At 43.6% G+C, this 72,089-nt stretch overlaps 1 long non-coding RNA gene across 1 annotated transcript; it reads left to right on the top strand.

Annotated features, from left to right (window-relative positions):
* The first annotated feature begins 18,795 nt into the window (after positions 1–18,795).
* On the top strand, positions 18,796–70,137 carry LOC310851353. Its single transcript, XR_014567721.1, has 3 exons — positions 18,796–18,919; positions 20,490–20,609; positions 68,338–70,137. It is a non-coding gene; the product is annotated as an uncharacterized lncRNA (long non-coding RNA).
* The last annotated feature ends 1,952 nt before the right edge of the window (positions 70,138–72,089 follow it).

The following is a 72,089-nucleotide window of genomic DNA, read 5'->3' as shown; positions in this document are numbered from 1 at the left end:
ATCTGTCAAGGTCATTTTGAAGTGTGATCCTGTCCTCTGGGGTGTTAGCCACCCCTCCCAGTTTGGTGTCATCTGCAAATTTGATCAGGATGCCCTTGAGTCCATCATCCAAGTCGTTGATAAAGATGTTGAATAAGACCGGGCCCAAGACAGAACCCTGTGGCACCCCACTAGTCACTCTTCTCCAGGATGAAGAGGAACCATTGATGAGCACCCTTTGGGTTCGGTCAGTCAGCCAGTTACAAATCCACTGAGTGGTAGCATAGTCAAGTCCACATTTTACCAGCTTCTTTACAAGAATATTATGGGGCACCTTGTCAAATGCCTTGCTGAAATCAAGGTAGGCTACATCCACTGCATTCCCTTCATCTACCAGGGTTGTAATTCTGTCAGAATTACAGAATTACAGAATTCTGACCAGAAGATCTCCGTTCCCCAGGAGATTCATAGGAGGAGGGCTCTGTCTAAGGTGCCTGGTCCATAGCTGTGCAAAGGTGTAAGACTCAACAACAGCATCTTGAACCTGGTCTGAAAACAAACTGATGGCCAGGACAGTTCTCTTAATACCACCATAATATGGTCCATGCAACCAGCACCAGCTGACCATTATGTAGCCACATCTTGAAGTTTCAGAACTTTAATGCACTTCAGTTATATTCCCATGTATAATTGCACAGAACTAATATTCATTTGGCCCTGATCTATGAATCTAATAATCCCCAAATGTTTTTAAAAGGCTGTTTATTCTTTCTATGAGCCAAGCGTCATTGGCCACTTATGCACAATTTTAATAGCACAATATATTAGGGAAAATGCTCACTTGGAGCCAGCAGGGGGCGCTCACAGATTGGTTTGCTTATTTTGTAAAAGAGGAGCTAATCCCCATTCTGGAAAAAACTCAAAAGGCTATTCATCCCCTCGAAACATTGGTCAGAATATTGGAGCAACTTTGAAGGAGGAAGGAATCTTAACATTCCTCTCCTGTCTCCCTCCATCACTTCATCATTCTTTGCTCTATGATGAAGTATAAGGTTTATTTGCTGATATATTACAAATAAAAAATTTGATAATAATCGCAGGGTCAATAGCTACATTCCTAATTTTAGGCTCAAGTGTCTTTTACCCCCATCATACTCTGTCATCATCTCTCTTGTGCCGACTGTGAAGAGCAATTGCCATACCAGTTCTGTCATCCCCTCCAAATCCTTGGCTCTTTCTGAAGACAGGGTCTTTTGTCTTCCTGATCGGAAACCCCTATGTGAGCCTTGATATCCGTGAAAGAATTTTGGAATGGGAGGAGTGTGATGGCTCCATTTGCTCAGTGGCTTCGTCTCACTGTGGAAGTGTGTCATTGTCTGACACCAGATTGACTTTGCATCATATCGCCCTTAGGCAGTAATTCTCTCTTTACTGCCAGTGATGGAAGGCACTTTGCCTGTACAGGCTCTTTATGATTTTATTATTGGATGTTTACTTTATGGCTTTCTAGGAAGTTCAAATCTCTTTTGTCTAAACGAAAAGAGGGGGAAGCAAGCTTGGCTGGCAGAGCTTAGGAGAAGGAAACCAGCCATCTCAGCAGCCAGAGGCCTCCAAACTTTTTGGGTCTCTCTCTCTCTCTCTCTCTCTCTCTCTCTCTCTCACACACACACACACACACACACACACACTGCAACCAAGCATGGGCATAGCCAGGTTTTTGTTGGGGAGGGTAGACCTTTGGTTGGGGGGGCAGGCCTTTTGTTAGGGGTGGGGTAGAACCTCACTTTGCTATGTATTTTTATTGATTTAGGGGGGGGCAGCTGCTGTCAGGAGTTCAGCCTACACTCGAATAGGACCCTGACAGAGACACATGCCCGACTGGCATGTTCTCTCCCTCCTGGTCGATCAGGAGCTTCATAAGCTTTCTTCTGCCTGAATATCACAGTGACTGATGTCAACCAACACTGGCACACTTAGGAATCCGCAGAGTCTTCGCAGCTCATGCGTGACAGACCTCAGCAACTCAACATTTTGGCTGATCTACCTTATTTACATATAAACACACACGGAGCAGTGCAACATGGCTCCCTCTCTCTCTAGCATCAGACAGCAAAAAGAAAGGAGGACAAAGGACAATAGTCCTACTTCATGGAACACAGTAACACAAACATCCTGTCTCCATCACTTCCCACTCTATGGAGTCAAAACATATACCGTCATGTGAAAGACAACAATCCCATGACTGCAATCATAGATCAGGAATTCTAACCGCTGCCTCTCCCTGCTCCCCCTTTGGCTACGCCCATTCTTGTGATTTTTTGTGCAACCAAGCACACATCACAAACTATTTTATTTGCTTTCAAGCTTAATTTCAGGGGGAGAGGACCCTGTAGGTGCCAGAACTGATGTGTGTGTCCCAGTGGATACACCTTGGTGGCGCTTCAGCAATAGGAAGTTTGTAATAACTGATAACCAGGCCAGTTGAAGGGGCAGCAGACTGTCTGTATGATGTAAGTCTTCATTGAGGAAGTGGAAGAATGCCTCGATTGGGAGTGAGAGATGCTGCTTGTATGAGCGTATCCATGTTTGTAAATGCCCACTTTTGGATGATCCCACTTTCAGAAGAGAAAACATGATTACAGGTAGAAAAAAATTAACAACTAAGTGTGCCCCGTGATGTATGCAGGCAGGCCCCCTAAGCAACAAAGCCTGCCAGCTAGTGTTGTAAAACCTTGGGAATGTCTCCTTGGTCTCTTCACATGTGTTCTCTCTGTGCATTTGTTTTCTCTCACATACACACACTGCGACAAAAGGAGGGGGGAAACAGAGGGGAGTGGGGGAAAGCAAAAGAGAGAAAAGAGAAAGAACAAGGAGAAAGACAGAAAATCACAAAGAATGTCAGAAAAAACACAGAGAGAACCAAAGGGGGGGGGACTAGAGAGAAAAAGAGGAAAGAAGGAAGGAAGGAAGGAAGGAAGGAAGGAAGGAAGGAAGGAAGGAAGGAAGGAAAACCAACACAGGAATGGTGTTTAGGGGAATGGGAGAGAGAAACCCAGCCATGGAAGGAAGGAAGGAAAGGGGGGAAAGCAAGGCTCAAGGATGGTGGAGGGAAGGAGAGAGAGAGAAGCTAGGGAGACTGTCTTCTTTGTTTCTCTGCACTTCTTTACTCAACACAGGAAGCAGAAGCGAAGAAGTCACTTATCCTGTGCTTTTGCTCCTTTTATTACAGAACCTCCATGCAGTGCCAGTGATGCAGTACAAAAGCAAATCTGAAAAGTATAAGAAAGGGAGAGGAATAAAAAATAAAAGCCATGCAAACTTAGGGAGAGAGGACAGGTGGAGACTCTCATGCGGGCTCAATGAAACACTTCCAGGGTGCCATGGCACCCCTAGGACTACAATGAGGAACAGTGCCCTATGCCAGCCACTAAAGTAGTTCTGAACCTCAGCTTGTATGGTTAGAGCTGTATGACACTTTTACATTACCTTCCACTTCTACTCCCTTACAAAAGGGGAATAACAGAAGGGTCCCTCTCATCTACGTGACCTCTGTGTCAATACAGTGATTTCTTATGTAGTTATTCCTGATTTACATGGGCATAAATGGAAGGAGAACTCAGCCAAATATTTCTAATCGAGGTCAGCTTGGAGCAATAGCCTACTGTAGATCAATATGCACTGGATATTCTGAAATGTGGCTAGCTTGCTGTGCGGATAGTATGATAGAGTGACCCTCATTTGAGGGGAAGGGATGGAGGTGTTAGAAGGCAGCTCCAAACAAAGTGTATTTTCCAATCTGTTAATATGCAGATTTCCAACCACATTTATGGCCTTGTGGATATCTTTTCTTGGTATGTGCCGCTGGTAATGAGTCAGGTGAAGTGTTATTAATGGCAAAAGATTACTCTGTAAAGTTTATGGTAGCAGTCCTGCTGATACAAGCAAATACCTTCCATTATATTAATGTCCCATTTAAATAACACATTGCCAACAGCTGAGTTTATGTATAATTTCACCATATGTGAGAGGAGGAGCGGGTGGGATTTATAGTTCAGCAGTCAACACACTGTTAATAAAAGGTCATCTGGCGTTTAAGGCTCACAACTCAATGCTGGCCCCCTTTATAAGTGATGTTTATCAATTTCCTTTCAGTGCAGTAATGAAGTCAGAAATTACATGGGCTGAGGCTGAATGCTCTGGGGGATAACGGAGAAGGAAAAATTAAAGTGAATTAAAGTGAGGAAACCTTTCTAGACATCGAGCAGAATGCTGTATGCCAGCGTGACATTTCATCCCGCTCGGGCTGCTGAAATTTATCAGCCAAGCAGATGAGCTGCTTCTGCTGAAAAGCACAGGTGCAGAACTAGTCAAATTCCCTTCCAAGCAGGTCACCTCATCACAATCTGTTTGACAAAATACCTAATCAAGGCTGCTGATTTCCCACGATCCCAGAAAAATGGAAAAAAACCACACAGAGAGAAATTGGTTGTCAGGACTTTGCATACTGTGTGGAGGCGCAGAGCAGAAATCACCTGTACTGCAGTCTTTGTTCTGAGATTTCTGTTGAGTGCAGATTTCCTTTCCCATCCCAGCCTTTGTGCAGGAGGCAGTCTGAGCTGAGGAGTGAGGGAAGAGCATTTGGGGCTGTTGCGTTTAGAGAAAATCGAGTAAGAGGAGACACGTTTGAAGTATATAAACTCATGCATGGAACGGAGAAAATGAACACAGAAAAGTTTTTCTCCGTCTTTCATCACACTCTAACTTGTGGACAACCAATGACACTGAATGCTGGAGGATTCAAGACAAACAAAAGCACTTCTTCACAGAGCGTGTAAACTATAGCATTTTGTCCCACAGGAGGCAGTGATAGCCACCAATTTGACTGGCTTTAGATGGCGATTAGATAAATTCATGGCATTAAAGGCTATCAATGGCTACTGGTCATGATGGCTATGTTCTGCCTCCATGGTCGGGGCAGTATGCTGCTGAATACCAGTTGCTGGAAACTACAGGAAAGGAAAGGGCTCTTGTCAAATCCTGCTTGCTTGTTTCCCATAGGAAGCTGGTTGACCACTGTGAAAAGAGGATACTGGATTAGATGGGTCATTGCCCTGATCCAGCAGGTTCTTCTTATGTTCTCAAGAGGTGACAGGGAGAAATATCAAGCCAGTGTTTAAATTCCCATAACCAGGATGAATATATAGTAGTCTAAAAAACATAGGCCAATCATTTTCCTGACGTTGTGTGAGAACTCCGGCTTTCCTTGTGATGGAGGGCATTTAAAAAATAATCATTCACCCAACAGATTTATGATCTTCTTTTGACCTCACTCAAATCAGCCCTGAGCAGGAGGATATTCTTCTAATCTAAAGGATCTCTCTTCCTTTCAGTTTGATGAAGAAACTAGATGTCAACCCATTGGCTACAGATGTTTTGTTTCTAGACTATCCAACTCCAGTGGTGGCATTTCTTTTAAGTGACACATTGCCCCACTAACCTCAACCTGCCCACTTGATGGATTCCAACAGTTTTTATGACCTCTCCTATGAAGTGAAAGGCAGCATATTCCCAAATTCTGATGTTTCCCCTACCCCAAAGCTAGAGAGGGATTTCCAACAATCAAAGAGCACCTATGTTGTTTTGCTTTGTGGCCCAACTAACAATGTCAAGTATTCCCCACAATGCTTCATATGTTAGGTAGATGCTCATAACTGGTGCTGGAAATACCACTGGCTTTCTAAATACAGCCAATGGTGCATTTCCACTTACAGTTAAAATTAGTTAAAGTAATTCTGGGGGTGGGGCACTTGTTGCAATAGATTGATCATCTATAGAAGGAAATGACCACTGTGGAAAACTGAATGCTGAAGTAGATGGTCCTTTGATCTGATCCAGCAGGTCTCATCTTAGGTTCTGTTGGGAAATTTCCAGTACTGTACAGTAAAATGTTCCACATGGACCACAAGGTTTCAAGTACAGACGGACTGGAAAACAAAATGTCAGCAGGAGCTCAGTTTGCCCAAGGAAGTTACCACACTTACTATAAATGTCTCTGCTCTGGAAAAGAAAGTGTTGTTAGAAAAAGAAAAAGAAGAAATGAAATTTGTTGCTAAGCTGCAACAAGAGAACGGCACACTGAAACACACATCTGTCTGGGAGTAAGTCCAGTTGAACACAATTGGATTTGTTTCTGAGAAAACATGTATAGGTTTGCACTGAATATAATCCCAAACTAATTCCAGTATTCTCATCAACACTACTCTGGAAACAAAAGAGCTTAAAAGGCTGTATTTGCTCCAAAAAACACAATCAAAATCACAACAAATGAAGACAATAATGTCAATTTTATTTTTCTCATGCTAATATTCTCCATGTGCAGCAGCCTGATACTTAGTATTATTCTAGTTTGGATATCTATTGAGCTGGCCACAAACTAACACATTATTGCCTAAATCTTGACTGGATTCAACTTTGGTTTACCTTCATCTAAATCCCAGGTATTTCCAGATAATGTTAAATAACTAAAACTGAACAACCTTAAATGTGAAACAAAGTGTTATCAATGCATAGCTGGCACCCTACTCTAAATCCCTATGCATTCATAGCCCCTAGCCCAGGGGTCTGCAACCTTTAAGACAAAAAGAGCCACTTGGACCCGTTTCCAATGAGGGGAAAAAACTGGGAGCCGCAAAACAAGCCAAATGTAAATAACCACACATTCTTCCCCTTCCCCCATTCTCTCTCTTTTCCCTGAGTCTATTTCAGATAGCAAAGAGGGGTATGGTACCTCTCATATCCATTTTTTGCAAAGCACCATGTGCATAGAGGGCATTATACAAATTAATACATAGAAAAGTGTCTGTCCCTCCCTGCAGTTCAACTCCCTCTCTTTTTACTAACAGCACATATCCATTCCTTCTGCTGGTGCAACTTTGCAACTTTCTCATCATTTCTACATAGCAGCATTTATAAACCAGTGCCAGAGAAACAGGGTGAAAGGAAAGTGAGAGGGAAGAGATATGAATATTTATGTGTGTTTATGTATACATACATACACCTACACAATTACAGGTTTGAAGCCAACTTAAAATAAAAAGAGCTGGTAAGCAAAGGAATCTGTGGTGCTTTCCATGGGATCCGGGGACATGTCAGCTAATACTCTTCCATTTCTTCTTCTTTTGCTTGTCTCTGCAGCAAATCTCGAGGGGGAAGGAGCAGGAATTGCATAGGCACGAGAGAATGGGGGAAATCCCGCATGCAGGATTTTGGTGCCTAACAGCCCCCCTCCCTCTGCAATAGCTCTCGTGATCCCCCGCCTCTCTCTGAGGCCGAGATGCTGCATCACGGCACCTGCTGGCTACCTCTGGACCCCCTCCTCGTCACTGACGTAATTCACCCCTTCCTCCCTGACAGGGAGGGCGAGCCCATTTTGTGGTTCACCTCAGGTGCTCTCCCTCAACTCAGCGGCCACTCAGAAGCAAGGCACGGAAAAGGATCCCAAAGCACCACCACCACTCCCCCCCCCCACAACAACCCCGGCCCACCATTTCCCTCGAGCGCGTGCGCTCTCTCTCCCTCGCCTCAGGTGTCTCGCGCGCAGGGCTGAGGAGAGCGTGGCCTGGGTGGGCGGCTCTCGACGTCAAGTGGCACGGCGCGCGGGGCCTGAGGTCGGGCGGGTTGTGGACGGCGAAAGGGAGCGCGCCTGCGTGTGGACGCACCTGTGTGTGGCCGGCGGTGGCAGTGGCAGCCGCATCCACCTGAGGGGAGAACCACCGCTGCGCCCTGGCGCGCCTTCCTGCCGCCGCCCTCCTCCTCTTCTTCCTCGCTCCCTGCACCATGAGAGAAGAGGCACCCCGGAGCCGCGGCAAAGGTGTAAAAGAGCCACATGCGGCTCCGGAGCCGCAGGTTGCCGACCCCTGCCCTAGCCTCATGAACTGGTTGGCATATGGAAGAAGACCTTTTACAATTCCAGAGAAGTGATGGGCAAGAATAACTATCTTCCTTTCAATTCTGCCAGCTAGAATGAGCAGAAGAATGCAAGAACAATAATGTCAATATATGCGAGGTCCATTTGTCATGTTTCCAACACTATGCAATCAGCAATATTAAAAGTTACTTGACTATCTAATAAAATCAACGAGGGACAATTTCCTCTGTCAGTGACCAGGTATAGACCATCAACCAAAGAAAAGAGTCAAGCCATTGTATCGAATGTAGGATGGAATAACACACTAAGCAAACACAGTTGTGTAATTCTCATTTATACTGTTGATGTCTTTCTCTGAGTGCCACTTCTTGTATTATTGGAAGAAACAAATAAGAAAACTGTGTTTGACATTGCTATCTAATCCACTCTTCAAGATACCTTTATTATGTCCCTCTTCATCAGCTTGCCTTCAAACTCTCAATCATTTCAGTGTGTCTGCTTTGTGAAAGCCATGTTTTTAATAACTTGTCCTGCCCATCATGAAGTCTCTATTTTCATGCATTCTTCCCTGTTAGCTGAAGTGGGTCAAACAATCAGCCTGTTGATCAGGCATATCTCAATTATTCCTGTACTAGCTTTCCTCCTGAAGGCATTGTTTCAATTTAACTAAACACAGAGATATGCATACTTTTCCAAATAGGAATTTCTCTGACAGCAAACTGAGTGAAGTCTGAACAAAGGGATATTGGTTATTATATGAATTCTACAAGAATAGAAATTTCTGTTCCTGTGGTACAGACGTTAACATAGCCGGCTAACTTCTGTAAATAATGTCTCATGAAAGTGGCTGATTCATGTGAACAGTGTAACACCTAAAAGGGGGCTGCATGGAATAGTGTTACAACTATATTTGTGATTAGAAACTACAAAATATGCTCCCCCCCAAAAAAAAAGACATGGAGTTGTTCAATAGTTATGATCTTCTATGTATCCCCAGTTCAGGCATTAATCTATATGTGAAAAAAAAGAAGTGGAAAGTCTTTTGAAAGGTGATGTGAGCATCAACATTTTCAGCACTTACTTGTTGGACAACTCCCAAGTAGCAAGATGAAAATCTGAAGCCACAGCATTGTCCAGTCTCCACACAAGCACACCCAGTAATGTAATTATGTTATGTGTATTTCTTTTAAATTCTGTTGATTTTATCCATGCTTTTGAAAAAATGTATTATGTACCCTTTTTATTATGATTAAGTGATATGTAAATTTTGTTTTTTAAATAATTTATAATATTGTATTTGCATGCAGGGGAAGTCCCTAACTCACCAAGTTTGAGACTCATTGGCTACCCTCACCTGGTTTAGCCAGCCAGTCAAAGCCATTTGTGGAGTGTGGCAGCTGTCACACGCAGAGAGCTCCTAGGAGGCGCTGGTGAAAGCTCCAGCAGTTTGAGCGGATGAGACCAATACAGTGGTGCCTCGCAAGATGAAAACAATTCGTCCCGTGAGTCTCTTCGTTTAGTGGTTTTTTCGTCTTGCGAAGCACGGCCATTAGCGGCTTAGCGGCTTAGCGGCTATTAGCGGCTTAGCGGCTTAGAAAAAGGGGGGGAGGGGAAAAAACTCGCAAGAACTCGCAAGACGTTTTCCTCTTGCAAAGCAAGCCCATAGGGAAATTCGTCTTGCGAAGCACCTCAAAAACAGAAAACTCTTTCGTCTTGCGAGGCATTCGTCTTGCGGAGCACCACTGTACCAGTAGTTGGTCCAATGGTCAAGAAGGAAATTTCTGCACAAGCTGTAGAGGGAAATGAGGGGTAGATGGGACTCATCAATCTGGGAAGCAGGTTCCTTCTCCATCTAGGAGAAGGAAAACTCTGGTCCTAAACCTCCACTGCCTTGTGGGATATCTTTCGGAGAAGAAAAGGCTAAGAAGTAAACTGCACAAATCCAGAGTGGAGTCCCTAAGATGATGCCTTTTACACCTCTTTCCAGAAACTCCTGCAGCCAAGCTGGTGTGAAGCATTTTGCTCTGCTTTCCTTTGGACCACATCAGGGAGGTCTTGTTATCTGGGCAGCCCAGGATCTCCATACACACTGCCCAGGCTTGCATCCTGAGGAGATCACTTTGGTGCTGCCAACACAGCGGTTTGACTTCACCCTCAGAGACACACTACATTGCCTCTTGAGACAGACAGATGCCAACAACAACATAATGTTAGATCAGGGCTGCTGGGCATCAACCTGTCTGAGATTTCTCCAAAGAACTATTGTATATCCTATGAGACTTCCAGTTTCCATTTTTAAAAAAGAAGTTATATACTTCAAGTTTGTAGAAATGTATTTTTAAAGGAGTCTTGTTTTTGGAGAAAAAATGTTTTTATGTACTCAACTTTGACAAAAACTTGTTAAAACCTTCCAGCTGCATGACAGGATGTTTATAGTAGAGGCTAGATGAAGAGGTTCTGGAAGAATTAGACGGGACAGATTGGTAATCCCTTTAATGACACATAGCCCTTGCTAAAAGCCTCATTTGAAGGGCATAGGAGGCATGATTTCTCCTCAGCAGATATCCTTAGTGGCTATGGAAACACTAAATACCACAAAGCAGTTAACTATCATTCAGGATTCATAGGATCTGCTTGTAAAGGGCATGGTGGCAATCACAGGAACATTGGAAGATGATATGGATAGATGATTGATAAATAGATAGATAGATGATAGATAGATAGATAGATAGATAGATAGATAGATGATAGATAGATAGATAGATAGATAGATAGATAGATAGATAGATGATAGATAGATAGATAGAGATAGATAGATAGATAGATAGATAGATAGATAGATAGATAGATATAGATAGATAGATAGATGATAGATAGATATAGATAGATAGATAGATGATAGATATAGATAGATAGATAGATATAGATAGATAGATGATAGATAGATGATGATAATAGATAGATAGATGATAGATAGATAAACTTTATTCGCATTAGCCAACGGCCATAGCAACATAAAACAAGCAATTTATACAATTAAAAAGACAACAGTGGGTAAAAAGGGCAATCAAATGACCAAGATTATCATTCAGATAGTTTGGAAGATGCTTTATACCCTGAAATGACTGGCCAGGTGGGGCAGAGCCACAACACTAGTTCCACAACAAATGTCACTGTTTCTTACTGGGAGGGAGGGAGACAGAGACAAAGCAGAAAGGCAGTGGGAAGGATGAGGATGAAGACAATGGTGATGTTGTAAACTATTTTCATTTATTACCTGACCTTCACCCTAAGGTCCCAGGGTGCTTTACAACAATCTAAAAATACAGTTTAGAACAGTTAAGAAACTTAGAATTAAAAACACAATCACAAAAAATAGTGTGGGACCTGAAAATATACATCTCAACAATGAATCCAGAAGTTGGTTATGGAAGTTGCCTGCTACAGCACCTGAGAAAGGTAAGATGGAGTACCCATGTTATACTACAACCATTTGGAAATAGCATTTGGAGTCTGGGGTGTTGCATTAGCATCCATTGTTTGCACCAATTGTGCCAGAGAACTCAGAATTCAATTGTTATAGTCTTGAATGGCTATCGTTGCAAAGCACCCTGGAATAGCTAGGCTATGCTTTCTTCAGATGATAGAACATATCTTGTGTGGAAATTGTAGGCAGTTTCCACCTATGCAGCTATACAATTATGTTAGTGCAAATATTTCTGGCTGCACAATGGAATTTCCCCTCCTCTCCTCTTCATGCAGGACCCCTAAATCTGTTCAGGATCCCTCTCCCCAAAAAATCTTCTGGAGCAGATTTAAGAAGGCTGTTGGGGGGGATTTTGTTGTGCAAATGAAGATCTTTGAGCTCATGGAACTAATTTGTTGGATACCACCCTGCATTTTCTCAGATTTAATATTTATTACATTTAACATTTATCCTATTTATTCAAATTAGGGCTTTCTTTAGTAATCAGCCCCTTTGGAGAAAGGCCCTGAAGATATGAGCTACTGAAAATAATATTTCAGGAATTTCACTGCAACTTACAAGATTCCATACCGTCATGAATTCTTGGAGAAGAATGGAAGCCCTGCTCCAGGTGTATCCCCCCCCCCCAACTCTGCACCTTGAAAATTAAATTGTACAAAGGAAAGAGCAAGGCTTTCTCAGTAATTTGCCCAGTTTTGTAGAATTCTATCCAGTGTTCTTCACTTTGAAGGGAACATTACTTGGGTCCATGCTGAACTTGGTGCCACAATTGGTTCAGGGTTCCTGGAGGTCCCTGGAGCACATTGCATTACTACTCCTGAATGAGAAAATCTGAGGAAAAGAACAATGAGCAAATTTAGTAAAGAATTCCTGTTCAGCAGTGTATGTGTGTGTTTGCTGCAAAACGAAGAAGCAGAAGAAGAAGAATCCATTTTCATTTCAAATCCCCTTTCCATTTTGAGATCGAAAAGATGAAATATTGTATATGGCATTTGGATAACCCTGACAGTAATCAATACACCCTCATTTTCTAAGAAGACCTTTTAAAAGCCACCTTCAGGGCACGACAATGGCTAATGTTTATTGCCCCCTACAGAGTTTTAGTCAAGAATTTATTTAACTTATTGGCCACTAAAGCAGGACAATGGATAATTGCTGCTTTTCTGGCCCTGAACATACTTATTTAATGAGGCACTTAGAGAAATCCATAAACATTAATCATAAGGATGACATATATTTTACGTCTGCCTATTGAAGCTGCACTCTTATACCTATTTATTTGGGGGTAAGCCATATGAAACTCAATGGGGTGGACCTTTGAGTAGACATGTACTGTATATATGGTAGGGCTGTCTAGGCAGCTACACCTTTTAGCCCTATTTGCCTAGTTGCTGGCAATGGGTGGCTTTCAACAAATGACTGCAAAATAGCCTGCATAAGGGTTGCTTTCTCATCTGGCCTCCGCCTTCCATGCCCCAGCTGGTGATTCCACATGTTGCCATCATCTCGCCACTTTTCACTTAATGCTGTCATTCTAGGGTTAAGGTTCAGACTCAAGAAGCAAAGATGCTGGTCCCACTCTCTCATGTCTACTGCCATTAGGCTCCTCCGTGTATGGTATTAGGCAAATCCATTATCTCCTTGTGCTTTTATCTATATAACAACACCCTGCCTATTTAGCTAGCCTTCATTAGCCATTCCTCAGAGGAGGAAGAAATATTGTATGGCTGGTGAGAACAACATACAGCCTGGAGGCTGAATAGTGAATACAGTCTCTGGAATGGATTTCTGCAGCCTGTCTCCCCATCTGGCAGAAGCGACATAATGTGGAGTGATCACAGTCCATCAATACCACTGCCAGATGGGGTAACAAGTCACGGGGAAACCCCCAGAGGCCAGAAAAATCAATGGATGTTTCCACTCTCAAGAGCGCTTTGCCTTAGTTACAGACCCCCTCCCCAAAAGTTTTATTTCTTGATTTCAGGCATTATTTTTCTCTCTAAGATGACCCTTGTGCCATTTAAGTGTTTGGGGGCTTTGCTCCACAGGCTTTTCTGAAGGGCTCAGAAAGAATAATATCATTTTTGGGGTGTGGGTGTGTATTTTATTCATTTAATTAATTTGCAGCTTGTAGGTAATGCCCAATAACTTTACATTCTCTAGGTGGCAAATGATATAGCAAGGGCAGGTATTTGAACATGGTCATTTTTGCCCTAGCTTAAATGTAAACTGAAGACACCCTTTATCCCAGTTACCAGACACAGGCTGCACTCCAATGCCCTGAGACCCACTGACTTCTTATCAAATTCACTTTTGAGTATACATGAATAGAATTGTACTGTTAGCCTCTATGCTGTATCAGCTCTTTATATACCATATTGTCTAACCCAGGGCAGGGGTGAGAGTCAAACTAAAGTAAACAGAATAAAGGTGATTTTTTGAAAAATGCCCGTCAATACATACACATAAGCACTCTTCACTGAAATGTGTTTATTTATTTGTTTGCTTCAGTTATGAATTGCTTCCCATAATGCATCCCAAAGTGATTTTAACCATAAATCAATCAACAATACAAACAGATATTAAAAACACAATTTCAAGTCCAATAAAGATAAGACAGACTGGGATAAAAATCTCAATTGAAAAGACTTCTTGGAAAATGAAGGTTTTCAACGGGTTTTGAAAATATAATACAAGATGCTTGGCTGTTGTGTAACTGGAGTGTTGTTCCAAGGTGGTTCTGCTGGCATCAGTTGGAGTCTTAACTGGAGTTGAAAGAATCATACTTGAGAAAGCTGGATGGAGAGTGACACATTTTCACATGCATGAATCCAATCATTCCATAAGGACCTAATTACTACAGCTGTGCACTAGAGGTATCCAAAGCCCAGAAGCTGAACCAAATCTGTCAATTTGGGGCCATCAGGGTTTTGGCCAGATGGGGTTGATGCAGCACCAGATTACCTCAGGTCAAAAGGAGGGGAACAAGGAGAGGCAGGCCGCAATCTCAGCCAAGAGCAGAACAGGGCTGTTTGCAAAATGGCTTTCAAACAACCCTGCACTGTGCTTTGACTGCACATGCCTGTTCCCAGCAGGGGAACACACAGGCACAGCTACACTGAGCAAGATGGAACCCTCAGTGGAAGATTCCATCTTGCTGACCACAGGGAATGTGCTGGCGGAGCAGCACCCAGCAGGGTGGAACTCTCCACTCCCCTGCTGGTGAGCAGGAAGTTCAGTCCTGCTCTCTGTAGCTGCAAGGAGGAAAGGAGATGCAGTGTCTCCTTCTTCCCCTGCCTCCAGTGGTGGCTGGTACCACTGAAACTGGCGGGGCAAAAGGCCAGCAAAAGGTGGAACCAGAGCCAATGAGTGGCAGAGGCACCCCATGACTGGTCGTAAGTAAGACAGAAATAAGGTAAAGGGACCCCTGACCACTAGGTCCAGTCATGGCCGACTCTGGGGTTGCGGCACTCATCTCGCTTTATTGGCCGAGGGAGCCGACGTACAGCTTCCAGGTCATGTGCCCAGCATGACTAAGCCGCTTCTGGCAAACCAGAGCAGCGCACGGAAACGCTGTTTACCTTCCCGCCGGAGCGGTACCTATTTATCTACTTGCACTTTGACGTGCTTTCAAACTGCTAGGTTGGCAGGAGCAGGGGCCAAGCAACAGGAGCTCACCCCGTCACGGGGATTCGAACTGCCGACCTTCTGATTGGCAAGCCCTAGGCTCTGTGGTTTAACCCACAGTGCCACCCGCGTCCCAAGACAGAAATATACAACCCTAATTAAACATTAGGTCTAGCTCCCAAATCAATTCAGGGCCCAATCCAGGTCGGAACTGATCCAAACTGACAGGTTGTGCCCAGGATTGGATTGGGGTGTGTGTGTGTGTGTGTGTGTGTGTGTGTGCACAGCCCTTCTATTTACATGTGATCCTCTTTGTCTTGCTTGCAATTGCAATGTTGTTTTTTCTTTCCTTCATTAGAACTGCATGGGTTTTTTTATTGGGACTCCAGCATGTAAGGAGAAGCCATTTCCCCCGCTACAGTCTTAGTGTAAACCACTGCCTCTCCCTGCCCCCTGGTGTTTAGGAGAAAAGAACCTATTGGCATTCCATATATGCAACCTATTGAGCTGGAACCATTCTAACTATTCTTTCCCAACAGATTATCAATCTATCACCAAGCAAAATGAGCAATTTAATAAAGCACACGAGTTTATGCCCACCGTTGTCAGAGCTTTTGGATTAGTCCAGTTGATTTGAACTTCTCACATTCCTGAATTGTCTACTGCAGCATTAAACACTGATTGCTTAATGAACTCCTATATTTACTTCTCACCCTATCTGAAAACAGTCTTTAACATTCACCTCTCCTTTGGGCGAGAGAAGCTTGCATTTGCAGGTGAAGAACTGAAGCAAAAATATGAAGCACTAGCTGGGGGATTTGCCCTTTAAAAGCCTATACTTGCTTTGGCAAGGAAAGCTCAAGGGGAGTGTGGAATGGAATTTCAATCACCCATGTTCCACATCAGATCACCTGATTGTTTTGACCCACACGATGTTGTCTGAAGTAAAACCAAGATGATCTAAAGTCTACACTAAATATTTTGCATTTTACCTGAATCCATCATTTCCTAACTTCAGCTAGCTTCCAACCAATGTCCCGGCCAAACTCATCTCTAGATGTGGCTGTTTTTAATCAATTAATAGATGTTGATCATGTTTCAAAGTTTTCTGGCAAGAACAAAAATGGCTACGAAAGCTTGGTTTGTTTTAGCATAATGAAAAGTGAGATCCATAAGTCACCCAACTGTCCAGCAGATCTGTTTATCACCAGCCCTTTCAAAGAGACACAAACCTGCCAACATGGGTTTTGTTATTGTGTAAATGTGACCTTAGGGTTGTAGATTCCTTTGGCAGCTGCCATTCCTTCATAATGGAACAAAGTTGGGCTGCTCCTCTGCCCTGACATTTAGCCACCTAGAAAAAAGACTTGGAGCACTATTGCATGTTAATAAAAATGAGGATGTAGAGCCTGTCTTCTGTATTAAAGCCTGGTATTAATCAGCAAACAACCATTGCAGACTTTTGTTTTCAGCAGAATACTTCCTTTCCCTGCATCTGAAGGGCTTCTGCTGGAAGTGGGCTGTGAAAATTTCTCAAGTGAAGCCAGAACTGCTTTTTCTTTATGGCCTCTACACAAGCTCCCTTTCCAGGCATCTGCGTTCTGAGTTTTTGAATTGTGGGTGACCTTTTTGTGTAGGGCCCACAAGTACTTTCTCCTGCTTGTCCCCAGTGCAAAACAAGCAGAGACCTGTATTATATCAGCTCAAGAATTCAATTTCTTGCTGTCAAGTGTAATAGATGCACTAAACTCCGAAGTGAGCTATTCTCCGAACATAGGTACTCTGTTCTGTAAACATAAACATATGTGCTTCCCTTGTGCCTAGAGATTCAATCTACACAAGTATCTCCTTTCAAAGGAAACAGGGTCATGGCTATCAGGTCTAAAGCTCCATTAACCACTGCACTTCCTGGGTGTCTTATTTAAGTTGGCTTTCACCCCCTGATGTCAGTCAAGTGCCATCAATGACACTCACCTTTGGCTTGGGCCTTTGGCGCTTCTTATTGAGGTCAAGTGGCTTTGGTTCGTACATGTTTTGAATGAAATATATAGATAGATAGATCTAGTTTGTTTGTGAGTGAGTCTGCCTTCTGTTTGTGAGTGAGTTTGCCTTCTGCTCCTGCACCACTTCACTGGGTGGAGGAGGGACTATTGGATAGCTGGCAGAAAGGGAGAAAGCTCTCATGTCGAAGAAAGGCCTCCCATCCTGGAACTGCAGGTTTGAACCCCGTCATTACTTTATCAGACCCTTTAGACCAATTCTGTCCCTCTGCTTACACCCGTATGTGTGACTGAACACCTAGGGATGGGTTCTCTCAAAGTATTATGGATGGAAAGAGAGAAGAAAAGCAGGGCAGGAATACAGAAAATACAGCAGATGGGGAAAGCAAGAATGGAGGGAGCATAAGAAATGAGTTGTGGAGGAAGCAAGTGCCAAGTGAAGGTAATCTAGTATTGGAAAGGAAAAAGGGAAAGAAATCTAAGTAAAGGCTTGAAGGAAGTGCCAGATCAGTCCAGGGGCAAGTGAAGGAAGGATGGAGGAGGCAGGACTGGAGGATGATAGAATTGCTATAAATATTTTATTGGGCCAACTGGCTATACCTGGTAAGCAGTATTGGGATCTGAAATGGAAGCAAATCACAGATTTGACTTAGCCTCACCCATAATTTCCTGGATTCTGCCAGGATGGTAACCTAACCTGCCAAATGCTGCTTTAGTCCCACCCCGGTTCTAATCAAGAGTGCCCTGACTTTATCTATGAGCCATCAGGTTCTGAGTTAGGTCTACTAGCCTCCATTTTATGCTTTGAGGTTTCTTCCTGGGAGGGGGACATATTTTTGAAATACTCCAGTCCAGACTGGGGCCAATATGAAGCAAAGCTGGGTGGGAACAGGACAGATATGTTGGGCCAACCACAGGCATGGGGAACCTGTGGCCCACACGCTCACCAGGGGATCAAATTTAGCCCATGATGCCAATCTTTCAGCTGGCATCAGTGGGTTTGGCTGCACTTGCATGTAACCAAAGCAGCAGGATTTAATCCCCCATTCGCCATTGATGAGGAAGCATTGATGAGGAAGCAGCATCCTCCAGAGAGCAAGACTTAAGTCTCTGCTCACCAGAGTTTCATTCTGCTGAGTGCTGCTTTGGCATCGCATTCCCTGTGGGAAACTTACTGGCAAAATAGTACCCCTACAGAGAGTAGGAGGGAACCCTCCACTCATATGATGAACAGAGAGTTTAGGGCTGCTGGGTGCTGCTTCAGCAATGCATTTCCTGCAGGGAATGTGTTGAGGAAGCAGACTTCCACCCATCCGTATGGGTCATCTTTGAGACTACCCATCATATGAGAGACAGGTGGATGGACCCAGCCACCTGTCAAAATTGGCTCACATGGTGCAGAGAGAAGGTTCCCCACACTTGGCCTAGCACTACCACATCTCTTCAGCCCTTGCCTCACTTTATGGCCACATTTCCAAGTACATTCTCATAATTTTTCAGGACACCTCAGTAGCAATAAGAAGAAAAAAATCTCTGTCTGCTGTAGCAAGAGATAGCAGTATCTCAGGAAATAAGACTTTACACAGATTTATTGGAACCAATAAGCTAAAATATACCTTAAATAAGCAGATATTATCAGTTTCATTGACCATGGTGGGTGATTTGTTTCTTTACTTTTATTACTAAGCACAGCCTCTGTCTCAGCTGTAATTTAGTTTCTGCAATTAATACTGTCCTTATAGTTAAAGCATTTTATTTCTTTTTTTCTAGATTCTAAACACTTTATAAATAAAAGTGTGCAGGAGGGGGAGACACCACTGTTTTATGTCCATCTCTGTGGAAACAAAGAGTGCAAGTCAGATGTTGTGAGAAATAAACCACTCCATTTCCTACCAATGGGTAAGGAACAAAACCAGGGCAAATGTGTGGTGAAAGTAAATCTTAAGATAGCTTCATTAATTTTATTATTTATCCATGGCATTTATATGCCACTTGTCAGGCAGACCTTACAAAGTAGTTTACATGATACGATTGAAACAGTATACACCAGTAGCAATAAAACAAAACAAAACAAGATAAAACAGGGGAAATAAAACTTTTTTGAAAACCTGTTTTTGCTTCTCTCTCCCTTCAGGGCGAGATGTTTGCTCAGGATCTCCTGTGGGTGACGGTTAGAAAAGGGAGGAGCCACTACTGAGAGCTAGATAGTGATAGCACAACAAGATGCTTCTTTTTCTTCTCTCCTTGTCTCCAGGCAGGGTGGCTTTTCAGAAGACCCTGTGGTGGCAGTTAGTGAAGGGTTTCTTAAGATTACTACCCTTTGAAAAATGCAGACAGGATGTTGTGACCACTGTGGTCACACACACCCCTGACCCCTGCTCTGTTTTTGTCCCTGCAGTGTTGTTAAAACACGCAGACCAGGCTCAGAGACTCTGGCAGGAAATTTCTGAGGCTGGGCTGAGTTAGCTGCTTTAGCAGTCAGAGATTACGGTACATGCTCTGGCAGAGTTGTCAGTGCCCTTGATTTCTGGGCTGCCCAAGCCCCTGTGATCCTTGGCTGACGATGACTTCGCTCTGCTAGGAGACAGATATTTCTTTGCAGGGCAAAGTATTTATCAGCTGGCAATTGTTCCTCAGTTCAGATTGCCATTTGAGCCAGAGAAGAAGTTAGGAGCTTTTCAAGCTCCCATCTGCTTTGAATCGGGCTTTTGTGAGTCTCAAATGTTCTCCTCAGAACCATCCTGAGAGGTCTCTAATGACAGGGACTAGGTGAGAAAGCACTGGATTGGAGTGGATAGGGTTCAAGGTTTGAATCTTCTATGCAGGGAACTCAAATGCAGAGTTATCTTCAAGATTTTGGAACCCCTTAGGCAAGAGACCACATGTGTCCCCCTGTTGAAGGGTAAGATTCCACAAACTCTGAGATTGTCTCAGTAATCACTTTACATCAGACAGATGCTTTCCTCCAGAATTCACCTGGTCATCTGTCTTCATTCCCCTACAGTGCTTTGCATGCCCTTTATTGACTTCTGGCCCTTGGTCTCACCTTGAATATTTTTTCAAAAAATCTTCAGGTACATAAGATGTAGACTTGTCTCTGTTTCTTACCATTGGTATTATTATCATGTCAGCATTCTTATGTCCATTTTTCATAGCTTTTCTACAAAAATAGTTTCACACTAGAGATAACTGCTCATCTTCTCTCCAAGTTAACTACCAAAATAGAAACTGCATGCTACTTCTTATCAGTGTGGTATATATAGTAATATCCCCCTTAAGTGTTCAGCCCCATCTGTTTCCTTTTTAGCTGCCTGGTTAGAGGGAAAGGTATGAGAGTTAAATACGTTTACATTTTATTTTCTAGCATAGCTCTCACAATGGCAACAGTTCATCTCCTAATCCTGATGGCAGATAGGTTCAGATGGTGATAGCAAAACAACTTGGTTTTCTTTTGATTATTGGACTGCAGGGTGTTTGTCCAAACTCCAGAGGCCTGACCCTGAAAGTCAGGACTTCCATTGACTTTGACAGGATTTGACTCAACAAGGTCTAATATTTCTGCCAGGGAATATGCTGTGCAAGCAATCAGGTAGGCATAAAACTATGGGTTTATACTTATTGATCTTGAGTCTTGAGATACTGGAAGGCCGGTAATCAATACAAGGCTATACGCCGGTCACATAATATTTTTCCAATATCTTCCAACATTCATCTGATTAATTTTGTCACAGGTGTAGCCTTGGCTCATTTATTAAAAGTGTTCTCAAAGCTGATGTAAATTAGCATGATAACAAAGAGAGTGGCGGCCTGAGCGAAGGCAAAATTGTACAACAAACACAGGCAGTTTATAGATGTCTGAAAAAATGTACATGGCTAATGTATACAGCAGCCCCTAAACTACAAGGGACAAACTACAAGGGACAAACCAATCTGATAAGTAGTTCCACTAAAACCAATAGGACTTATCTATGCATTCTAGGTTGTCCCTTTGCAAGTTTGCCAGAAATGATTTCTACTGTATCCAGTGGGAATTAAGTACCATGCAGACTTAGATGTGTCTAAGCAGTGCTCAAAGTTTGGGGGCCAAGGGGGGCATATTATTTTATTCTTTTTATATTGCCATTTATCACAATATCTCAGGGCGGTTCGTAGGATAAAATACAAGGTAAAAAGACAAGTAAATAGTTGAAACGAAAACAACAGTACAATAGATAGTTAGCTAGTTCTTTTAGAAAGTTAGAGACCATGATTTGGCTAAAACTAGAGGGAGCCACAAATTGGAATTTATGAATTGCATAAAGGATCACCCTATTTCCACTATCCACAAATACTTCTCTCTCTCTCTCTCTCTCTCTCTCTCTCTCTCTCTCTCTCTCTCTCACACACACACACACACACACACACACATAATTGAAAAATGGTTGGGGAAATATCACAGTGGATATCATGAAAGCACCTCTCAGCAAATGAAAAATGTAACTTGAAAAATGTAACTTGAAAAAAGAGACATTGCACATACCTTTGTAAACCAAGAAATTTTAATTAAAAAATACATTTAAAAAGGTGTCCTAGGCTTGATGCAGACATTGGATTTTGCAGCATTAAAACATATCCCTTAAAAAAAGAAAAGAAACTATCCCTAACTTTAATTAGGAATGACATACTAGCTGAACCTTAGCTTGCTAAGCAAAGTCAAACAGCCGCCACTGCATTTTTGGCCAGGAATCAGGTGCTCATTGCCTGCGCCTGATGCCCAGACATAGCTCCTTGGCTACTTACCCTCATGTCCATCTGTTGAAATGGCAAGGCGCCTTCACAGAAGTCACTTGGACTCATGCCTTCAGGGCAGAGAAACCAGTCATTGACAGACAGCCTGTGTTACAATGCCTACATCGTACCTTCTGGAGGTGCATCTCCTTTGAGCCTTTCCTATAGATCTGTTAATTGCAGACATCCTAAGGCCTTGTTACAGCTGATGGGAATGGCGAGCCAAGGGAGGAAAATACGTGAACTGTGCAGGAGGGTATTTGTGAGTTGCCAGCGAGACAGGTTGCGTTTGCAATAGGTGCAGGAAAACTCAGTTGTACTACCTGGAGTGGCAAAATAAAAATATGCAATGTACAACCATGGCCTTTTGGTTTGTCAGGAAGAAAATGAGACAGAAAGAGCACATTTACAAAACGGGTAGAATAATAGACCAACACTGTGTACTACATTTCCTTGCCCCTTGATGCATGAAATTTACATGAAAATAGTGAATCTGTGTAGAACGACTAAATGACTCAGGTCTCCAATACCTGAATGACTGCTTTGTTACCTACAGGTACCGTCTCAGGTGCCGTCTCAATCTGCAGAGGGTGCCCTCTTAGTTTTTCCTTTGCCCTCAGAGGCTCAGGGTGATGGCAGCCCAGGAAAGGGCATTCTCTGCAACAACCAGCATTCTTGACCTTGTCTTGTCTGCAGACCCTAGAAGAGGGTGTTAAAGCAATGGGTAATGGGATACAGAATGGCAAAGCGTGTTCTCCTTCATGGAAAGCACATGTTGCAGTGGGGGCCGACAGGACACTCCAAAGTTGTGGGGTGGGCTAATTGATCGTTGGCCACTGATGTGACTGGGCTTCCCTTGTTGTTGGGAAGAAGTTAATGTTGCCATTTGTTGATTGACAGCCAGAAATGCTAAAACTCCCTGTACGAGGCATAGAGCTTCCTCTTTTCGCCCCGTGGATCAGATTGCCCGTCCCCCTCTATATTTAGGGTTGTTCGCTTTGACCTTGCAATGCCTGTCATGGGGTCATTTGCTTTGGGGGCAGGGGCCCAGTAGGAATTTTGTCAACCTGGCTGATTGGCTGGGGCCATTTGGTTTTTGCCTACAGCATAGCAAATCATCACAACTTGTAAAGTTGCGGTTAGGCATTGGTTTATGGTTTGATTGGTTGAGGGGCATGGATTGGCTGTGCCTGCCCCTCTAATGCTGCTGCTGCAAGGGATTCCGTTAAAGGAATACAGGGGCTCACTATTGCTTTTGTTCACCCTGTCAAGGGGCTCGGGCCATGCAAGAGCCCCTGGTTGCATTTGGGGAGGGCTGAGGGCAGGTTCCCTGCTCTGTCGCTACCCCCAAGTGTATTCCCCTTTCTGACTTTTGCAGGTGTGCGGAATGTCAGTCTGTCCCCCATGGGGCGGCAGATATTCGCAACCAATGCCTAAGCAACCACTCACATTTTTGTATTTTAATAAAGTTGTGGCCAAAATTATGCAAAAAACCTTAAACAAAACTTCTGTGTAATGTGTGAGTTATTGGGGTGTCCCTGGGGACCTCGACATGCAAAGGGTGTTTTGTTTTTCGTTTTTGGATTTATGCCAGGGCATTGGAGCACATTTGGTAAATGGGCTCTCTACCTTGCACTATGTCTTCACAAGGAAGAGTGATGAAGAGAAAAGTAGTGAAGCTCCCAAGGAATACCAGAAATCCTGCATGTCTCCAATTTCTCTCTCCTTTTTTATTACAGTAAGAAGTGGCTTGCCTTGATTCAGATCACCATGGGAGCACTGGCAGGCCACGTGCATGTTTGCAAAGAAACAGTGCTTAAGGATCTACAATTAGGGCAATTGCATAGTGGCTCCCCAGGGAAGTTCGCCTAGTGCCTTCATTATACACCTTTAGGCGCCAGACAAAAACCATTCCTTTTTAACCAGGCCTTTGGTTGACCAAATCAACATCCTATACCATTTCAAAATGTGGCTTTTTTTTGGGGGGGGGGTGTTATTGGGTTATTGTTTTTATTTTGATTTTATATATTGTGATCTTTTCTGTGAACTGCCCTGAGACCTCTGGGTATAGGGCGGTATATAAATTCAATAAATAAAATAAAATTTAAAAAATCTGCGTGCAGCAATGGATGAGCTGCTGGGTATATTCTGTGTCTCTTCTTCAGCATTTACCACACTTGGCTGCATGTGCTTTGGAGCACATATAGATTGCATTTGCTGACTCCGGTCAGCTAAGTTATTGGATCAGAGTATGAGCTCAGTTTGTTTTAGATTTTGAGATGTAAACATTTGCATGACAGCTATTCATTATGGTCAGGGTTTTCTTTTTTGCCTAGGATCAATAGAATGTGCTGGGTTTTTTTAATTATCTCCTTGTATTCTCAAAGGATGTTCTATACCCTGTAGTGGCTGTTATATTTTTACTTATATGGTCTTTTCACAAGGGCAGAACCAGTGTAAATGCATTTTAAAGTACAATATAGAAAAGAACTAAAAGCGTTCGTTTGCCTCTGTCTATGACAATGGTCTCAGGAAGAAAATTTTGCCCCACACCCAGAATTTATTTTGTGGATTAAAGGGAACAGCCAAAACGTACCATGAACATCTGGTAAGTAATTATGCGGAGCAAAAGTGGTGTAATAAAATAAGCAGAAGGGTCACTGCTGCCCTTCAAGTCACTTCTAAAAATGACTATCTTTTATGCGGTATAGTATGCAGAATTTAAGAGCAAGAATTAAGCTCTGATCCCAAGAAACCTCAGAAAAGTCTTCATTTCAACTAGAGTTTGTTCTGTGATGACCTCTGCTACCATTTGACTACGTAAAATTGCCTCGTATTAGAAAAGGAAGTCAAGTTCATCCACTCTCAGATGGCCTTTGAATTTTTATCTCTTAGGCCTTGATCTCTGTTATTGGGACTGAAGCCATTATCAGGCGTGGCTGACTCCAGAGGCTAGACAAAGTTCTCAGCTCAGGTTGTTGCCTCCAGAATTTCTCTTCCATTCATCACAGCCCAAAGTAGACTCTGCCTATGTACACATTACCCTTTACTCCAGCTCCATTGCTTTCCCCTTGCTGGAGTACACAAGGTATTAGCCACAATCCTTTCAAATCCTGTACCTTGGTTTTCGAACAGCTTAGTTCCTGAACGTTTTGGCCGCCGAACGTCGCAACCCCGGAAGTGACTGTTCTGGTTTGCAAACTATTTTTGGAAGCTGAACATTCGACTGGAGCTTCCTGCAGCCAATCAGAAGCCGCGATTTGGTTTTTGAATGTTTTGGAAGTCAAAAGGATTTGTGGAATGGATTCCATTTGACTTCCACAGTACAACTGTAGTTTCTTGAGAAATACTGCTGCTAGATGGGTTTCCCCTCAAACCAGCTCCCATCCAATTTGAAAAAGTAGGTGTTAAATTGATGTGCATACATTTTAGATGTCTGTTATCTATGAGCACATGCAGCAGGGGATACGACCTCATTGTATTTTAAGCCGCTAATGTGAACATATTAGCCACTCAACTCTCTCTTTTGACCATTCTGCTTGTTATGAATGTATTTCTATGGCAGGAACAGTGATTCTAAATGATGTTTGGGATGGTGAAAATAGAATACAACAGTCGTAGTTGCTCCATATCAATTAACAAACACAGGAACCTGCCTTATCAGCACTTTGGTCCATCCCAGTACTGATTGCCCTGATTGGCAGCTGCTCCCCAGGTCTCTGACAGAGATCTCTCCCAATCCTACTACCCCAAATGCTTTTAACTAGAAACAAATTAACCAGATTGAATTTGGGGGTCTCCTGATGAAAGGCACATTACTTGCATTGAATTGTAGCACTTCTATAATTTTCATGTGTCTAATCCCAGATGTCCCACTCAGCAAAACTAATATCAGAAAGATGCAACTGGTATTGATTAGCTTGCAAATGATTTGGGTTGTGAATGCTGATGTGCTTAAGGTGAGCACAAACTGATTGTAATATTAGCTCACTGACTTTGCAATAGAAAAAGCCACAGTGAATCCTGAATACTTGCACCTAAAACTAGTCATAAAACCAAAACACAAACTTTACATTTTTCGGGGGCACCAAATCTCCTATCCCAGAAGCTCAGTTCCAGTTCTGAATACCAAGTCTCAGGAATGAAGAAATAAGGGGGGGAAAGCTGATTAGAGCACACAGATAAAAATAATATTCAAAGACCATGGTTTTCTAGGTGTGGATTGGTTTTTCATGAGTTATCTGTAACTTTCCAGATGTGATGATGATGATTTTATTATTTATATGCGCCCATCTGACTGGGCTGCCCCAGCCACTCTGGACAGCTTCCAGCAAAATATAAAAACATAATAAAACATAAACATTTAAAACTTCCTTGAACAGGACTGTTTGGATGTATCATTTACTGTTTTTTCATTTAAAGGTTCTTCAAGTAAACTTTTGAATTTAACTTATGGGCCTTGGGTATGTTTTTATTCAAAAAGGACTCAGTTTTTATGCATCCAGTCACTTCAGACTCCACAATATTAATATCTGCAGTGAGCCCCACATAGAGTGCAGTGCAGTAGCCCAAGTGGGAGATAACCAGAGCATGTACCACTTTGGCGAGACAGTGCATAGGCAGGAATCCCATGATTCCTGACCATTGGCCATGCTTGCTGGGGCTGTTGGGAGTTTGAGTCCAAGAACATCTGGAAGTTGCAGATGCCCACCCCCAGCCTAGTGCATTTGATTGTGTGAAATTTTGGAAATAAAGTATTAACAATTAGCCTCCAGGCAGTCTTGAGTCCTCAGCACCTCTTTCCTTTTTTTCTTTTGCGAACTATTCACTGCTGAACCATATCTTCGAGGTATTCCAAACAGTAGGTTTCTGGCATGTAATGTAGTAACTGTATATTTATTAAAGTACTGCTTCTGAATGTGTTTAGGTTAAAGAAGCAATGGAACGGCTTTTAAAAGAAAAAAGAAAAATACCCTCCTCACTCCTGCCGAGTAATCTTGAGTTCTCAAACCCTGCTGATGTTATGCTTCTTTCCTTCAGACATTTTTTAATTCCAGTTTTACTGTACAAAACTCTGAGGCATTAATTCTCCAGCTAATCTTTCTCCTTAGAAAATTCCCTGCCATTAAAAAGAATAGCTAATCACCATAAACACTGCTTAGACTCTCTCATGTTTTCCAGACTCTTTCAATAATTAATGAGTTTGCATTAACACTTTTAAAAAATATACGATATCAGAGCAATTTGTTTGGCTGAAGATCTGAACTTCAAAGAGTCTGTCAGTCTTATTATTCACTTGGGACCAAAGCGCACATTGGCCCAGTTGCTACAGCTGCCTCAAACTCCTTGGAGAAAGGGTGAGGTTCATGTAATAAATAAAATACCAATATTTTTGCATGTCATCGCTCAGCTCATATTGCAGCAGGTTGCAGAGGAATTCAAAATTGATATTTTCTATGGGAAGCAAGTTAGAAGGCCTGTTTGCCACAATTTGGCTGCAAAGAGAAGCGGGGGAAAGCAATTGTCATAAGTAGAATGGCCTTGCACCCTTAGTTGGGCAAAGTGTTCCAGAAGTCATCCTGAATTGCTCAGGTGTGCATAGTAGAATCTCGAAAGGAAAAGGAAATCTCCACGTGGGGTTGAGAGAGAGGGTTTGTTGACATTTTCCTGATAGAAAAATCAAACTTGGGGTCGGAGGGTGGGAAGAGACGTTCAGCTTGAATATTGCAATTCCAGGAATTCAGAAACCTTCTGTGAAAATTCTAGATGCTATTCTGACATGCTTTCAAGGAGTCCACCGCACTTTTTAATATTCTACTGGGAGCTGCCCAGAGTGGCTGGGGAAACACAGCCACATGGGTGGGGTATAAATAAATTTGGTCAGGGTTCAGTCTGACTCATTTTTTCTTTGTATAAGAACAAACACGAAGGAGGTTTCTCAGCCCACTCACAGGTCCTTATAATATCAGTGGGAACCGTTGGTCCTGGCGAGTATTAACCACTTTCAGTTTTAACCTGAGGATTGTCATTTGTCCAGTTTTAACTTTAACTTTAATTTATTTGAATTAATTATGGGATGCATTTTAATCAATTGTTTGCTTGCTTTAGCCGCTCTGAGCCTGGCTCTGGCCGGGGAGGGTGGGGTACAAATAAAAATTATTATTTATTATTATTCACTCTGTAACCTGCTGTGATTACAGCATGACAATTTATGCACATTTGTTGCCACCTACATTTTCACAGAGTTTTAACTCTTCCTTCTGAAACCATCTCTGCCCAAGACATATTTCACCTCTTTCATACCCTGGATGCTCTGCACGCTGCCATGTAGCACACCTGTGAACAGAAACAGGTTGTGCGTTTTGGATCCAGAACCTTGAATTGAAACAAACCACTCACGCAAAGGGGAGGGAAGTGCAACCAGAATTAAATGAAATGCAAGTCAGCTGATGGATTCTATAAAACATGCTACCTAGGTTAAGGAAACTGCATAAATTTTGTATATTGCCACCTAATTAATTGTACTTTTATTCTGCTCATTGCTCAGTTTTCTATAAATTATATGGAAAGCTTCTGCTCTAAATTTTTGACCTTGGCTATTTGAACAAAACCAGCTGGATGTGTACCAAGGACAATGTATTTTCACTGATTTTGGTAGCCCAGAAAATTGAATGTACTGATCACGTACGGACAGGGATCCTCTTGCGGACGATAGTGCTGAAAGACAATAGTGCTGCCACGGCTGAAGACAGAAATGCTTCTGAATACCAGTTGCTGGAAACATCTGGAGGGTAAAGTGCTCTTGTGCTCAGATCCTGCATGTGGGTTTCCCACAGGCATCCAATTTGCCACTGTGAGAACAAGAGGCTGGATGGGCCATTGGCCAGATCCAGCGGGCTCTTCTTAGGTGCAGAGTTAGGACAGAGCAAACACTTGTGACACAATGTTGGGGGTGGGGAGCACAGGCACATTCCTGATACGGCAAGTGCTGTACATATAAGTAGTGCGTGAACAGAGCTAGGGTGACAATAAAATATGGTTTTCGAGCTTGAGGAATCCTAGCGTCCGGCTCTGAATAAACAGAGGTGCCTGATTTTCAAGAGTGTTACATACCACAAAACCTGGCGTGGCTGAAAACCTGGCACTTATAGGGAAAAAAGAAGGGAGGAAGTAGTAATGTGAATTGTCTCCTGACTTGGCAAAACACAGGTGAGCTGGCTGTTCATATAGGCTCTCTCTGAAGACTTTAGCACTGCAATCAATGCAGTATTTTTCATTTTTTTACTTTCTGCTGACACATAAGGAAGGAAGCCTGTCTTTTCAACCCACCTCTGAGTGCGTTTTATGGAACTCTTCCACCATCACAGGGTGCTTTCAGCAAATCATTCTTTGACAGGAAGCACTAGTGAGATGCCATCTTAGGTTTTCCGCCTTCTGTGAATTATTCCTTTCAGAAGGCCTTGGAGGTCAGAATCCATAGGATTGTGGCTGTAAAGGGAAATGGCAGAAGGCATTGTTGCAACACCAGACTACTCTATGCGTCCTGTCATGATCTTCATGGTCATGAGAAATTGAAATGTTGTGTTTCAAAATAGTAAGTGAGTTGTCACACATGTGAAATATGAACAACACAGAGTTTCGTAGGCCCTGTAGAACTTTAAGCATCTGACCTGAATTCTGCCGAAACCACAACAAGCTTCTAGTCCTGTAGATGACAGCTTAAAACCATTGATAAATAAAGATGACCATCTACCAAGTAATAATTAACTACTGTGTGCATGTAACCACCTGGTAAGCCTTATGGTACTGCCATGTGGTCAGGAGAACATTTGCTTATGTTTCTGCACCTTTTCCAAAATAAGGGGAGCAAAGGGAATTTAAAATTCTCATCTGTATTTGTCTGGATGGTGCGGACAACTGACTTACCAAGTGATCACTCCAAACACTGAGATTAATCTCGGTGTTGGAAAAAGTAGCACAAGAAGCAGCTCATAGTGCTTTAAACTTTTGATTGCTTATATGAGCAACAATATATGAATCCATGGCTTTTGGCTGCTGTATTACCCACTGCAGTACTAAACTGCATATAATTTGATCACATTGGAACTTCCTCTTTTAATTTGCACATGGCTAGATTGTTTTCTTCCCCCTCTTTTGCAGCTCCCTTTGAATTTTATATCCCTTTAATGAGGAACTAAAATGGGTGCAGTCTTTGTGAGCTTCTGCCAGATGTTGTTTAATAATTTCATCCCAGTCAATCCTTTTGGAGATTCGATGGTGGGAATTGCACTTGGCTGTCTGCTGTAGCATCTCTTTAAAATCCAACCACTTTCTTAGCTCCTCTTCTTCATGCACTGAAGAAAATTATCCTTAAATAGTCCTGTTTCCTTCTGATCCTCTAGTCTCCAAGTGTGGTCATACAACAATGGTTATGATTCTCATTTCTCTATTGAAAATGGTTGCAATACTCATATAACTTTTTTGGTGTTGCGACTTTATTATAGAAATAATGCCTCTGAGTATGAGCAGAGGGCTTCTCTTTCATCACTGCAGGTGACATTGGGAGGAATTCAGCATTGCACTAAGGTGATCATTCTGTCAGGGTAAGCATTTCTGCTTGCCCGACAGAATTATCCTCCCTCTTCTATCCCTAGAATTCTCTGGACCCCACAAACCAATTTGGGAGTGGGCACATAGGGGGAGGAGAGGGGAAAGTCACATTACATAAGTGGAAGTCCTTGTGCAGGGCTTTCACTCACGGAACTCATTAGTTGAATCCAGTGGCGTAGCGTGGGTTGTCAGCACCTGGGGCAAGGCAAGTAATTTGCGCCCCCTAACCTGTGGATTTGCGCCCCCTAACCCTACCCCCTAGATGTTGCGCCCAGTGCGGCCGGGCCCCCCTGTACCCCCCACGCTACGCCACTGGTTGAATCCCTCCTAATGTTTCTCACGTTGTATTCTGGCTCAGGGCAATGTAAACCAGGAGGAGGAAGGGTTACATCATTTTTTTTTTCTCCAGACCCACACTTCAGGTTGGTTATTCTGAGAATGGGTAATTGGCACTGAGTCACCCAGTGAATATTGGAGCAAGGATTCTTCTAACCCAGTTCTATTCAGTCCAACTCTCTAGCCATTACTCTACAACAGTGGTGGGCCTCTGGATGTTAACTGAAAAATCTAGAGACTCCAGAGAGATGGGAGAAAAATTCAGAGGCAAGCAGGCATGTATTTGTTTTTTTAAGAGGTTGGTCTCAGGAGCTATCAACATGAATGCTATTCAAGCAATCTATTTCTCCATGTGCAAGGCAACAGAAAGCTAGCAGCCTTGACAAACTGCTTCTTGCATAACTGAACATGATCACACTCACTCTTTTTCATTCAAAGAAATCTAATAAACACCAGGAGACAAATCCCAGGCCAACAGTTCAGCTGTCCAGTTGATTGACTGGGTTGCATCCTGTCTGCCCACTAAGGGCAGCGGCGTGAAGGGAAGGGATTGAAGATCAAAGGCAATTTTGTGAACCTTCCAGGTTCCTGGGGCTGAGAGAGAACCAGGAACAATGAAGCTGCCTGTAAAAGGAAAGAAGTCCTGTCATGTCGTTTCAGCTTGCAATGGAAAAACAAAACAATTGTTAGTGCAGTGAGTGACATAGTACTCTTTAATTGCATTTTCCCTTTGTCGTCAGAGTGAGAGAAAGCCCCATAGTTCATAATAGATTATGCTCCCCTGGCCATAGATATGGCAATCATGTTGTTGCCGCAATGTAATGCCAGGCCCTTTATAACCTTCTATAACACAAAGAAGGGGTTCTATTTGAGGGACAAGTTACAAGAAATCCTGCCTCTGCTTAGCTCCCCAGAAATGTGAAGCTATTGTTCATGGTGTACTAGGCCCAACCAGAATGAACTTATTTCTGTACTTTTGGCGTATTTATTACTCTAGTTTGCTTTTTAAGCAGGGATCAACATGGAAAAGTTCTGTCCCACAAATGCTACCCTTTTGGGAACCTGAGTCTCTTCTCTTTGTTCTCTCACCCAACCATCCTTCCATTCTAGGACGTTTTGAATCAAGCTACTGCCTAAACAGATTTTAAAAAACTCAACTTTTGGAAAGGACCCCAAGGATCATCTAGTCCAACATCCTCTAATGCAAGAATCATAGCTGTCAACTTTTCCCTTTTCTTGCGAGGAATCCTATTCAGGATAAGGGAATTTCCCTTTAAAAAAGGGAAGCGTTGACAGCTATGGCAAGAATTCCAGCTAAAGAATCAGTGACAGATGGCCATTCAATTCATTGTCTTGTTGTGAACCACCCTGAGACCTTCGTGTATAGGGCAGTATATAAGTTGAATAAATAAATAATAATAATAATAATAATAACCTCCAATGAAGGACATCACCACCTTTCAAGGTATCACATTCCATTGTCAAACAGTTCCTACTGTCAGAAAGTTTCCCCTAACATATAGTTGGAATTTCTTTTCTTGCAATTTGAATCCATTGGTCTAGGTCCTAACCTCTGGAACAGGAGAAAACAGGCTTGCTCTGTCTTCCATGTGACAGCTCTTCAGATACTTGTAGAAGTTTCCTTTGTCAAGCAACCTTTCCCAACTTCAAGCCCTAAAGACACCAGAAGTAGACCCACTGAAATCAGAAGGATTTAAAGTAGTTTGGATCTAACTTAATCTCCTTCCTTTTACCTTCTTTCCAATAAAAAGAAAGGATGGCTAATATTAAAAGCTGTTGGAAACACTATTGCAGCATCTGTCAAAGTCATCAGTGACAAAGCTGGGTATTGAATTTAGCCACTTGCATTTCTAATTTCAGTCCGGTAGAGGGCAATTGTGCTCAGAACAGCAGTGAAAAAGCATCTCCTCTGCAGCTTTGAATACTGATTAGTGATGCCTGTTGAAAGAATGCAGTCAAAAGTTTGGCCTTGATATTTGATCCTGAATCACTGATCTAGTACACCACACAATGTGTCTATAGTTTAACGACATAATGCATTTTCAGGTGGAAAATAAAGCTGCACTTCTGCCTGGAAATTAGAGCTGCTGCAGCTTCTTCTTTGGCGATCACTCGTAGCCGAGTAAGATTGTCTTCCACAAACACGGTTTTAACAATGAGTCTGTAAGTGACTGTGGAGGCCGATTCTGGACCCACACATCCTTCCACAGTGGGGACATTGGTTCCCGGGTGGGAGTTGATCACAGTGTGGATTTGCCAAGCGTGCCTTCCTCTTAGCACGTTTGAGCATCTAGCACACCTTACAGCCCATGGGTATGCTAAATTAAATGCAGAACGCATCCCAGGCTTCTTCATCACATCTACATAGCACATGTGATAGTTTACATTATGTAATTTTTTCCTCTCTTTTGAGGACTAAGCAAGAGAATAGCAATGAATAAATACTCTGTTCTTCTTAATCTTAACATTGGTTCTACCATTATGACAGTAGCATCACACACACACACACACACACACACACACACACAATGTTTCCATGTAATCGGGTCAGACATGGCTGCTATAACTTAAGGAATTGGCATCTGACCTTTATTGGTTGACTTGAACCATTAATCTTCCTGGGCTCCTGGCTCCAGGACTGACACAGAGGCTTACCATGTGATTTATTGTTATTTATTTATCACATTGTCCCCTGCTCTTCCTCCAAGCAGCTGAGAGCAGCATACAAGGTGTTCCCCCAATTTTTATCTTTACCCTGTGGGTCAAGCTGAGAGGTAGTGACTAGCTCAAGGTTACCCAAGAAGAACCAGATCAGGAAGAAAAAAAATAGCCTATGTAATCTAGCATTTGCTACAGTGGCCAAACAGGTAGGAATATAGGAAGCTGCTTTATAATGAGTCATACCACTGCCCATCTAGCTCACTGTTATCTATACTGACTGGGGAAGGGTAGTACTTCTGGTGGGGGGACAGGTCATGTTTCTTCTGGTGTAGTTTGGCCACCTTTGTCCCCACCCTGCACTCAGTTCTTACCTGAGGCTCCCAGAAGCTGTCAAATGTGACAGTGTCCGAACCCTGGGAATGGCTTTGACTGGCTGGCTAAACCAGGTGAGGGTAGCTGAATGTGAAGACAGGCTCTGGTGCGTTTAGCAGATGAGACCAATAGTGAGCCCAACAGTCAAGAAACCTTTTTTTTTTTTTTTGCCTTGTCAGGTAGGGAAGGTAGCTCATCTAGGAGAAGGAAAACTCTGAATCTAAACCTCCTCTGCCTTGTGGGATATCTTTGGGAGAAGAAAACTCTGAGTAGTAAACCCTACACAAATTCAGAGTGGAGGGCTGGATGGCACCTTGTACGCCTTCTTCTGGCAACTCCTGCAGCCAAGGTGGTGCCAAATGTAGAGCTCTGCTTTCCTTTGGACCACATCAGCAAGGTCAAGAGGAAGGTCTTGTTGTCTGGCCAGCTCAGGACCTCCATACACACTGCCCAGGTTTGCACCCCCAGGGAGGTCACTTTGCTGCTGCCTAACACAGTGGTTTAGCTTCATCCCTGGAGGCGCACTCTATTGTCACTCAAGACAGATGGATGTGAACAACAACAACAAAACCACTGAGCTATGGCCCTTCCCCATATGAGGAAAGCCTTTGAGAAATCTGCATGCAAGACAGGAAGGCTATAGCTCTTTCCTGCTGTGGTTCCCCATCAGCTGCTATTTCTGTGGTGTAGTGCCTCTGATGCTGGAAGTCACACATAGCAATAATGGGTAGCATCCATTGATAGAAAAATTCATGCAGGATAAGGCATCCCCTTACAAAGCCACCCAAGTTGGTGGACATCAGTACATCCTGTGGCAGTGAATGCCACAGTTTACTTAGGTACTGTGAGATAAAGTATTTCCTTTGTCCTGAATCTCCTACAATTCAGCTTCACTGATGATGCCCTCTTGGGGCTCTGGCTATATTCATTTTTCAGGTTGAGGCCACAAAGAAAACAAGATGGACTATCCAAACTTTACCCTAGTTTGGCAGTTCCCAACTAAAGGCACCAAGTGTTTAAAGTTTCCCAACACACATTTAAAGCATATTACTCCCCCCCGGGTGGCACTGTGGGTTAAACCACAGAGCCTAGGACTTGCTGATCGAAAGGTTGATGGTTCGAATCCCCGCGGCGGGGTGAGCTCCCGTCGTTCGGTCCCAGCTCCTGCCCACCTAGCAGTTCGAAAGCACCCCTAAGTGCAAGTAGATAAATAGGGACCGCTTTCTAGCGGGAAGGTAAACGGCGTTTCCGTGTGCGGCGCTGGTGCTGGCTCGCCAGATGCAGCTTCGTCACACTGGCCACGTGACCCGGAAGTGTCTCCGGACAGTGCTGGCTCCCGGCCTCTTGAGCGAGACGAGCGTGCAACCCTAGAGTCGGTCACGACTGGCCCTGACGGGCAGGGGTACCTTTACCTTACTCCCCCCCCCCTACTAAAAATCCATCCTGAGAATTCTACTTAGTTAAGGGTGCTGGGAAAACTACAGTTCCCAGGATTCTTGGGGGGAAGTCTTGTGCCTTAAATGTGTGTTGGGTGTGCTTTAAGTGGCCAAAGTAATGAATAGAGAAAACCAAGCTGACCTCCAGGGACGCAGGATAGCAAGTCCCTTGTTCTATTTTCATAATCACTTGAAACAGATTAAAATAATTGGGAGTAAACATTAACAAGCTCGTAATGTTTAAATACCCTTTTCTCGCCCTACTTTCATCAAGAAAAGCATCGTCTAAGTTAATCTGAAGCCGCCAGTGTTACCACAAAACTGTAATTGCTTTTACCTGTCAATATATTTGGGGGGTGCGTGTGTTTGTTTTCCTGGAGATCCCAGTTGCTGATTTTGGATTTTCAAAGAAACAAAACAAGGTACTTATCTACAAATTCTCTAAAGGCTGCAGAGGTGACTGCAGGAGTACAAACCTTTCCTTCTGTGTCCAGCATGCCAATATGCTGAAAATCTGTGGAATAGTTTTTTGGGGGTTGTCCCCCCCCCCCCCGTAAACCCCTAGTAAAATTCCAAAGTTATGCATTCTGGCACTCAAGAGTATCATGCTGCCAGTGTACTTAATTACACAGTCAGCTACTGCAGAGCTCCTGTAAGTGATAGGTCACTTTGCCGTTTTAGCAACTGGTAGCCTGCATATAGAACAGCCAGCAAAAAGGCTTTGGATTTTGTAGGCACATTAGAAATCATTATTTTACCCTCCCAACGACCCTGGGCCATGGTCAGCCAAATAAAACCTTGCTGCCTTCAGTGAAATGCAGAAGCAGCTTTGGCTCAATACAATGCACAAGCCACAGTGGAGTGAAGATTCCATTAATACACATACAGACCCCAAAGTCTGTGAACTCTCATATCCGCCCTGCAGAGTGCTCTCACATCAGATGTCAAAGAAATAAACAACTACCTGACATTTAGAAGACATATGAACGCAGCCCTGTTTAGGGAAGTTTTTAATGACTGATGTTTTAATGTATTATTTATCTTTTGTTGGAAGCCGCCTAGAGTGGCTGGGGAAAACCAACCAGATAGGCAAGGTAGAAATAATAAATCATCATCATCATCACCATCATCCCAAACCCCTCTGCACAGCTTTATTGGGTTGCGTACACTCAATGCCATTTTTGTCAATCCAAAATCATTCATTCTCCACCAACTCAACATGCTGCTTTCAGTCTAGATTGCTGTCCGCAAGGGTGGGAGTGCTTACTTGATACATTTGAAAAGCCTCCTTTTGATTAGGTTATGCTTCTTCTCTGCACATGCCCCAAGTGAAGGATGGAGGAAGCAGCAGTTGCAATGACATTGGGCAGGCGTGTGGATACACCACCGGTGCCAGCACCCCCTGTACCTGTTTTCAAAGGAACACACTACAATGTAATGAAGATTCAGTGCACTCCCTGATTTGTAATCATAACACGCATCTAATACTAGTAGCATGTAGCTAAGACATACATCCAAGATTCCTGGAATTTCACTCCGGATTGGGAGTTATGTTTTTCTGTGAAACTAAAATGCCATGTTGTTGGAAGAACCAGGATAATGCGGTAAGCTTTAACTAGAGGGCTGGGGGAGTTAGGTGGGTTAATTCAGCAATAATTGGGGATACACGTGGTGCTGTGGTCTAAACCACTGAGCCTCTTGGGTTTCTTGATTGGAAGTTTGGCGGTTTGAATCCCTGCAACAGGGTGAGCTCCCGTTGCTCTGTCAACCTAGCAGCTCAAAAGCACACCAGTGCAAGTAGATAAATAGGTACCACTGTGGTGGGAAGGTAAACGGTGTTTCTGTGCGCTCTGGTTTCCGTCACAGTGCTCCAATGCGCCAGAAGCGGTTTAGTCATGCTGTGGCGGGAAAGTAAACAGCATTTTCATGCACTCTGGCTTTCATCACAGTGTTCCGTTGCACCAGTAGTGGTTTAGTCATGCTGGCCACATGACCCAGAAAGCTGTCTGTGGACAAACAGCGGCTCCCTTGGCTTGAAAGCAAGATGAGCGATGCAACCCCATAGTTGCCTTTGACTGGACTTAACCGTCAAGGGGTCCTTTACCTTTTCAGCAATAATTAATAGTTAAAGATTCTGATCTTGCATGTTGTTCTTCTGAGTAAAGTTTCATAGTCGCTTACTCATATTCTACTTTATTTTCCTTACAATCACTATTTGCATACATTGTTCCTTATTCCTCCCTTCCCCGGGATTCATTCCTGTATTTCTGCTGCCGATTTCTTTTTGATGTAACCCTGCTTATATCTTTTATAAACTGAAATGCATTCTCTGGTCTTCTGCTGGTGTGTTTAAAATATTTGCCCTCTTGAATCCTGTCTGGTAACTACCCTCTTGCCCATTGGGACAATTTAAGAGCCTCATTTTTCACAAGAAGCCATCAACAGCAGTGGCAGTAGCAGGGGGCCTAGTCGCTGGTTCAGGCTAGATGTCATTTTGCCATTGGCTGGATGTGGCCCATATTCCAAGGATTCGTTACCCATGTCCCAGAGTGTCTGTTATTTCCTCAACCCTCTGAGGTATCCTTCCCCCAACCTGGAGTCCTCCAAATGTTCTGGATCACAACTCCCATGAGCTCCTGGGGCTAAAGTGACAAAACTACAGGAGGGCACCAGGTTGGGGAATGATGCTCTGAAGATCAAGAAGGTATTTCAGATATTTTACAACTTCTGGATGTGCAGATTACAATGGTTCAAAGCCTTAATGATTGAATATAAATGAAATGTGTGGGTGTTTAATGGTGCCAAAGTAACATTATAAATAAATATTCAAGTAGCAGCAAAAGAAATAATTGTGAATTAAATAAACAAGAATTATCAAGTTAACCATGAAGGCTATTGACAGGCTTAATCTTAATAAAGAGACTAACAGTTCCTGCTAGACTAAAGATTTAGAATAAATTCCTATTCCTTATAAATAAGTTCCTTATACATTTCATATCAACCTGTCCAAGGTTGCTATAGTTACCAGATGTGTAGCTGCTGATGTTTCTCCAGGGTGGTCATTCCATTAATTGGTTCAGAAGTTAATCTTACTTTGAATTTGAAGTTCTCCTAACAAGCCCAAACCAGGCTTGTGGATTTGATTGATTGTCTCCTATAGCTGCTGCGGTAACCATGACAACCTTTATCCAAACTGGAGAGTAAAGGCTGTTTCCCCCAGTCTGTGGATACCCATCCTTATATTGGCCATTGACGTCTTTAGCATTACTTGTCTTTTCTGCCACATGCCTGCCATTAAAAGGAGGAAGAGGTTTTGCCTTAAGCTCACATAAGATGTGGGGAAATCGGCTGTTGATCTTTAGCCATCAGCACATCTGAAACTGCTTCACTGTTGCGCGAGAGATCTTCTAAAGCTGGACAAAGAATTATAATGCCACATTAGCTTCGCTTTGGCGTCCATTTCGGAAGGCCTGCCTCTACCCCTCGCAGCAAGAGCAAGGCAGTCAGGGAGAATGAATGGCTATTCCATAGGGGATCGAAGTTAGTGTCTCAGTCAACAGTTGCACTGCTGCTCCTTGCTCTGTGGCTGTTCAACAGCCCATAGTACTGCATGATTTAAGGAGTCTGCCAGACTCTCCTGACTTTCTGCCTTGCTTTGAATTAGATCTATGCTCAGCAGGCCTGAGCTACACAAGAGGAAGGGGGAAATCACTGGGCCAGGTCCCCAGCACCTATGCAAAGAGCAGAATTGCCTTAAGGCACCTTAAATGCCATATATTATTTACTGAATATTTATCCTGATTTGTTTGCACAAAACATAGATGATGTCTGTTGTTCTTTGACTGGGCATTCTGATTTGTTTATACAATTTCCCACCAGCTGATTCTTATTCCACACTTCCGAGTGCATTTCCCCATCACAAAAAATCCAGTTTATTTATTTATTTTTAAAAAGTGGGTTCGTTGTGCCAGAGAACTTTAATGCACTGTAATTGTGGAAGCCTACATTTGCTGGTATATAATTAGATCCAATTGTGTATTGGAGGTTAGGGGAGGGGTACTATCCCTGCTGCGGGACACATTTTACTCCTAGGGTAGTTTGTCCACCTCTGGTCCCCACCCTGCACACAGTTCTCACCTGTAGCTCCTAGAAACTGTCAGCATGCAACAGCGGCCACACCCCAGGAATGGCTTCGACTGTCTGGTTAAACCAAGTGAGGATAGACAATGGGTCTCAGACCCTCGGTGAGTTAATGACTTCCCCCTGCATGTGAAGACAAGCTCCAGCAGACTGAGTGGAAGAGACCAATAGTGGGTCCAACGTTCAAGAAGGCAGATGGGGCTCGTCAACCTGGGAAGGTAGCCCATCTAGGAAAAGGAAAACTCTGATCCTAAAACTCTGCTGACCTACAGGATATCTTTGGGAGAAGAAAACGCTTTGGAGTAAACCCTACACAAATCCAGAGTGGAGTCTCTAAGACAGTTGGATGGTGCCTTGTATGCCAAGCTGGTGCCAACTGTATTGTTCTGCTTTCCTTTGGACCACATCAGCAAAGCCAAGAGGGAGGTCTTGTCATTTAGGCAGGCCAGGACTTCCATACACACTGCTTGTGCCCCGGAGAGGTCACTTGGGTGCAAGGATTTGCCTTCACTCCCAGAGCTGCACTCCATTGTCTCTAGAGACAGATGAATGCCAACAACTGAATCCTTCCTACAAATTAGTGACAGTCTCTTCTGTGTAATTCACAGAACGAGGCTTGCTGATATTAGTACACCAGCCTCAGTACACCAGCTCATGTAATAGGAATGTTAGTGGCACATGGGGAAACCAAAGATGAAGTGAGGGAGTTCAGCTAGACTTTGTTTCATTCTAGTATCCAATTTCCCTTTCTGACATTTAACAACCTGACAGAGCTCACCCAATGTCATAAACACAGTTTCCTACAGGAGCCTGGAGACGCTCTCATAGTTTGGCACCTTAGCAGCTATTAGCAAGGCACTTAAAAAGTCAATATGTCTGTACACAAGGAAAATAAGCTCTGCTTCTTACATTTCACACTTGTGTCTAAAAATCTGGATGCTCTGTAATGTGAAAATGGCCGTGCAGGTGTTTTTTATACAGTGCAACTGGAAGCCAGTTGCGTGTTGAGGTCCCCAATCCACCCCCCAAAATAACTCACAACGGACACGTAATTTTTGTTTAAGATTTTTGGCATGATTTTGGCCACAACTTTATTAAAATACAAACTGTGAGTGGTTGTTTAGGCATTGGTTAAGACTATCTGTCCCCCCGCCTGGGGACAGAACTGACTTCCGGGCACCACCGAAAGACAGTGCGGGGGAAAGCAAGTCGGGGAAGAATTGGAGCTGAGACACAGACCCTCAACTCTCACCCGCCTGCTCCCCGAAGGCTTGCCGGCCCTAGTCCCATTCCAGGGATTGGACGAAAAGATGGCAAGCCCCAGGATTCCTTTAACGGAATTCCCTTTCCGCAGCAACCATGGAGGGGCAGGCCCAGCCTATCCTGAACCCCTCCATGGAGGGGTAGGCCCAGCCTATCCTAACCCCTCCTCCACCAGATTTATAACCAATGCCTAACCGCCAATCGAGCCCTTTACGCTCGCTGCCAACCACTCACAATCCCAACCCATTCTTCAACCCTTCAATTACCGCATCCAACCAGACATCATTCCCCAGCTTGGAAAGATGTACCCCATCATTGTGGTAAAGGGCCAGAGCCTTGAAGGTAATATCCTGGTGGTAAATCACCAAACCACCCAATTCCCTTACCCTCTTGCTCACTGCGGAATTAATGCACTTCCTGGCCCTTTCAGCAGCCTTGGGTTGAGAAATGCCCTGCCAATTGCTCCTTTGCAGCAATTGTGACCAAAATATTTTAGCGGTAGGTATTAAGGTCACCAACTCCCCCAAGTCTTTTTGAATCGTGGAGCGCAAAGTGGAGCAATCAACCTTTGCCATATCATTCTCCCCCAACTGCACCACAATTGCCAAAGGGGGACCATGTGAAAGTACCCTCCGCTTAATTAGTGGGATGAATTCACTCCACCGCATTCCCTGTCTGGATATCCACGACACCTGTATGTGCTGTGGGAAGCCAAAATCCGGTCCCCTTCCAGACTGCCTCGCTCTGATGCCAGCCCAGTAAACGATGCTGTGCCCGACAATCCAGATACGGACTGGAGCGAGACCTACAGGGTGGAGAACAAGCACACATCAAATGCAATAATTCAACATCTCTTCCGCACGTAACCTTTGAACGCATCAGACTTCCACCGGCCCAAGTCCTTAATCTTGTGGGCCGACAACCCCCAATGGGCTGCTGTTGTAGCAGCACCAATGCGAAAGGAATGGGGTGCGAAACCATAAGCCGGGACCCCACAAGCAGAAATAACCTTACGCATTACCTTGGAAAACTGATGCCGTGCCAAGGGACGACCATTTTCGTGAATGAACAGTGGACCCTTCCCAGAGGGCCTCACTGCTAAGAATTTCCTCAAATCCTTAACCGGGCAAGGACCCGGCTCCCCAGTTACGGGGAGCCTTATAACTGCCCCCCGACCCAATTGGTCCGTTTTTGAGTTACGCACCACGATTCTCACTTCCACAGGGGATAAACATACATCCTGAAGCAGCAGCCCCCTGGAACCTCCATCTCGCCTAGCCTCCATGACCACTTCCCCCACCCGTAATGCGGCAAAGAATGCAATTGAAAAGGCCGCCGAAAAAAGGCGGGCCTCATACTTGGACCAACAAACGACCCTTAATTTGGCACGCATTCTACTCAGCAACTCAAAAGTGATAGGCTGCCGAACTGCTTTGCTAGGGGGAGCAAGATGACCCCAACCTTCCAAGGCCTTGCGCACTACATTCCTGCCTGCTGTCCTGTGAAGGTTGGAGCCTATTCCAACCTTCCGAGACCCTGCGCACGACACACTTTTAGAAGGGTCTCTAAAAAATTAAAGCTTTACTCTAGCAGACATTGCAGCGGACTGAATTCTGATAGTTTTAACACTGCATCCGATCTGCAGCAGGTGGGCGAATTACTGCAGGTCCTGCTCAGAGGATGGGGGCAGGTTCCTCTGAATGGCCGAGGACTGCCAGCTAAATTTTAAGAAATCAGTCCAGGCCTTCTCATAAGACCTGAAAGCAGATGGGGAAACGTAAGCTACTACTCCTCATAATTATTAATTGTTGCCAAGTGCCACAGGAGCTCCAGAAAATCCGGCTATAGCTGGGCGTCCAGAGCCCAGGATCTGAAGCTCTCCAACTGAAAACGGGATAGAGCAACAGCAAAAACATTAGATGATCCCAAAATAAAGCGAGCAGAAACACAATATTAAACCTTAAGCAGTGTGAAGACTCTGCCAGAGCATGAGGACCGTTTTGCCAGGACTCTCATACTGCCTGGTTATCAGACCAAGACAGACCCGACGGCCCCTAAACTCCTCAGTCCAGATGTGCACTGACACTACAATGGGGAAAACTTGAGAAAAGTTAGGTTACATGTGATTGCCTTGCCCTGCCAGGCTCAAGGCCACTGTACATGACGATGAAGGGACCCCGGGCCATGAGACCACCTGGCCAAGCAGGAATGGAAGGGGCAGCCTGGAGCAACCACCCTGCATGCAAAAGTTAACTAACCTAGGAATGATAGGATCTGACAAAGCAACACTTGCTTCGGAGGAAGCACTACAAGAATAACATCCTTCAAGGCAAACAGCTTTTCCACAGGTAAGCAGATGTTTGAGCAACAGTATCCAGCTAGCCCCCAAATACGTTAAAAGGGGCAGTAGGACCCACTGTCCTCCACTACCAACAGAACACCCAGCTCCTCAGGGAATAAAGGGGCATCTAGTAAGCTAAGCAGAGGCTGGTGTCACATGAACCAGCCAGTAAAATAATCCACATAACGATACCCCCAGTTAAACGAGTCTTGACTTGCAATGTTTAATCCAGAAAGGCGCTAAAGGACTCAAGTGCTGCACAGCCTATTGAGCAACCCACTGGCGTCGCCTTATCAATATAAGGACCATACAATTAAAGCCTAACTACTTAAAATCTTGAGGGTGAACCGGCAGCAGCCTAACAGCCGATTCAATATCGCATAATGCCAACAAGGCACTTCCTCCAATTTGTTGGTAAGCTCAACTGCCTGATCCAAAGATGCATATTTCACGGAACAATTCCGGAGGGATAGCATCATTCACTGAGGTGCCTTTGGGATGCGATAAGTATGGATCAGATGGAATTATATGGGACTTTCTTAGGGACGATCCCCAAAGGGGATAAATGAAAATCGGGACTAGAAGGAGAATCAAGGGGATCCCACCATACGTCCCAATGCAAGCTGCTTCCTAACCTTCTTTCTGGCTACCACAGGTAGCTCTCTAACTGGCTTTTGAGTTACTGTATTCTGAGCCACTGGCTGAAAAGCCAGAGGAATCCCAAACCTTGGGAAAAACCCTTCCCACAAGCACAAAGCTACTGACCCATCTAGATAACCTTTTAGCCAGACTTTCAAGGGAGATATTTTTATGGAAATATGGGCGAGAGGTATTGGGTTATTGCTTGCCAGCCCCCGCTTGGGCAAGATGCCCTGCCTTGTGTTGCCACCATGATGTGTAAATTTACAGGGCCAACACTGGCCAGAAACCCTAAAGAAGTCCCAACAAAGCTGCCACCAGGCCAGCTTCCTGCATACCAGCTTCAGGTTCTATTGCTCAGGGAATTTCCATTCGAAATGTGGAGCTGCGCAAGTGGTCCACATGTCCCCGTCCCTGCGATCCTAGCGAGCTAAGGGGATGATGGCAGCCCTGCGTCTAACATTCCCATCATAGTGAATTACCACTTATAGAATAGTGGGGGTTGGAAGGGACTCCGAGGATCATCTAGTCCACTCTCCCACAATATAATAATAATCATCATCATCATAATCATCTATTTGTACCTCTGGGCAGCTTCCAACAAAGTATTAAAATACAGTAATGCATCAAACAGTAAAAGCTTCCCTAAACAGGGCTGCCTTAGATGTCTTCTAAAAGTCTAGTAGTAGACATCTGGTGGGAGGGTGTATCACAGGGCAGGTGCCACTTCCAAGAAGGCCCTTCACCTGGTTCCCTGTATCTTGGCTTCTCACAGTGAGAGAACCACCAGAAAGGCCCTCGGTGCTGGACCTCAGTGTCCGGGTAGAGTGATGAGGGAGCATGCAGCTGTCCCATACAGGGACCAATCCTGCAACCTAGGCATTACCAGCACCATACGCTGACCAGCTGAGCTATCCAGGATGGTCCCTAAAGACCTGGAACAGCCTCACCCTGACCCTTGGAGAGGTCCAAGGTGATGTCTGAATCATCATCAGAGCCCAGGGATGGTTTACCTGCAAGGAGGTGTAAGCACCTGCTCCGCTTTTACCTGCTCCGCTTTTTCCTGCCTCTGAAGACGCTTCCTTCTGGAAGCAGGCACCTGGGGCATCAACAAGTCATCCTCTGCAGGAGAGGCAAGCTCTGGAGGCATCTGCAAAGGCCCTGTCATAGTCTGCAAAAAGAAAAAAACCTAAACAATGTGAGGAACAGGTGAACCAATGCTTTGTGCACCACATGGGGATGCTATTCAGGCCAGAAATGCTGCTAGAGGCCATCAAATTCTAGGGCCAAGCAGGCCAGACATAAATGTTTCCAATGAGATAACAAACTCGAGGCAGCCCACCACCTGTCCAGGTACCCCTGCTTGCCCTTTAGAGGGAAGCACCTCCTCAAGAAACCCAAAGTTCTTTTGGGGAGCAATATCACAAATGGGCCAAACTACCCAGCAACAAATTAGTCCAAAAGGCGCAGCTTGTTTTGCTTTGTTATAACAATGGCTAAGTGGGGGATATGAAGCCTGTCTCCCAGGTCCTAGTCCTGTACTCTAGCCACTAAGCCACAATGGCTTGTCTCAAAAATGGCAGTCGCCACTATCAGGGAAAAACAAACTTGAAGAAAATAAACTTGTTCAGAAACAGCATAGTTAAAGAGCATACAAAGAGTGCTCATTGGAGGCACAGAGAGCCTCTGGCTCCACTCTGTCTGCCTAAGATATACATTAGCAACAAGTGAGCCTGCAAACAAACAGATACATTCTTATAGAGAGAATGAGTCACATGTCACAGAAACTTAACAATTTACTGTACTGCTAACTGTAGCAGGCTTAGGCTTGAATGATATGTGCAGGCCGAGCAGGCCGTGAAGGCCTCCAAGCTTCTGCTCTCTGCCTTTTTTGTCTCATTGCAATATTAAAGGAACACAAAATAGTGCTCCCGCCCAAGGCTAAATTAAAATTCAGCCAACAGCACTGCAGTCACCCCAAATAAAGCCAACCTATGGGGATACTATAAACGAAAGTGATTCCAAGTAAGCTGGGAATTTACTGTACTGCTAACTGTAGCAGGCTTAGACCTGAATGATATGTGCAGGCCGTGAAGGCCTCCTTGCTTCTGCCCTCTGCCTTTTTGTCTCATTGCAATATTAAAGGAACTCAAAATAGTGCTCCCGCCCAAGGCTAGATTAAAATTTGGCCAACAGCACTGCACACACCCAAAATAAAGCCAACCTATGGGGTCACTTATAAATGAAAGTGATTCCAGGTAAGCTGGGAACAGCCCTGACTAGCCCCACAATTAAACAGGCGAAAATGGGGAAAACCTTTTTGCAAAAGAAAGCCCCGAATGGGGGCTCTCTCCCTATTGGGAAAAGCAAGCAAAGGAGGATTATGCACAGGCAGTGCTCACAGGTACAGGGAGAATCTTCCCAAAGGGCAAGGTAAGGGGTGGGGTGGGAAATCAAACAGAGAAAAAAAAAGGGGGGAATTAAATTAATTAAGGGACTAGAGAAGATTAAAAAGAAGGGGAAAATAAAGAAATGTAACCAGACAATGAGAAGATCGCTCCACTGTCCTCCAGACGGTCCAAGTGCTCCAGGTGATCCGTTGCACGCAGCAAAAGAGAAAGTACAAGGCTGCGTGCAGAGTATTTAAACCTTTTACCCCTCCCACCAAAATTGCAACATAACTTTTGCCCCAGCAACTCGGCAATCCAATCAATGCCCCCTGGCCATCTTGGAGAATTTACCCAGCAACAAAGGGGTGGCTCAGTAGACCCCACCGCAACACGTGCTCTCCCTGAAGGAGAACACGCTTTGTGGCATCCAGACATCTGGCAAAACAAAGTTGCTTGTTTAACCCTTCACATGTTGCATGCACAAGTGTGGCTCCGTATCTGAGAAGCAGCCCTTGGGTGATTGGCACTCTGTCACAGTTGCAGCCATGCACTCCATTTGACCTGCATTACAGACGCAAGCAGAAAGGATCCATTGTTGTATGAAAAATAGCACAGATGGACAGAGACCTTTTAAGCCCATTTTCTCAGGCATTTGAAGCTTCTCCATTTGATTCCTCCTCCCTAGCCATCACTCAAGCTCCATGTTTCTATTACAGATGCCTTAAAAGAAACCTCCTTTTTCACTTTCTTGTTTGCGCCCCTGCATCACGTCAATCTCCACACAGTTCAAAGATTAGTATTTATTAGCAAACTGCTGCTTTTGTGTCAGCGGGGAACGTGTACACAAGTTCTCCGGTAATTGTGACTTTATGTATGCCTTTGGTGACATAGTAAAGTGAATTAAACAAGGATAAAAAGGACAGGACGTTTACACAGGATACACAAGAAAGCAGTTTATATATTAGCCTCTTTTTGGAAGCCAGCCTTCCCAGAAACCCCTTGTGAATCAGAATTAGGACAGAGCAACTCGCATTTATATTGCAACTCTATTTCATTCCAATCTATAGGCTATTTGGTTTTCGTGTGTGTGTGTGTGTGTGCGCTTGCATTCCCAGTCCCAGTGCCACCCTCCCCTAGGCAGTGGCCAAGTGAGATGTGATAGAACAAACTCAAGCAGACAACAATCAGGATTGAAAATGGCCACAACTTTATAGATTGCAGATGTAGGTGGAATTTTGGCTCAGCCATTGCATGTATATCCTCCTGCCAGACTGGAACTGCTTCAGGGTCTTGCCAAGGATTATGGCCTCCCCAAGAAGGCCAATCTACAATGCTCCCTGACTGGGCAAGGCAGCAACCAATGCCTAGCCAGCCAGCAAGGCACGGCCCAACAGGTGGGGCCTCTGATTGGGCCATTTGAAGCTAGCTTTCTGGCAAGGAGTCTTGCCCTCTGATCCTGCTGGTTGAGGGAATTCCCCAAAGGTTGGCAAACACATGTGATCTGGCTGCTAGGGATGGCGGTGGAGACTGAGAGGCTGCAATCACTTCCCACCTGGAAAAGTCATGAGTGGCTATAATCATCCTGGTTCTTTCCTAGTTGTGATTAGAATAGGTATAAAATGTAAAGGACCCCTTGACGGTTAAGTCCAGTCAAAGATAACTATGGGGTTGCAGCGCTCATCTCACTTTCAGGCCAAGGGAGCAGGCGTTTGTCCACAGACAGCTTTCTGGGTCATGTGGCCAGCATGACTAAACCACTACTGGTGCAACGGAACACTGTAATGGAAGCCAGAGTGCATGAAAATGCTGTTTACCTTCCCGCCACAGCAATACCTATTTATCTACTTGCACTGGTGTGTTTTCGAACTGCTAGGTTGGCAGGAGCTGGGACAGAGCAATGGGAGCTCACACCTTTGCGAGGATTCTGATCAGCAAGCCCAAGAGGCTCGGTGGTTTAGACCACAGCACCCCTGTGATTAGAATACCACACCCATGACAAAGGGGTGGTTTTCATTTGTGCTTCATTGTTCAGCTTGTTCAGCTATATTTCCATTATCTCCTCCCCTCCCATGGCTCAGCCTGGCCTCCTTTGCAGTATAAAATCATACATTTTCTTTTTCCTTTTTCCTTTTTGTGCTGCGTTGTTATTGCCTGTTGGCTTTGCTTTAATTGGATATGAGAAAACAACATAGGTGCAGCAAGAAGTTCACGGAGGTAGCAGATTAGATTTACCTGTTTTCATGGGAATAATATTTTACCCTTTTATTTCCTCCCCTCCACTATAATCACCAATATCTCTCATTTTTTCTCTTTCACCTTCCCCCCTCCATCTTGTTTACATTCCTTTTCTTTTATTTAATATTTAGAACAGTTTGCCCTTATTGTCATAGAGCATGCTATTAGAAAACTCAGGGAAAGAAAGTAGGAAGCTACAGGTTAGGCTAATTGGCAACACCTGCATGTCAGGATGCTATGAATTACAAAACAGCATCTCACTCTGAAGGATACGGAGCTGTGAATTGAGGAGCTACAAAAATGAGGAATGTTTTCTGACATTTTCCAATTCTCAGAAACTGGCTTAAAAGGAAAGAGCACTTAGAGAAGAAGTTTGAGGTACTTTCTGATTTCACACGAGGCAAGATCAAGTTTTCCCTTCTTGGAAGAAGGTTCTGAAAACACATTTAGTGAGTAAAGAGAATGGCCAAACTTTAAGCCTGTCCTATTGAACTGAATGCGCTGGATTATGGAGAGAGCTAGAGAGTTCCAGAAAAACATCTACTTCTGCTTCATTGACTATGCAAAAGCCTTTGACTGTGTCGACCACAGCAAACGATGGCAAGTTCTTAAAGAACTTCTTAAAGAAATGGGAGTGCCTAATCACCTCATCTGTCTGATGAGAAATCTCTATGTGGGACAAGAAGCTACAGTTAGAACTGGATATGGAACAACTGATTGGTTCAAAATTGAGAAAGGAGTACGGCAAGGCTGTATATTGTTTCCCTGCTTATTTAACTTATATGCAGAATTCATCATGCAAACGGCTGGGCTGGATGAATCCCAAGCTGGAATTAAGATTGCCGGAAGAAATATCAACAACCTCAGATATGCAGATGACACAACCTTGATGACAGAAAGTGAGGAGGAATTAAAGAACCTTTTAATGAGGGTGAAAGAGGAGAGTGCAAAATATGGTCTGAAGCTCAACATCAAAAAAAACAACGATCATGGCCACTGGTCCCAAATAGAAGGGGAAGAAATGAAGGTAGTGAGAGATTTTACTTTCTTGGGCTCCATGATCACTGCAGATGGTGACAGCAGCCATGAAATTAAAAGACGCCTGCTCCTTGGGAGAAAGGCGATGGCAAACCTAGATAGCATCTTATAAAGCAGAGACATCACCTTGCCAACAAAGGTCCGTATAGTTAAAGCCATGGTTTTCCCAGTAGTGATGTATGGAAGTGAGAGCTGGACCATAAAGAAGGCTGATCGCCGAAGAATTGATGCTTTTGAATTATGGTGCTGGAGGAGACTCTTGAGGGTCCCATGGACTGCAAGAAGATGAAGAAAACCTCTCCATTCTTAAGGAAATCACCCCTAGTGCTCACTGGAAGGACAGATCGTGAAGCTGAGGCTCCAGTACTTTGGCCACCTCATGAGAAGAGAAGACTCCCTGGAAAAGACCCTGATGTTGGGAAAGATTGAGGGCACAAGGAGAAGGGGATGACAGAGGATGAGATGGTTGGACAGTGTTCTCGAAGCTACAAACATGAGTCTGACCAAACTGCGGGAGGCAGTGGAAGACAGAAGTGCCTGGTGTGCTCTGGTCCATGGGGTCACGAAGAGTCGGACACGACTAAACGACTAACAACAACAATAATTGAACTGAAAGGGGGTTTTCTCTCCCTTTCTCTGAAAAAAAGCCAAACCACTGCTAATTTGTATTTCTATTAGTTTCATCAGAAACCTTCTTGCTTTTTTCTTGCTTATCAATAGGTTTTGTCAGGAAAGACATAAAGCTATTATCTATTATTATTTTCAGATTCTCTCATTCAATTATAATCTGTTGACACACTGGCAAGAATTCTTAATTGGAAACTGCTGTATTATAGTTGCGTGTGTAGGTCCCCAGGCCACCCCTCAAATAACTTCACACATAATACGTAATTTAGTTTTGGTTTTTGGGCACTATTTTGGCCACAACTTTATTAAAATACAAAATCAGTGAGTGGTTGTTTAGACATTGGTTATGACTATCTGTCCCCCCGCCTGGGACAGAACTGACATCCCGAGGTCCGATCGGTAGCCAGTAGAAGAGAAAGTCAAACTGGGGGTCATTTGAGCTAAGCGTCGGACCCACGCCGCTCACCCCAGCAGCTCCCCGAAAGCTTGCCGGCCCAGATCCTATGACAAGGATTCCCATGACAGGGATTGGGCGGCCCTGGTCCCATGACAGGGATTGGACGAAATCATGGCAAGCCCCAGGATTCCTTTAACGGAATTCCCTTCAGCGCAATGGGAGGGGCAAGCCCAGCCTGACCCCTCCACCACCAGCATATTATAACCAATGCCTAACCGCAACCTTACAAGTTGTGACGAATTGCTGAGTAGTAGGCAAAAACCAAATGGCACAGCCAATCACCAAATGGCAAAATTCCTACTAGGCCCCTACGCCAAGGCAGACGACCCCATGACAGGCAAAGCAAGGTCAACCGGAAAAGAGGGCGGGCGGGCGGGTGATCCGATGCACTCTGCAAAGAGAAAGAGAAACCAGAGTGCACCAATATTTAAAGACCATGGTCCCACCCACCTAATTTGCAACATACAATTTGCCCCAGCAACCCGGTTATCCAATCACAATGCCAGGCAACAACTGTTAACCTGCCTGGCAACAAGAGGTCTGGCCCGGTGGCCCACACCGCAACACGTGCTCTCATTTATTGGAGAACACGCCTTGCGTGTGTAGGTCCCCAGGCCACCCCTCAAATAACTTCACACATAATACGTAATTTAGTTTTGGTTTTTGGGCACTATTTTGGCCACAACTTTATTAAAATACAAAATCAGTGAGTGGTTGTTTAGACATTGGTTATGACTATCTGTCCCCCCGCCTGGGACAGAACTGACATCCCGAGGTCCGATCGGTAGCCAGTAGAAGAGAAAGTCAAACTGGGGGTCATTTGAGCTAAGCGTCGGACCCACGCCGCTCACCCCAGCAGCTCCCCGAAAGCTTGCCGGCCCAGATCCTATGACAAGGATTCCCATGACAGGGATTGGGCGGCCCTGGTCCCATGACAGGGATTGGACGAAATCATGGCAAGCCCCAGGATTCCTTTAACGGAATTCCCTTCAGCGCAATGGGAGGGGCAAGCCCAGCCTGACCCCTCCACCACCAGCATATTATAACCAATGCCTAACCGCCACACGAGCTCTAACGCTCGCCGCCAACCACTCACAAACCCAACCATGAACCCAATTTAGTAGCCACCGCATCCAGCCAAACATCATTCCCCAAATCGGAGAGGTGCACTCCATCTGCCCGGTAAAGGGCCTCAGCCTTAAAATTAATGTCTGGGTGCGAAATACCAAACCACCCAGCTCCAATACCTTCACACAAACAGCAGAGTTAATGCGCTTCCTGGCCCTTTCAGCGGCCTCCAGGCGGGAAACACCGCGCCAGGTTTGCCTCTGCAACAGGTGAGACCAAATTATTCTCACTGAAGGTAATAAGGCTGCCAATGCCTCCAAATCTCTTTTGGATTGAGGTGTGCAAAGCAAGGCAATCAATAGTTGCCACATCATTTTTCCCCCAGCTGCACCACTATGGCCATAGGGTGGGGAGGTCCGAGAGCAGCCGGCGACCAATCAGCGGCATAAACTCTCCCCATGACATTCCACGTCTGGAAAACCATGACACTTGCATGTGCTGTGGGAGGCCGGGACACGCTCCCTTTGCAGACTGCCTCGCTCTGCTGCCAGCCCAATGAACGATGCTGTGTCCCACTATCCAGACGCGGACCAGCGTGGGATCTGCAAGGGTTGAAACAAACAAGCATAAGTACCAAACTCAGCATTTTGTTTCGCACTTAACCCTTGAAAGCATACAATTTCCATCTCCCCAAATCCTTGATCCTGGCGGCTGAGAAGCCCCAATGGGCCGCCATAGTCGCTGCACCTATGCGAAAGGAATGAGGGGCGAAACCAGAGGCTGAGATCCCACAAGCAGAGATGGCCATATGCATGACTTTTGTGAACTGGTGTCGTGCCAAAGAGTGACTATTTTCATGCATGAGTAGGGGGCCGTCCCCAGGAGGCTCAAGGCCAAGTACTTCCTTACATCCTTGACTGGGCATGGGCCCACCTCCCCAGTCGCTGGGAGGCGGACAACTTCCCCCCGACCCAGCTGGTCAGTTTTGGAGTTGCGCACTACAAGTCTCAACTCCAAAAGGGGAACGCATATCCCGAAGGAGCAACCCACGAGAACCAGCAACTTCTAGGATCAAGCCAGCCCCCAGGGGAATGAAAAGCCAAATGTTTCTGGTATCCAATAACAGGGCAAGGGCCCACCTACCTGTGACTGGAAGCCTGATGATGGCAACCCAGCCCACTAGGTCTGACTTAGAGCTCCAGACACTTATGACAAGCTCCAAAGCAGATGAGAAAAAATCCAGAGGCAATAAGCCTCCAAACTCTCAGCCCTGTGCTGGCTTCAACACAATTTCCCCAACCCTCAGTACACCAAAATTACAATGGAATACTGAAAGAAGTCTCGTCTAGATCTAGGACCAGGAGAGAAGTCTTAACTTGCTGCAGATACTGCATAGGTCAAGATAGACCGGCCTCCTGCCTGCAGTCCTGTGAAGGCTGGAGCCTTTTACAACCGTCCGAGACCCTGAGCACGACACACTTTTAGAAGGGTCTCTGAAAAATTAAAGCTTTACTCTGGCAGATATTGCAGCAGACTGAATTCTGATGGTTTTAACAGTGCATACAATCTGCAGCAGGTAGTCCAATTACTGCAGGTCCTGCTCAGAGGATGGAGGCAAGTTCCTCTGAATGGCCGAGGACTCCCAGCTAAACGCTAAGAAATCAGTCCAGGCCTGAAAGCAGAAGGGGAAATGTAAGCTACTACTCCTCTTAATTATCAATTGTTGCCAAAACGCCACAGGAGCTCCAGAAAATCCGGCTATAGCTGGGCGTCCAGAGGCCAGGATCTGAAGCTCTCCAACTGAAAACAGGATAGAGTGACAGCGAAAACATTAGAAGATCCCGTAATAAAACGAGCAGATACGCAATATTAAACCTTAAGCAGTGCAGCTGGAAAGAACTTAAAAGGGGGACAGAGACTCTGCCAAAGCATGAGGACCATTTTGCCAGGACCCTCACACTGCCTGGTTATCAGACCAAGACAGACCCGACGGTCCCTGTACTCCTCAGTCCAGATGTGCGCTGACACTACAATGGGGAAAACTCAAGAAAAGTTAGGTCACATGTGATTGCCTTGCCCTACCAGGCTCAAGGCCACTGTACAGGATGATGAAGGGACCCTGGGCCATGAGACCCCACCTGGCCAAGGAGGAATGGAAGGGGCAGCCTGGAACAACCACCCTGCATGCCATTTTTTTTTTTTTTTTTAAACTGACCTAGCAATGATAGAATCTGACAAAGCAACATTTGCTATCAGAGGAAGTATTACAAGAATAACGTCCTTCATGGCAAACAGCTTTTCCACAGGCAAGCAGAGGTATGAGCAACGGTATCCAGCTAGCCCCCAAATACGTTAAAAGGGGCAGTAGGAGCCACTGTCCTATCCACTGGGAACACCCAGCTCCTCAGGGAATAAAAGGGGCGTACAGTAAGCCTTAGCAGAGGCTGGTGACACATGAACCAGCCAGTAAAATAATCCACATAACGATACCCCCAGTTAAACGAGTATTGACTCACAATGTTCAATCCAGAAAGACGCTAAAGGACTCAAGTGCTGCACAGCCTATAGCGCAACCCATTGGCATCGCCTTATAAATGTAAGGACCATCCAATTAAGCCCAACTACTTATAATCTTGAGGGTGAACCGGCAGCAACCTGACAGCTAATTCAATATCACATAATGCCAACAAGGCCCTCTTCCAATATGTTGGTAAGCTCAACTGCCTGATCCAAAGATGCAAATTTTGCAGAACAATTCCAGAGAGTCATTCACTGAGGTGCCTTTGGGATGCGATGAATTATATGGGGGATTGTATGGGGCTTTCCTAGGGACGATCCCCAAAGGGATAAATGAAAATAGGAATATCAGGAGAATCAAGGGGATACCACCATACGACCAATGAAAGCTGCTTCCTAACCTTCTAACTTGCTAACACAGGTAGCTCTCTGACTGGCTTAGAGTTGCTGTATTCTGAGCCACTGGCTGAAGAGCCAGCGGAATCCCAAACCATGGGAAAACCCTTCCCACAAGCGCAAAACCACTGACCTATCTAGATGACCATTTGGCCAGGCTTTCAAGGAAGATTTTTTTGTTTTGTTTTGTTTTTGTTTTTGTTTTTGAAATATGGGCGAGAGGTATTGAGTTATTGCTTGCTAGCCCCTAGCCCCCACATTGGGCAAAATGCCCTGCCTAGTGTTGCCACCATGATGTGTAAATTTACAGGGCCAACGCCGGCCAGAAACCCTAAAAAGTCCCAACAAAGCTGCTGCCGGGCCAGCTTCCTGCATACCAGCTTAAGGTACTATTGCTCAGGGGATTTCCATTTGAAATGTGGAACTGCACAAGTGGTCCACATGTCCCCGTCCCTGCGATCCTAGCAAGCTGAGGGGATGATGGCAGCCCTGCATCTAACATTCCCATAGTGAATAGCAACTTAAAGAATAGTGGGGTGGAAGGGACCCTGAGGATCATCTAGTCCACTCACCCACAATATAAATAATAATAATAATAATAATAATAATAATAATAATAATAATAATAATAATAATAATCTATTTGTACCCCATCCATCTGGCTGGGCTTCCCCAGCCACTCTGGGCAGCTTCCAACAAAAGATTAAAATACAGTAATGCAGCAAACATTAAAGGCTTCCCTAAACAGGGCTGCCTTAGATGTCTTCTAAAAAGTCTGGTAGTAGACATCTGGTGGGAGGGTGTACCACAGGGCAGGTGCCACTTCCGAGAAGGCCCTCCACCTGGTTCCCTGTAACTTGGCTTCTCACAGAGAGGGAACCACCAGAAAGGCCCTTGGCGCTGGACCTCAGTGTCCAGGTAGAGTGATGAGAGAGCGTGCAGCTGTCCCATACAGGGACCAATCCTGCAACCTAGGCATTACCGGCACCATACGCTGACCAGCTGAGCTATCCAGGATGATCCCTAAAGACCTGGAACAGCCTGACCCTGACCCCTGGAGAGGTCCAAGGTGATGTCTGAATCATCATCAGAGCCCAGTGATGATTTACCTGCAAGGAGGTGTAAGCATCACCCCTGCTCCGCTTTTTTCCTGCCTCTGAAGACGCTTCCTTCTGGAAGAAGGCACCTGGGGCATCAACAAGTCATCCTCTGCAGGAGAGGCAAGCTCTGGAGGCATCTGCAAAGGCCCTGTCATAGTCTGCAAAAAGAAAAAACCTAAACAATGTGAGGAACAGGTGAAACCAATACTTTGTGCACACATGGGGATGCTATTCAGGCCAGAAACGCTGCCAGAGGCCATCAAATTCTAGAGCCAAGCCCTAAGATCACCTGCTAGGCCAGACATAAATGTTTCCAATGAGATAACAAACTCGAGGCAGCCCACCGCCTGTCCAGGTACCCCTGCTTGCCCTTTAGAGGGAAGCACCTCCTCAAGAAACCCAAAGTTCTTTTTGGGAGCAATATAACAAGTGGGCCGAACTATCCAGCAACAGAATAGTCCAAAAGGCGCAGCTTGTTTTGTTTTGTGATAACAATGGCTAAGTGGGGGATATGAATCCTGTCTCCCAGGTCCTAGTCCTGCGCTCTAGCCACTAAGCCACAATGGTTCGTCTCTAAAATGGCAATTGCCACTATCAGGGCAAAACAAACTAGAAGAAAATAAACTTGTTCTGAAACAGCATAGTTAAAGAGCATACACAGAGTGCTCACTGGAGGCACAGAGAGCCTCTGGCTCCACTCTGTCTGTCTAAGATATACATTAGCAACAAGTGAGCCTGCAAACAAACAGATAAATTCTTATAGAGAAAGTGAGTCACATGTCACAGAGACTTAACAATTACTCTACTGCTAACTGTAGCAGGCTTAGGCCTGAATGATATGTGCAGGCCGAGCAGGCCGTGAAGGCCTCCATGCTTCTGCTCTCTGCCTTTTTTCTCTCATTGCAATATTAAAGGAACTCAATATAGTGCTCCCACCCAAGGCTAAATTAAAACTCAGCCAACAGCTCTACATGCACCCAAAATAAAGCCAACCTTTGGGGATACTATAAACGAAGTGATTCTAGCTAAGCTGGGAACAACCCTGACTAGCCCCACAATTAAACAGGCAAAAATGGGGAAAAACCTCTTTGCAAAAGAAAGCCCCTAATGGGGGCTCTCTCCCTATTGGGAAAGGCAAGCCCAGGAGGATTACGCACAGGCAGCGCTCACAGATACAGGGAGAATCTTCCCACAGGGCAGGGAAAGGGGTGGGGTGAGAAATCAAACAGGAAAAAAGGGAAATTAAATTAATTAAGGGACTAGAGAGGATTAAATAGAAGGGGGAAAATAAAGAAATGTAACCAGACAATGAGAAGATTGCTCCTGATCCGATGCACTCTGCAAAGAGAAAGAGAAACCAGAGTGCACCAATATTTAAAGACCATGGTCCCACCCACCTAATTTGCAACATACAATTTGCCCCAGCAACCCGGTTATCCAATCACAATGCCAGGCAACAACTGTTAACCTGCCTGGCAACAAGAGGTCTGGCCCGGTGGCCCACACCGCAACACGTGCTCTCATTTATTGGAGAACACGCCTTCTCATAATCAATAAAATGTTAAAATGTAATGCCCACATTACAAATTAAGTAGCATGGTAGTAAACCCCATTGAATTCAATGGGGCTTTTGAGCAGACATGTATAGGATTGCACTGCTAAACCAGTTTCAAACTAGTTTAGCCAGCATGTCTTGTAGAATCTCCAGGATCTGTAGTTTCCTGTGAACCTTCAACAGAGGAAAATCTAAACTCTCACGAAACTGCTATTCTCAAATTCTTAGTAGAAGGCAGGCCAGATTTAAACAAGTTTGAAACTGTAATGTAGGTGCATGTATGCTATCAAACTATTTTCTGGAACAACACTTTAAATCAATCACTCTTTCTTTTCCTGAACGATACTCAGCTTTTTCAGCTTATGTTCACTGTCTCCTTAGAACTATGCATCTGTTTTCATCAATCATTTGAATTGCATGGCCTGTCAGTGATCTCTTGACATTCATTAATACCTTGACACCATACACCATGATGTAACATACCTGGTATTGGATTGTCTGAACAACATGATCTTATCAATGGAAGTCATTCCCATCCGTGGAATGAGAAGACCCTTTATAGAAAAGAACTTTGAATTATTTTTATTTGGAAGACAGGCATGGAGTTAACCAAGGAAAACATTCTGCATGCTCAAAAATTCTGCATATGCAAAATGAAAAAGAAAGGTCACCAAATTCTAACCTTTCCACATATTAGAATAATGTGGCTAGAATCATTCTAGTCCCAAAAGCCGATGCACTTTTGTTTAATTCCCTCTGATTATGGTATCTTTTCACCCAGTATATAAAATGTGCCTTTATTGATTTTTACCTTATGTGATGGCCTACATCTCACAAAGAATATAAAGAAAAATATATGAAAATATGAGTTAGTTTCGCTCTCATTTTAAGCTTGATTCAGTATTATGACCTCTTGTCTCTGCCGTTTTCATCCTGTCCTCTTTAGCTTGCTATTTTCTATCACCTCAGTGTTTGCAAGTCAGAGACAAGCAAGACTGGACTTTGCCCAGTTGAATTCAGAAGAAATAACAATGGATCAAATAAGGAGTTTAAGGCTGCAATCCTAACCCCATTACCTAGGAGTGTGATGTTCCACTGAATTCAGTAGAATTTACTTTTGAGTAGACATTATTAAGATTGCACGGCTAATTCAGAACAATCATTCTTTGGTTGGTTGTGCCCATAACAGTGACTGAAGATGAGATGATTGGGGGGTGGGGAGTAAATGAGGTTCTGGGCAGTTAATAATGAAACTATCCCAAGAACAGTGGGATCAAAGGAGGAAAGCTCAAATATAGAGATCATTATTATCTGGAAAAAAAGAGAATTTATAGAAGCAAAGTAGGGGTAGAGAATTTCAAAGGGAAGGAAATCAATATTATTCCTAGGTCAAAAGTCCACTATTGAAAAGTGTTGATCAAAAATTATTTTCTGATCAAGTGAGATCACTGAGATAGAACTGTTTTTCAAAATAAGCTAATAAAGGAAAATATGGAATATAAGCCCCCTGCGTGCTAATTAGATATAAAGACCTGTTAAAACAAGATTTTGACGAGATCAGGCATATTCAGGGTAGTATGGTAGTATGATGATATATAATGAGTTGAAAAAAATGTTGAAATATACATTTATAAAGAAACCAGAACCATTTTTATTGGGCATTGTGGGGAGTGACATAAATAGAAAGGAATGTAAGCTCTTTTTATATGCAATAACAGCAGCAAGAATATTATTGGCCCAAAAATGGAAGCAAGAAGAGTTACTGACGATTGAAGAATGGAGGATGAAGTTAATGGACTATGCAGAATTAGATAAACTAACAGGAAGGATTTGAAACCGGCGAGACCAGAAATGCACGGAAGACTGGAGTGAATTTACAGACTATTTGAAAAGTAATTGTGAAGAACAGACAATGTTTGTAGAGTTGCAAGAAGTTTTGTGAGGCGTATTATTAGAAGTATTGTAAAAATGGACAAGGGGCAGGATGACTTGTTAAGAGATGTAAAGGCAATATAAAGTTAAGAAATGCATAAGAAGTGGTTAAAACGGTGGATCATCAGAGGTGCTGATGGAAGTCTAAAAAGATTGTATAAGTGATAAGTTTTGTGGTACATTTTATAATTTATATGTTAAAATTAATAAAAATATATATAAAAAAATAAAACAAGATTTTGAGTCACATACCAGAGACACAGATTGATAAGATGAAGATGGACAATCAGAATTTTGAAATTGGAACCAACAAGCAAGAGAGCAGAACATAAATAAAAGGCATTTCCTCTAGAAACCAGAACATGGGGAGTCCCTGGAAATTAATTTAATTTAATTTGGAATATATAATTTGTGATAGTGTATATGATTTGATTTGATATGATATGATTTGATAATAATTGAAATATTTTTATAGGAAAATGAATAAAACTTATTTATATAAAAAAGAAATTCTTTGAAAGTTAGTGTTTACCAGTAAGGCTGTGAAAATTTATTTATTTACTATTTCAGCATCTAGCCCTTCTTTCATGAAATGAATATCAGGATGAACTACAATATAAAACACAACAAAAATAAAATAAAATCACACATCATTTAATTGAGAGAGAGAAATTACAACCACTATTAAAACCACACATTTCTAACAACAAAGCCAGTAGACAATTTAATTAAGTTTGTAACTGGTCCCAGTTACATCCATGAGTCCACCAAAATTTCCTGAACAAATATGTGCGCAAGTTGTATCTCAGAGAGGAGGGTATTCTGCCACCACAGAAACGGCTTTATCCCATGTTCCTGCACAGTGTACTTTGATGGACTGCATGTATATATCACATGTTTCTCCAAGGAACTCAAGGTGTCATACATGGTTCTCCACTTCCACATATAATTCCCACAACAACCCTCTGAAGTAGGTTAGGCTGAGAGGCAGTTACTGGCCCAAGGATGGCTCCACAGAAAGCATATTACAACCACTCAGCTGAGAGGTTACCAGAGCAGGGATTACTGTGACAATGACATCTCTGTCCAGGAACAGCCATGGCCGGTGAACCAGCAGGAACTAGGAAGAGGCACACATGGGAGACTTTAGTGCCTATTGAGGTAGGAATATACTAATTGCTCTTCATCTTGTCCTTTGGGACAGCTTAGAAAAACCAGCTGAGTAAAATTCTTGACATGCTCCTTAAAATCCTTAGAAAGCTTTTGAAATATATTTCTCCTTGTTACCATTGTGTTTTTTCTGTGTTATGCGCTCATATCACATTCTGTGTCATATTAATATTCTCTTTGATTTTTTTTTTCTTTTGAGAAGTTCTTTTTTTATATACATAAATGCCTCCTACCAAGCAATTTTTATGCTGGACCCAAAACAAAAGATAAATACGTAGGACTCTCTTCATGAGAGAGTTCAAATTGCCTAGTGGGTCCAAAAAAATCTGCAACCTTTTTTCACGGGGGAATCATTCCATTCCCTTGCCTTGTTCATGTTGGTTGCCCTTGATCATTGATGGGAGTTGTAGTTCAACAACATCTGGAGAGCCAAAGGTTGCCCACACCTGCTATGGATGAATGAACCTTCCAGGTGAACTACAGGGTATGAAAGTTTCTCCTGAAGGAGTGAGGGAAAATGTGATATGATGCTGCTTGAAAATAAACCTAGCATATTTACTCATTGGGACGTGGGTGGCGCTGTGGGTTAAACCACAGAGCCTAGGACTTGCCGATCAGAAGGTCGGCGGTTCGAATCCCCACCACGGGTTGTGCTCCTGTTGCTCGGTCCCTGCTGCTGCCAACCTAGCAGTTTGAAAGCATCCCCGGGTGCAAGTAGATAAATAGGTACTGCTCTGGCAGGAAGGTAAACGGCGTTTCCGTGTGCTGCTCTGGTTCGCCAGAAGCAGCTTAGTCATGCTGGCCACATGACCTGGAAGCTGTACACCGGCTCCCTTGGCCAATAAAGCGAGATGAGCGCCACAACCCCAGAGTCGGTCATGACTAGACCTAATGGTCAGGGGTCCCTTTACCTTTTCATTTACTTATAGTGAATGAGTTCTCTGAGTACAACACCATCCATGGACAAGAGAAAGGTATCAATAGATCTGGATGATACCCCCTCCTCCCAGTTTTTCAAAAGTACTCCCCTAAAATTAAAATAAACTTTGGGGGGAGGAATGCATAAGCAAAAGGGAGGGAAGTGATGAGTATCTGCCTGTTGAGGGAAAGAATGGGAAACAGTGGATGGAAGAGTGAGAAGGCATGGAATGTAGTATCATGAAAGAAAGCATGGCTAACTAGCTGAATAGGAGCACTTCACACAGCAACACTTCGTTGCAAGTCTTACTTGAAAAAAAGGTCAAATGAATCTTGTGCATGTAGACATACAGTGATCCCAAATGGACAGAGGAATAGCCTACTCTTGCAGTTGCAGGAATATCATCACCAGCAGAGGACAGTGAGGAGGCATTAGCCCTGATCGGAGGTAGAAAGAATGTGCTTCTGGCAGCACACACACTTTACGTTTAAAGCACACTTGATCCACTTTCTCTTCCTCAAAGAATTCTGGGCACTGCAGTTAAGGGTTAGCTGGGAATTGTAACATTCTGAGGCGTAGCTGGGAATTGTAACTTTGTGATGCGAAAACTACAGTGCCTAGAAGTCTTTGAGGGGGGCAAATGTGCTTTGAATGTGCTTTAAAGATATTGTCCCAAAGCTGTTGTGTCATTTTGGGGTGGGAGCTGAGCCTATGGGCCCCTCCAAAGTGGCTTGGGGGAAAGGGAAGAGAAGAAATTTTGCTTAGACACAGCTCCCCACATTTACTTTGGAAGAGAAGGACTTGATTCCCTTTACTTTTATAAGACTTCTTACCCACCCTTCACAGAAAGATCCCAGTGCAAGTTACAGCAACAGAATATGCAGTTGTAACAACAAATAGATCCATTCCAAATGGAATGAAGCTGTATATGTTCAGCTAAAGAGGTGGGTCTCACAAAACAAATTACCTTAACTGCCAAAGACCTTGAAGTCACCAGGGGTTCATTGCTACTGTAAATTTTCTGGGATTTCCACACTTGTGGGTTGGAATATAGAAATGTAGCATTCAACTTCAATGGAAGGCAACTATTGAGAATGGAGGGCATTAGAGACATGAAGACAATATCCTCACATTGCCATGCTACACCCAGCCTCATGGCCCTTAATTCTTGAAGCTGTAAAATGCATATAATACAAGGTGCAAAATGAAGAAGGACTTTGCTTGTAGGTAGCTGTGGAGGTAGGTGCTTATAGCAAACATCTGTGGGTCCTGACCGCTTTAATATTTGAGAACACAACACAGTTTTGCACCAGCTCTGCTGATGATTAAGAACCTTTGAAAGGGATTGACGTATCAGCCTACCATAGAGCAGCAGAGCAGTGCAAAAATCATTTTGTAATTATAGAACTTTCGTGTAACTTTGAAGTTTGATTATCTGCAGTTTGCTGGTTTGCACCATTTGCTTATTTGCACAGTCTGCTTATTTGTGCAATTTGCTTATTCATATTGATTTGCATGTCATAATTTTAACCTGTTGAGTATATGCGGTTCTTGTGGAGATGTGCTGGTTCCAGCTTTCCAGCAGCTCTGTGACACCGATGGCCTGAGATTGGATGAAGATTATCACACCATCCCAGAGAAATTTGAGTGTGTCACATGGGACAGGCCTTTTAAAAACCACCACCAATTTCATTACAGTCCAAAGAAGATAATGGCATCATGGAATCCACAGAATTGGGTCTCAGAGAGCATTCCAGGAGATCTTATCACTTGTCACTTGAACTGAGTTTATTTGAACCCATTTATCATTTTCATTAGAATCATTGTAATGAGAAAGGAACACTGTTCCATTTTTTAATCTTGCCAGGATGTAATATACAGCCTGGATGTAAAGAAAGCGGCAGCAGACACTATCAAACTCATTTTCATTTTGCTTTGCTTGCAGCATCTTCAAATAAAGGGGACATAGAGGGTAAATGAAGATGCAGAAGGGAGACTGTGTCAGAACACTTCCGGGTGGAAATGTAAGCATCTTTCTGAACTGTAGTGTGTTTCAGGAATCCCAAGGAGATCATGTTCAAAACCCCAAGGCTGGATGGTCTTGCAATATGTTCCTATCTGTATGTAAGTTTGAGTGTGTGTGTGTGTGTGTGTGTGTGCGCGCGCGCGCGTGTGTATTGATCAAGCTAAAAATCTGCAACTGCTTTGAGGTCTTCTTGGCTCATTACACTTTCTCACAGTGTGGTTCTGGTTGAATGTGCCAGAGATACTAGTGAATGCAATTCCCTCTTTGTGCGCACACAGAGAAGTTCTATTACCAAAGAGGGATTGTAAGCCTCTGGATTTTGATCAATGTACTTACAAAACTGAGTTAGAAGAGAATAGCAAGAGATAAGACATAAAACGCTTACTGTCGTTTCCCTCATGTTTTACTTGTGATTTCAAGTCCTCATCTCCAGCACCATTTTTTTCAAGGAGAAAGTTGACAGTATGTAGTGTGAAACTTCATATACCACCAAGAATCATTTTCCTCTTGCCCTTTTGCCCCTTCTCTTTTACTTTCTCTATGCATTATCCCAGACTCTGACTATGCTCAGGGTTCTCTTTCCTCCATTTCCAATTCCACAACTTGACATTATCAACATGAAGTTGCCTTGTACTGAGTCAAACCACTGCTACACCTCACCCTGCTGCTGCTGTCTCAAGCTGACTGGCTGCATCTTTAATATATCTTCTAATTCAAGGATGGGGGGTCTGACAGCTTGCAGGCTGGATTCAGCGCACCAGGCCCTTTAGATCAGCCTGTGGGCCTCCTCAGCAACTGTCCAAATGGGACACCATCTTCTGGGAGCGCCGCTTCAAGTTGTAACTGAAGGGGAAGGTGGGTGAAGCACCACAATGATAATAAGAGCCATGCTGAATCAGGCCAAAGGCCTATCTAGTCCAGCATCCTGTTCTAGAGTGGCCAACCAGAAGCCCATAAACAGAACCTGAGTGCACTGGCCCTGCCTCATCCTGTAATTCCCAGCAACTGGTATTCTGAGTCATACTGCTTCTGACAATTGTTCCCTTCAGGGCTTGCAATGTTATGCTAACGTTCCCTTCCAGCTGCCACTCAGAGTGGTGGTTCTCACCTTTCCCATTGGGAAAGGTTAAAGGGGAGGGGAGCCAGCTATATCAAGACTCCGCATTTCATGGCCCCTAGAGTTAAAAATAGCTCCCTTTCCCCCTCACTTTCCCCATGTGGAAATGCAGAAAGCTGCCAAAATATTCTTAAAGGAAACCATATAATTGCATTGTACAAACAGGAGTATTTTCCTGTACTCCTATCAGAAATGCCATGCCAACAAAAATGTCTTAGATTTTCACTTTCCTTTAAGTGGCCATATTTTATTTGTGGCTTATAGGCATCTTGCGATCAACCGGGATCGACAGTTCCCTTTCTTTTTCTGTGATTCCCTACTGATAAGTCCAAGCAGCTACTGAAGTGCTCATTATTGATTCCCAAGTGTATGACCTTATAGTCACAACTATTGAACGGAATCCCATTTCTGTAACTCATGTGGTTCATCCTGTAATTTTTTGATGCTAATCTCTTCTGACAAAGCCTCCCAATCTGTAGTCATCAGCAAATTTAATCAGCAGACACGTTTTTACCACCCAAGTACAGCTGCTAACAAACACAGAAGAAAATGTGTCTCAGAATGACCTCTAAGGAACTCTTAGGTTTTGCTTCTCTGACTTGGTTTTTCAGCCCTTTTTGTTTTCTTATATGATTGTTTTCTTATTAGTAATTCCATTTTTAGACCACTTTCCACCAATGTTCTCAGAGCCGTATACAAAGAATACAGTAAAATGCAACATGAAATAGTCAATAAAGTTATCCAGGCATCACAATGAATAGGAACAAGACAGTCTCCAGGTGGTGCCTCTAATGAAGGGGTTGCCAACATGGTGCCCTTGAGTTTCATTGTGCCCTCAAGCACATCCCCTCAAAAATCTACAATGCGTAAGGTAGTGATTGTTCTCCCTGCTCACTTCCATGGAAGTGAATGAGAAAGTATGGACACGCTGAAACTTCATTAGCATATGGCTGTCTCTGTGCTCACAAGAGATTGTTTGAAGAAATCAGTCTAAAGCAGACTTTCCTTCCATAATTTAACAGTAGCAAGCAGTAGAAAGCAGTAGCAACCACATCACGAATTTTAAGAGGGTCCTTGAAACAAAACAAAATAAAAAAAACAGTTAAAAGCATAATGGTGAAAAGTTTTGGCCATTTTGCATGTATGTTTTGCTGTGGTTACTGTCTCGGGAAATGTTCACATATGTGTTTGTGTCCACAAGCCAGAAATTCTCTTGGTGCCATGGTAACAATCTCTTCTCCTTACTGTATATAAGCATGAAAGCCTTGGTAACACTCCGTCCCCCCACCTTGTGAAATAATTTTATCTCTTTCATAGCTACCCATCTTTAGGACATCCCCCACACCTCCCTCCCCGTTTCTTGACATCTCTGTTTTCTTTATGTGTCACATAGGCCCACATAGCTGGTAAGTGTTAGTGTTGGTGGAGTGGGAGAAGAAACAAATGCATGAAGACTCTGTGGAATGTAGGATTTGTTTGTACAGAAGGCTCACAGGCAAAATAACTTAATGCTTCTTCAGATAATCACTGTCAGTATTTGAAAAGGCATTTGCACAAAGCTTCAACGGGGGATAAAAAATCTGATTAGAATGTAGACTAAAACCTAGATAGGTGCTATCTGATACCAACGTTATATTGCTCATTGGGTGTAAATTATGGTTTGTGCGTATTAATTTCTCCATCGATAGAAAACTGCTACATAAAGGGCAATTCTAAAATGGAGAAAATAAGGAATTACCAGTTGCTAAAACTGAAGCTCTATTTAGATGGGTCCCCTACTTCCCTCCATTATTAATTTTCCCATATTGGGTAGGTCTGAAGTGGGACTGTAAACTCATTTTGCTGAATCTCTGCAATCTGGATCCCTGATCATGCAATGTTCCTGCTAATAGGAAAGACTTTACATGCATTCAGCTGAACATGTTTACAACCCGCCTTCAAATCAGTGTGCTCAATGTGAGAATGTCAAGGGTGGAGGAAGCAGAGCCAATGCTCACCTCCCCCATCCACCAACCTTCCAAAAATAGAATTAGGAATGAATAGGTATTGTGTGCTCCCAACAGATGCAACTGGAAATGCCCTGGGTGCAACCAGCCTGCTTAGTGATTTTGCCACTGAAGTGAATATTTTCAATTCTTTTATGATTGATCAGGTCACACACGTTTCCATTTGTTCAAAGTCAAACAGTAGGTTGCACACATGAAAAATCTGGTGGCATTTAATTTGTTTCCATGCTTCTGCTTCCCTTTCTTTAAAGGTTCCAGACTACATTGACATGGTAGTCTCAGAAATTTAGTGGAGATATAATAATTTATCATGCAGTCTGAAGGGCTCAGAGAACTAGACCTTTTGAATGAGCCTTTTAATGTTTCCATGGCTGCACCTCACTTCTGCTTCTGAACCTATCCATCATTTTTATTTTAGACTATAAAGTTTGAAGGCAAAGACTTTTGTTAATTAGCACTCATCATCTCTTTACAGAAGACACTTGAGTAGTGATGGGAGAAATCTGCCCATTTCAGTTTGGAATGGGCTGGTTCTTTCCAAACTTTATTGAAGAATTCATGGACAGAACTCAGCTTCTTCCCCCCACTCCTAAATATTTCAATGCTTGGAAAGACCACTTCAAGAGCTCCTTCACTGGCATTCATCCTTTTGTCTGCCAGTTATTTTTTCTGTTAAATTTCCACACTATAAACACTATAAATTTCCCACAATAAATACTCATCTAGTCTCACAATTCCCTGTGAAGAAGGATTGATTGCTAAACCATTTTCGGGAGGAATGGGATCTCCTAAAAACTCTCAGCAAACTCAAGAAGCTATAGCTCTCATAATTATTTGAGGGAAGCCACGACTGTTTGAAGTGACACCAGAGAACTTTAAATGTATGGTGTGAATGTGGTCATAGTGTGGAATTTTTGGATGTAATGGCAGGCAGGGTGAGAGGTACGTAAAACGTTTTGTTACTTTAATAAGGACATGCTTGCTATATTGATGGATACACTCAATTTGTATCCCACTTTACCATCAAATGGTGCTCAACTATGAGAATGAAATTATTTACGATCTTCATTTTTGAGGACAATGGGTCGTCACAAACATTAAGTTAAAGAAACAAGAGCAAATGAGTGTATGTTAATCCGTCTCACTCAAGGAGCTGGTCTGCAAGGCAAACTAGAGGAGTCATATATTCTCAAGGGACCCTTCAGCAGCAAAAGGAGTGCTAGATAAAGGATAATATTTCTTCAAATCCTTCACATTCCTGCCAGCTCTTTTGAAGGCACATAATGCAGAGATTAGCCTACATATAGAGACAAAGCCAGTGGGAACTAGAACAAGAAAGAACTTGGGTACTGAAAACTAAGTCTGAATAATGAAGGCCACATTGCTTTATTTTGCTGTGGAGTCCAGTGTGGTGCCTCTTTTGATGAATTAATCTGTTTCAGAAGGACACTTTCTTGGCACGTCTTCAGCACAGTTTCCCTTTTTTAGTGAATGCTTGAGCTACACAGCATGCCTAAACTCAGAAATAGGGCATCATTGCAGACCCTCTGTGTGGGAGGAAGATAGGACAGAGAGACTGGTCAGAAAATAGCAGCGGAGTTAAGAAATCGGTGAAATATTGCTGATTTGTATAAAATAAATCTGTTCCATATTCTGTTCCATAAGCATTGGGTGCTTAGTGTAAAGTCCAGTCCCTCATTAAAGCAGGACACTGTTAGATTAAAATGCTTCTGTTCTGCTGTGGGGGTTTGCACATAGACAAAGTCCAGCATTGCACTTTGGGAGACCTACAAATCAATCAAATATCAGAGAGTGGGAAGAATGACTGTTGTTCAGAAAAAAGAAAATTAACCACAGGTCCCTATTTTTAAGCACAGTCTTCCATTGATAAGATAGCAGGGTGAAATCCAATTGTGCCAGCCCCCACCAGAACATGCACTGTTTGCAGAATGGACTCATCTCTCCCTGCAACCCCCTACATGCCCTCAAAATCTGCTTTAGGAGTTTGCAAGGGTTAGGACTGCGGAAGCAGAAGGGGAAGTCCTGCTTGCATGAAGGCGTTATCTTATTTTTCCTCATAATGATCATGGGAGATTGATGAGGTTGATAGCAACTCACTGGTGCTAGTGTATTATTATTAATTATTCTTATTCTTATTTATGATTCACTTTTCACCAGGCATTCTATATCCAGAATGCTTCATGGCTGAGCAAAGACTTGAGCAGAGATTTCCTCAGCTTCCAACTTTCTGCCTGCCACATCACATTTGCTGTGTGGACAATTGCCGTGTACAAATGGAGAGCAAAACGTGCACCAACCGCAAGACAAAAGTTCCCTGCTGTATTCAACTTCTTCTGGTAAAGCTCTGCAATATATAAATCTATGGAAAGCTATGGAAGAGTAGAGATTTGCCACCACGCTGTGAAGATTTTGTGCGATAATCCCACCTGCCGATCTCTGGCAACACTTAGCATGGCCCACCTGTGTGGACACCAAAGATAAACATTTTTGAAAACGTTTATAAAATGCAGATGTCTTGAGGCACGAGGGAGCTGGATATTGGTAAATCTGACTCCCTGTCTTACTCATGCATTTAAATTAACCTTTATTAGGCTACTGCATGGAACTTGAGCATATTTGCTGCCTAAACACCTGGCTGATTTGTGAGCAACCATCAGACCTAGAAAAGCAAACCTCAACAGAAAACCTGCAGTTTAAGTGACAGAAGCATGCACAAAATAAGTAGAAGTTTTCTTGAGAACTAAACTGAGCATTTGGCTATTGGGCTGGCATGGAGCACTGCATGGATATAAGGCCATGGACAATTCTCATTATCCTATAGACCTGATCATAAAGTAGCTTAGGGCCAGTTCACACAAAGCTTTATCTTCTGCATGCCATCAGTCATGGCCATGTCCCCAAATAGACCCTGGAGGCTTCGGGGATGTTGGGCTAGATGGCCATTGGTCTGATCCAACAGGCTGTTCCTGTGTTCTTATGACCTGAGTGCAATGGTATGGCTGCTACATGCTTCCCTCTTCTTTAAAGGAAAAGAATCATCCGATGTGGGCAACCATTATCTGAATGGTAGAGTAAACCTTTCCTTCCACAACTGACCAGTGATTTTCATTATCATATAGGAAAATCACTGCCACAACAATAGACATCAGTGCTGGCTCCGAATTAGCTGAGCACAACTCACATATCTATTTTTCCAAGGATTCATGGGTGCATGAATCGTAGAAGCGGGGCCAGATGGGTCACATGGAGAATGAAGAAGAGAACATAATGTGTGCAATCTGCCCAACATAAAATGACAAAATCTCACGCATAAGAAAGACTTGGAGTGGAATGAAATGCATCCCTTGTTTTGTTCATCAGGTAACTTCTAGAAAGGGTTATCCTTACCATAAGTGATGACTTTTGCACAACCTGCAGTAGGGTTGCGATTCGGGTTGTCAGAGAACACCTGCAAATTCACATTTATGAATTCTTATTATTTATTACATTTGTTAGTTGCTTTTTACAACAAAACCCAACAAGATAAAATATAAGCGATAAAAACACTTAAAGCAAGATCCTTTAGAACAATGTGTAATAAAAAAATGGCCAGCCATGTTTTCTGCAAAGCTAAAAATACTCTATTATGCCTTACAGGAAAAGTTTGATAGCATTTATTATGGTTGCTCTCTAGTACCATTCTCAATGCAGAACATTCAAAAATGCATTTCCTGGTTTGTTCTTGACCTCATGAGTGAGTCAAATGCATTGAAATTTAGCAAACACTGCAGGCTCAATCATAGAAATGGCAGTGGGTCCATTGAAAATAGTCTGAGCCTGATGCTCCTTTGAACTTAGCATGATTTCAGTAAAATAACTCAATCTGCATTATCCAGTGTATCCAAGGTACCTCTTTGGCCTGAAAGCATGTGCATGATGATTTATAGGAAGGTTCAATAAAAGCTATTACATTATCAACATTGTGCATGCTTTTTCTCCTGGGAAATGCATAATGACATTTATTGCCATGAGACATTTAAAGTGCTTCAGTGTATGATCTATTGTGCTCAGATGCAACATTTTTATTACTTAAATGCAGAAAACCTTGTAATAATAGTTGAGAACTTAACTATTTCTTTGACATTGTATTTTACCAAATACTCCTGCCAGTTCAGTAGCTGTTATACAATATGTAACAAAAGAATATGTTAGTTATGAAATAATTTGAAGCAGCAGCGATGGCAGCAATATGGAGCAAAGGCAAGAAAATGACACAGATAAGTGTGACTAAACTTCAAGGAGGGGGGAGAATTCAATAGAGCAGCATTTTCAGTGTTAGCATCAGATTCCATGGCAGTGTTTTGTTTGATAACACTTCCTTCTAGAGATGGCGGGGGAATTCAGCTTGCATTTTAATGTGAACTTACATAATTCACACTTCCCAAAACATTACGTGGGCTAAACGCAGCTATCCTTCAAAATTCCCACTTCTCCAAATGTCATGACTCAGTTCTCCATCCAAAATATGTGTATGAAAATGTGTTGGTTAGGGGAAAGTGTGAATAAAAAGACAAACTGAACTGAATATTGGTGGAAATAACATTTAAAAAAGCATTGCAATCAGAGAAATTACTTGCCAACCAGTATATTGGTCAAAACCTATTTATTAAAAGAAATGTGCACTAAAATGCTGATGAATTTTTCAGAGAAAAGTTTGCAAACTGAACTGAATTTAAGATTGGAAAAGTGAGAAACTGGGGAAAACTGAGAAATCCATCTCCACTTCTGACGCTGAATCTGTCCCTGGAGAAAAGTGAACCAGGAGTTGGGAATCTCCTGCCTGGGAGTCAGTTTGTGATTCAAGTTGGCCCATGAGGCCATTTCCCTCAAACCATGCCCACCTGTTACTGGGCCACATCATCTGATGGGTGGGTTTGGCTCCTGAATGTTGCTTTGACTGCATGCTCCCTCTGAGGAATGTGCTGGCAAAGCAGACCACTTCAGAAGCTGTGGTTGTGCCTCCCCCCAGCAGCTGGTGAGCGGAGGGCTCAGTCCTGCTGAGTACAATTTTGTCATCATGTTTCCTGGTGGAGCAAAGCCTGGCAGCCAGCAGGATTGATAAGGAGAGAGTGCAATCCTTCTTGGGTCTGCTTCACTAGTATGTTCCTCTCCCCGCTCATGGGGGGAAGGTGGGCAGGATAACCCATCTATCAGCCACTTGACATCACCACTTGGCTCATGGGGTTGGGGGAAGATAAAGATTTGGCACATCAGGCCAAAAGCAGTCAGCCCACCAATAGCATAGACTGAGGTGGTTGCCACAGGCAGAACCGAGGAGGAGGAGGAAGAGGAAGTCGCTGCTGCTTTCCATAGCAGGGTCTCCATAGCTGCTGTGTAAAGTGGCAGCAGGGCAGTGGCTTCTCTTCCTTTCCTCCTGCTCTCTGGGCAGCCTCAGCGAATAGGCTTTCTTCTCTCATATACATTTTATTTATATCCCACCCTCCCCAGGGCCGGGCTCAGGGCGGCTAACACCAAATATAAATTACAATAAAACTTACTAGAAAATAACAACAAACAAACAAACAAACAAACAAACAAACAAACAGATAGACAGACAGACAAACAGTTAATTAAAATACAGCTTAAAATGCAGCCTCATTTTAATAGTAGCCCATAAATCAAGACCATAAAGGGAGGAAACATCAGATATTCACCCGAGCCAGCTATCCATGCTGGTCCTACATGGGCCAGCAAAAAAGCCAAGGAAAAATTTATATACCAAATCCCATATAAGAGCAGGAAACCTATTCACCGAGTGCCTGGAGGGCAGCAAGCCTATAGGAGAGCAGTAAGCTACTGCCCCATTGCTGCTGCTGCTACTTTACACAGCAGCAACGGCAATGCAACCCCGCCGTGTAAAGGATTGAATA

Source organism: Podarcis gaigeae (genome assembly GCF_964106915.1).
Source record: "Podarcis gaigeae genome assembly, chromosome: 1".
NCBI lineage: Eukaryota > Metazoa > Chordata > Lepidosauria > Squamata > Lacertidae > Podarcis > Podarcis gaigeae.
This window is presented reverse-complemented; position numbering and strand designations above follow the sequence as displayed.